Genomic DNA, 72,089 nt, shown 5'->3' with positions numbered 1-72,089 from the left:
GCCAAAAATCTAGGGAAGCCAAATCTATCATTAAAATGCTGGAATTTCAGTTTGATTAGACTTCTATTTGACCCCTGAAAAAGTTGTCGTTACCTAATTAATGTCTAATTCTCTTTAAATACACATCACATCTCCAGCCCTCTTCAAAATTCTAAAACCGTCAAAAATTCATCTTCAATACTAATTTCCCTCCTCTCCAAAATTTTCAAATTCTCTCAAGAAATCAACAACCATGTCTAACCCACAAGATCATCCTGGAACCCTTCCTCCACCTTCTCCCTCAAATTCATCTTCAACTACTCCACCCAGTGAATCTCCAAAACCTAGGTTTCGAAGGCAGAAAATGCTTGCCCAAAAAACTATAGCATCTGGGGCTCTGAGGAAGGTTTTAAACAAAAGGTTGAAAGCTAGCCAAGTGAAAGAAAGCCCAGCTCAAAATTCTAATTCTAGCTCTGAGACTGAATCTTTTCAATCCGCGACTAAGGGAGATGGACATGGGTCTTCTGACTTTGAGAAGACTCAAGAATTCCCTACTGAGGTAAGTTCATTTGTTATTGAAAAATTAGAAACTAGGTTTGTTCTGGTTGGACCTATTAGGGATGTTAAGTTGGCTGAGACGAGTAGGAGTGAAGGTAAAAAGAAGTCTGAAAAAGAAAAAGAGAGAGAGGGTCCATGTGGTGAAGAGAGGGGAAATGGGAAAAGAGCAGTTCTTGCTATATGTGGGGTTGCACAAGAGATGTTAGAAGAGAGGGGCATGAAATCAAGGGGAAGTGGGTCTGGGGAGGCTGCTGAGGGGTTGGTTCATCTGAGCAAAAGGAGAGATGAACCCGTTTCATCTACTGAAGAGACCCTAGCTGATCTACTGAGAAAGATTGGGCAAGTTATGACCCAAAGGAACGCAAAGCTACCACACCAAAAGCCCCAAATATTCCCAAGCCATCCAAGAAAAGAAAAACTTCATCCCCAAAACCTACTGCCTCTTCAATGCCTAAGGGAAGAGCCACAAGAAGCAAGGTAAAACAAAGTGAAGTTGACTTACAAAAGGCTCTAGAAGAAATCAAGAAAAAGAAAATGGAGAAGGGAAAGGGAAAGGTTGTAGAATCCTCTGAGGTTGTATAAGAAGAGGAGATAAAACTGGTCCATCAAGAAAGGGGTACAATAGTGGAGGTTCCTACACCAAAACCTAAAAAGTCCAAGACTTCTTCCAAGAAGTCTTCTTCTGTACCTGTGTCTGTTGAACCCTCACTAGCCAAGAGGACAAGATCTGCAGTGAAAGCTAAACAAGCAAAAGTTTCATATGATGAAGTGTGGAGTGGAGAAGAAGAAGAGGAATCTGAGAAGGAACAGGACAAGTTTGTCATCTTTGGCAGGAGAAAATTTTTGAAAGGTAGATTGTTGAAGGACCTGGTGGAACCAGGGATGATGAGGTTGGTTGACTCTTTAGCTACTCAAGGTTGGAATGACATGCTCCTTCAGATGGATGGGAGACTAGCCAGAAATGAACTAATTGAGTTCATGGCTAATGTTGTTGTTAAGGATGGGGTTGTCAGTAGCTTGGTGAAGGGAGTCCCAGTGCAATTTGATGCTGAGAAACTGGGAGAAATTCTGGATATACCCTCTGAAGGGTTTGATGACTACACTAGGCAAAGGTGGCCATGCCTGGACTCCCTACCTACTGCTATTGAGATCACCAAGAGGTTCTGTGATTCAGAGGATGTGAATGAAGCTAGGGCTGTGCAAAAAAGTGAGATGAGGGCTGAGCACAAGGTTGTGTTTGAGTTTGTCAACAAGTGCCTACTGCCCAGACAAGAGAAAAGACATACTGCAAATTACATGGACCTAGTTCTTCTGGAGTGCCTTGAGAGAGGAAAGCAGATCAACTGGCCTGCTCTCATTGTAAAATTGCTAGACAGGGTCATCAATGGCTCCAAGGCTCATGCTACTCTATATGGATTTATATTGACCACTGTTCTGGACAGGCTGAACGTGTCTTTGAAGAAATGGGAAATGGTATCAAGCAAGGAACATTTTGGCATAAAGACTCTTCTGGCTTGTGGCTATCCAGTCAATGCCATCCCAGTTGAACCTGGTTCATCTCCAAAGATACCCATCAACAGCAAGGTTAGGACTTTAGTTCAGGAATGTGGAACTAAGGATGCTGAAATTGCTAGGCTCAAGGCTCGTGTGGCTGAATTGAAAACTGAGAGGGATGGCCTTAGAACTGAGCTAGCAAAAGAAAAGGAGAAGAGTGATGGAATCCTTCAGAATATGTTGAACCTTCTTCAGACTCAACCCTCTAGTTCCTCCAAGCCTTAGGTCTCCTAGCACTTGTCTTCTGAACCTATTTATTACCCCCAATGAACCCCAGTGACCCGAATTAGGGATTTTTTTGTTTTTGCTCATGTTTTGAAAGTTTTTCTTTCTTTTTGTGGACTATTAATGGCAACATATCATGATCAATGACAACAACTATTTTCTCTTGTTCTATAATGATTCTGACCTAAATAGTTTAAATATGTTTGTTGATTATTAATAATTGCACCATGTTTTCACTTGCAGTTGCTCCATGGGCCATGAGTACTTATTAAAATCTGGAATTCACACTGTGTATACAACTTTTCGATGATGCCAAAAGGGGGAAGAGAAATTGTGCTTTATACATTATTCTGAAATAAGTGATATTTATAACCTAATTAACCTGGTCCTTGATGATAAAAAATTTTCTAAGTTTAGTGTTGATGGTTAAGCTGAGTTCTTACAGGTTCTATGATCAGTAAAAAGCACAGAGTTTGTCATCATCAAAAAGGGGGAATTTGTTGGCCCAGGAATAGGTAAAGTTTTGAAGAATGACAAATGAACTCAATCATGGACCAGGTCTATCTAGTGAAGCACAGTCTTGATCTAAACATGTGAGATGCATATGAAGGAGATGAGCGTGAAGAAGATAAGTCATCAACAGTATCTCGTGATCTGATCGAAAAGGTTGCATATTAGATAAGGGGAGAAAGTCTCCTTATATGAAAAGAACACAATCCGGATAAAAGATAGTGTTGGAGTTTGAGATCTTCAAGGACTCAACTACGATAGAAGATCAGCAATTGAGTCCCAATCAAACTCTGTTTACTAACCTATTAAATGACAGTGATTGATCTCTTTTACAGGTATTGCACAAACGCAGAAGTTAAACTAAATTGAAAGCAAAAGAGCAAGACGATTTTGCAAGCAATTTATGTGAGATTTGAGTGTGCACTCCTGAAGCTACTTGAACGAGATAGAAGAACCAGTTCCATTGTGTTTTTTCTTATTCTAGTTCAATTGTAGTAGGTGGTTTAAAGTTGTACCTTTTAGCTTTCACAGAAGCAATTGTATTAGGTACTTTGAGTGAGCTAGCTTGAAGTTGTCGCAACAGTTGAGGCTGTGTGCTACAACGGGATTGGTGTTAATCCTTAGGTTTACAAAGAATTTTTGTAAATGTTGTTTTGGCTCAGTGATTTTAGTGGAAGTTTGGGAAAATCCTACTGAGTAGTAGGTCGTGGTTTTTTCACCTTTGAGCCAGGTATTTTTCACGTAAAAATCTATGTGTTCTTTATTTTATGTACCTTTTATTCCGAAAATTGGGTAACACACAAACCCCCCCCCCCCCCCCCCGCCCCTCTTGTGTGGTACTAACGTTTAGAACATCAGTCTAACTCTAGAATATCTAACATGGAAAAGAAATACAGAAGGGCAAATGTTTAAAAACTAGAATAGAAAGGGACTCCTCAGATTGCGGACACGGCAGATGTACCCTGAAGTCTCTAGAGCAGTCGCCTCACGGGTGGTAGGACTGAGTCGACGTACCTAGATCTGCATATGAAAAATATGCATAGAAAGGGCATGAGTACACCACAACGGTACTCAGTAAATGCCAAGCCTAACCTCAGTCGGGTAGTGACGAGGAAGGTCAGGGCCCTACTGAGGTTAAATAAAATATAAAGTTCAACAGTATAGAACAGAACAGTATAAATAAGTGCAGTAGTAAAAGTAACACAATATATAAAGGGCAACAATAACTATTATAGAGACAAGGTAAACACAGAAGAAAATACGGTCCAGCACCACAATAACAATCGGGGATCTCCCAGGATACCGTCCTGTAGTCCCAAAAGTATACATATCCAATGGATCTCTCGGGATCCTGTCCCGTAGTCCAACTCATAGTGTGCGGGGATCTACCGGAATCCCATTCCATAGTCCCAAATGTAAATACCCAGTACTGGGGGAAATTTACCGGGTGCATTCCCGTAGTTCCATATAACTGTGCAGGGGGATCTACCGGAATCCCACATCCGTAGTCCCAAAATAAACAGACAAGGGAGAACTACTGGAATCCCACATCCATAGTCCCAATGTAAATACACAACAGCAATAGGAAAATATACAGAAATGACAAATTTCATATTAAGGCAAACAAATGATTCTAGCCTAGCATGCTGTATAGAATTCAGGTAAGGCAGTTTGAGCAAATAAAGCAATTAAGTCACATAGACATGTTTTCCTAAGCTAACAACAGGTTTAATAGTGCAAGTAATAAAAACAGGAAAGGAAACATACTAGTAATTACTTAATGAAAATCGAATTTCCAACAATTAGCACAAGTACGCACTCGTCACCTCACGTATAAGGCATTTCAATTACCAAATATACCAAATCCTAAGGGGAAGGTCCCCCACACAAGGTTAGACAAGCCATCTACCTCGAACCAGCTCAAAATCAACTCCAAACCACGTTCTTGCCACGAGTACTCGACTCCAAATGGCCCAAATCCAATTATCTCCTCTTCAATTTCCTCTCAAAATCGCCCTCTCCCGAGCTCCAAGTCGAATTTCCAACTTTTGAAACTAAACCCTCAAAATTTTATATTTCTACCTAACTGTTTCTGTATCTACGGTCCCGCATTTGCGGAACAATGGTCGCATTTGCGACATTTCACTTAAGGCCCAGATTTTCGCATCTGCAGCTATCCGTTCGTATATTCGGGGTCGCTTTTACGGTGAAGACCTCGCTTCTGCGGTCCCTGCTTCCTTTCCTCCTTTTCCGCTTCTGCAGTAGATCCGCTGCTTCTGCGGCTCCGCACCTACGGTCCCACACTCGTAGGTGCGGTTATGACAGAAGAACAGCTGAAGCTGCAACTCTAAAGTCCCAAAATCTTTCCGTCAACTATCCGAAATCATCCCGAGGCCCCTTGGACCTCAACCAAACCTACCAACATATCCCATAACTCCTTTCAAACTCGTTCCAACTTTCGGAACACTCAAAACAACATCAAAACACCTATTTTTCATCGGATTCAAGTCTAAGAATTCCAAAAACTCTAAAACTACGCTTTCGATCAAAAAGTCTATCAAACATCGTCCGAATGACCTGAAATTTTGCACACACATCACATTCAACACTACGGAGCTACTCCAACTTCCAGAATTCCATTCCGACCCTCGAATCAAAATCTCACTATCGAACCGGAAACTTTAAAATTCGACATTTTGGCATTTCAAGCCTAAATTAGCTACGGACCTCCAAAACATAATCTGAACACGCCCCTAAGCCCGAAATCACCTAACGGAGCTAACGGAACCATTGGATTTCCATTCCGAGGCCGTCTTCACACTGTTCCGACTACGGTCAACTCTCTAAAACTTAAGCTCTTATTTAGGGACTGTGTGTCCCAAAGATCTCCGAAACTCAAAACCGAACGTCCCGGTAAACTAAAATAGCAGGATTAAACACGGGGAAAGCAGTTAATAGGGGATCGAGACGTTAATTCTTAAAATGACTGGCCGAGTCGTTACATCCTCCCACACTTAAACATTCGTTCGTCCTCGAACGAGCATAAAGACATACCTAAAGTAGTGAAAAGATGAGGGTAATAGCTGCGCATATCCTGCTCGGTCTCCCAGGTCTCTTTCTCGACCGGCTGACCCTGCCACTGAACCTTAACTGATGCAATGTTCTTTGACCTCAGCTTTCGAACCTTCCTATCCAATATCGCCACTGGCTCCTCAACATAAGATAGATCCTTATCTAACTGGACTGAACTGAAATCCAACACATGCAACGGATCACTATGATACTTTCGACGCATCGAAACATGAAATACGGGGTGAACTCCTACCAAGCTGGGAGGTAAGGCAGCTCATAAGCAACCTCCCTAACACGCCTCAATATCTCAAAAGGCCCAATAAACCTCGGACTCAGCTTCCCTTTCTTCCCAAACCTCATAACGCCCTTCATAGGTGAAACCCGAAGCAGAACCCGCTCTTTAATCATGTAGGAAACATCACAAACCTTCCAGTCCGCGTAACTCTTCTTTCTGGACTGGGGTGTACGGAGTTTATCCTGAATCACCTTGACCTTCTCCAAAGCATCCTGAACCAAGTTTGTGCCCAATAATCTAGCTTCACCCGGCTCAAACCAACCCATTGGAGATCTACATTGCCTACTATATAAAGCCTCATACGGTGCCATCTGAATGCTGGACTGATAGCTGTTGTGATAAGCAAACTCCGCTAGTGGCAGGAACTGATACCAAGACCCTCCAAACTCAATCACACATGCACGGAGCATATCCTCAAGAATCTAAATAGTGCGCTCGGACTATCCGTCCATCTAAGAGTGAAATGTTGTGCTTAACTCCACCTGAGTACCCAACTCATGCTGAACGGCCCTCCAGAACTATGATGTGAACTGAGTACCTCTATCTAAAATGATGGAAACTGGAATACCATATAGACGAACAATCTCTCGGATATAAATCTCTACTAACTGCTCCGAAGAATAAGTAGTACACATAGGAATGAAGTGTCCGGACTTGGTCAGCCAATCCACAATCACCCAAATGTCATCGAACTTCTTCACAGTCCAAGGGAGTCCAACTACAAAGTCTATGGTGATCCTCTCCCACTTTCACTCCGGAATATCTATTTGTTGAAGCTACCCACCTGGTCTCTGGTGCTCATACTTCACCTGCTGACAGTTGAGGCTCCGAGCTACAATCCCACTATGTCTTTCTTCATTTGCCTCCACCAATAGTGCTGCCTAAAATCCTGATACATCTTTGCGGCACCCGGATGAATGGAATACCGCAAACTATGGACCTCCTCTAAAATCAACTCCCGAAGACCATCAACATTGGGTACACAGACCCAACCCTACATCCTTAATACCCCATCATCACCAATAGTCACATCTCTGGCATCACCATGCTAAACCTTGTCCTTGAGGACAAGCAAATGAGGGTCATCATACTGACGCTCCCTAATACGATCAAATAAGGAAGACCGAGAAACCACACAAGCCAGAACCCGACTGGGCTTCGAAAGATCCAATCTACAAACTGGCTGGCTAATGCCTGAACATCCATCGCCATGGGCCTCTCCGCTGCTGGTAAATAAGCCAAATTCCCCAAACTTGTTGCCCGACGACTCAAGGCATCGGCCACACATTGTCCTTGCCCGGGTGATACAAAATAGTGATATCATAGTCCTTCAGCAACTCTAGTCATCTCTTCTAGCGCACATTTAGATCTTTTGCTTGAACAAGTGTTGGAAGCTCCGATGATTCGTATAAATCTCACAGGGCACACCGTACAAATAATGACGCCAGATCTTCAAGACGTGAACAATAGCAGCTAACTCAAGATCATGGATAGGATAATTCTTTTCATGTACTTTCAATTGTTTGGACGCGTAGGCAATAACCCTACCGTCCTGCATCAAAATCGCTCCAAGGCTAATCTTCGAGGCATCACAATAGACAGTATAAGAACCCGAACCTGTAGGCAATATCAAAACTGGGGTTGTAGTCAAAGCTAACTTGAGCTTCTGAAAGCTCGCCTCATACTCTTCCGTCCACTAGAACGAAGCACCCTTCTGGGTCAACCTAGTCATAGGTGTTGCAATAGATGAAAACCCCTCAACAAATCGACGGTAATAACCCGCCAAGCCAAGAAAACTGCGGATATCTATAGCTAAGGATGGTCTAGGCCAACTCTGTACTGCCTCTACTTTTTTTGGATCCATCCGTATACCCTCACTTGACACCACATGACCTAAGAAAGCCACAGAATCCAACCAAAACTCACATTACGAGAACTTTGCATATAACTTTTTTTCCCTCAAAGTCTGAAGCACTGTCCTCATGTATTGCTCATGATCTTCCCGACTTCGGAAATACACCAGAATATCATCAATAAAGACAATGACGAACGAGTCAAGATACAGCTGAAACATACTGTGCATCAAATGCATAAAGGTAGTTGGGGCATTGGTCAGCCCAAATGACATGACAAGGAACTCGTAATGACCATACCAAGTCCTGAAGGCAGTCTTCGGGATACCTAGATCCCGAATCTTCAACTGATGGTAACCTGAGTGCAAGTCAATCTTAGAAAACACTCGTGTGCCCTGAAGCTGGTCAAACAGATCATCAATACAAGGCAAAGGATAACGGTTCTTTACTGTAACCTTGTTCAACTAGCGATAATCAATACATATACGCATAGAACCATCCTTTTTCTTCACAAACAAGACAGGAGCACCCCAAGGTGATACACTAGGCCGAATAAAACCCTTATCAAGCAATTCTTATAACTGATCCTTCAACTCCTTCAACTTAGGAGGAGCCATACGATACGGAGGAATAGAAATGGGCTGAGTACCCAGCAACAAATCAATGCCAAAATCAATATCTCTATCAGGCGGCATGCCCGAAAGATCAGTTGGAAACACATCAAGAAAATCTCATACTACTAGGACTGAATCAACTGAAGGGGTATCAATATTGACATCTCTCACATAAGCTAAATAAGCGTCACACCCCTTCTCAACCATACGCTGATCTTTAAGAAAAGAAATAACTCTACTGGGAGTGTGATCTAAAGTACCCCTCCACTCAACACGCGGTACACCTAGCATAGCCAGCGTCACGGTTTTGGTGTGACAATCAAGAATGGCATAATGGGGTGACAACCAGTCCGTGCCCAAGATAATATCAAAATCTACCATGTTGAGCAACAATAAATTGGCTCTGGTCTAAAAACCACTAAGAACGATCAAACACGACCGATAGATGCGGTTCACAATAAGAGAATCTCGCACAGGAGTAGAAACTTACACAGGGGAACTCAAAGAATTCCGAAGTACACCCAAATGTGGAGCAAAGTAAGAAGACACATAAGAGTAAGTGGAGCCTGGATCGAATAGAACCGATGCATCTCTGTGACAAACCAATATAATACATGTGATGACAGAATCGGAGGCAACAACCTCGGTACGGGCAGGAAGGGCATAGTATCTGGCTTGACCTCCCCCTCTAGGGTAACCTCTACCTCCCTAACCTCTACCTCTAGCTGGAGGAGCAGATGGGGTAGCAACTGGAGCTGTAACCATAGCTTGAGAACTCTGCGGGGCACGTTATGTCTGAGAAGTCTGTGGGGGTGCACCCCTTCCAAGTCTGGGGCAATCTCTCACCATATGGCATGTGTCACCACACTCAAAATAAGCCCTGGGAGGACGTGGTGGCTGTGACTGGCTCAGGCCAGGTCTGCTGGACTAACCTCTGAAAGCACCCCGCGCAGGAGGCGCGCTAGAAACCGGAGGTGCATAATAAGACTCCTGAGGCCTAGGAGGAGCTAAAATACCACTAGCTGCTGGAAGAGCTGAATGAACAGGGCGACTCATATAACCCCTACCATGATGACCTGCAGCTGGGGTACGAGCACCAGAATAATGGCCCAACTCTCGAGACCTCTTGGCCTCCCTCTCTTTTCTCTCCCTAGCATGCATACCCTTAATCCTCCAAGCAATGCTCATCACCTGCTAATAAGAAATATCCATCTCCAACTCACGAGTCATGCTAGACCTGATGTTGGGAATAAACCCCTCAATAAACTGGCGAACCCTCTCGCGAACAGTAGAAACCAAGGCTGGTGCACGCCTAGCCAAACTAGTGTAATGGACAGTATACTCTGAAACAGTCATAGCACCCTGGCGCAAATGCTCAAACTCTACGCGCCATGCGTCCCTGAGGCTCTGAGGAACATACTCTCTCAGGAACAGATCTGAAAACTGAGTCCAAGTCAATGAAGCAGCCTCATCCGGACTATCTAACTCATAGGTGCGCCACCACTCATAGGCGGCTCCTCGAAGCTGGAAAGTAGTGAAGGAAAACCCGCTCGATCCTGATATACCCATGGTACAGAGAATGCGGTAACATTCATCTAGAAATCCCAGAGCATCCTCCGATGCTAGACCACTGAATATAGGAGGCTTGTACTTCTTGAACCTTTTAAGCCTCAGTTGTTCCTCCTCGGAAGTCGCTGCCCTGCCCTCGGGCGAACTAGCACTGCAGGCGGTACAGGAATAATCTTAGGGACCTGCTCAACATGCACTCACTGCTCAGGAGTGCGGGCAGCGGAAGTCTGTGCTCCTCCCCCGGCCTGAGACGTAGCTGCAACAATGAGAAGCAACCCTGCCTGAGCAAGAGTGGTGTACATGCTCATGAACTGTGCCAGAGTCTCCTAAAGAGCTAGAGTAGTAGTAGAAATAGGCATATCAGGTGCCTGGGCTCCGGCTGGATCTGCTGGTGGTACCTCGGTGGCACCTCGCGCAGGTGCTCTAGTTGCACCACGTGCACATCCTCGACCTCTACCCTGGCCCCGGCCTCTGACGGCGACAGTAGGGGGCGCAGGTGCCTGATCATCTCGGGTAGCACGTGTCCTCACCATCTATGAGAGAATAGAAGACAGAAGTTTAGAATTGTGATATCCAAATATCGCACGACAAGGAAATCAAATGAAGTGGAAATTTTTCCTAACAGTTACATAGCCTCTCGTGGATAAGTACAGACGTCTCCATACCGATCAACGAGACTCTAATAAATCGGCTTGTGATCTATGACTCCTATGAACTTAGAGCTCTGATACCAACTTTTCACGACCCCAGTTCGCCCTCCGTGAACTGTCATGATGGCACCTAGTCTCTACGACTAGGTAAGCCTAACAAATGCGGAAAATAAATGAAACTTGCTGAAGAAATAATCAAAAGCCAAAATAACTGAAAAAAACAATATTTAAAATACTGTTCGGTATATACAACACAACTTCTTAGAATCTAATACACTATCTCAAAACCCGGAAACTCACAGAGCCATAAGCCTTTGAATCTCTAACAGTGTCTAACTCTAGAATATCTAACAAGAAAAAGAAATACAGAAGGGTAAATGTTTAAAAGCTAGAGTAGAAAGGGACTACTCGGTCTGCGGAAGCGGCAGATGTACCTCGAAGTCTCTAGAGCAGTCGTCTCGCCTCACGGGTGGTAGGACTAAGTCGGTGTACCTGGATCTGCACATGAAAAACATGTGCAGAAAGGGCATAAGTATACCACAACGGTACTCAGTAAGCGCCAAGCCTAACCTCGGTCGAGTAGTGATGAAGAAGGTCAGGGCCCTACTGAGATTAAATGAAATATAAAGTTCAACACTATAGAACAGAACAATATAAATAAGTGCAGCAGTAAAAGTAATACAAGATATAAAGGGCAGCAACAACTATTACAGAGACAAGGTAAACACAGAAGAAAATATGGTCCAACACCACAATAACAATCGGGGATCTCCCAGGATACCGTCCTGTAGTCCCAAAAGTATACATATCCAATGGATCTCCCGGGATACCGTCCCGTAGTCCAACTCATAGTGCGCGGGGATCTACTGGAATCCCGTTCTGTAGTCCCAAATGTAAATACCCAATACTGGGGGAATCTACTAGGTGCATTCCCGTAGTTTCGTATAACTGTGCAGGGGGATCTACCAGAATCCCACATCTTTAGTCTCAAAATAAACAGACAAGGGGGAGCTACCAGAATCCCACATCCGTAGTCCCAATATAAATACACATCAACAACAAGAAAATATACAGAAATGGCAAATTTTATATTAAGGCAAACAAGTGATTCTAGCCTAGCATGCTGCACAAAATTCAGGTAAGGAAGTTTGAGCAAATAAAATAATTAAGTCACTTAGACATGTTTTCCTAAGCTAACAATAGGCTTAATAGTGCAAGTAATAAAAACAGGAAAGGAAACATACTAGTAATTCCTTAATGAAAACCGAATTTCCAACAATTAGCACAAGTACGCACTCGTCACCTCACGTACAAAACATTTCAATTACCAAATATACCAAATCCTAAGGGGAAGGTCCCCCACACAAGGTTAGACAAGCCACTTACCTCGAACCGGCTCAAAATCAACTCGAAACCACTTTCTTGCCACGAGTACTTGACTCCAAATAGCCCAAATCCAATGATCTCCTCTTCAATTTCCTCTCAAAATCGCCCTCTCCCGAGCTCCAAATCGAATTTCTAACTTTTGAAACTAAACCCTCAAAATTTCATATTTCTGCCCAGCTGTTTCCACATTTGCTATCCCGCATTTGCGATATTTCACTTAAGGCCCATATTTCCGCATCTGCGGCTATCCTTTCGCAGATGCGGGGCCACTTCTACGGACCCTGCTTCTGTGCTCCCTGTTGCCTTTCCTCCTTTTCCGCTTCTGCGGTAGATCCACCGCTTCTGCGGCTCCGCACCTGTGGTCCCACACTCGCAGGTGCAGTTATGACAGAAGAACAGCTGAAGCTGCAACTCTAAAGTCCCAACATCTTTCTGTCAATCATCTGAAATCATCCTCAGGCCCCCAGGACCTCAACAAAACCCACCAACATATCCCATAACTCCATTCAAACTTGTTCCAACCTTCGGAACGCTCAAAACAAAATCAAAACACCTATTTTTCATCAGATTCAAGCCTAAGAATTTCAAAAACTCTAAAAATACACTTTCGATCAAAAAGTATATCAAACCTCATCCGAATGACCTGAAATTTTGCACACACGTCACATTCAACACTACGGAGCTACTCCAACTTCCGGAATTCCATTCTGACCCTCGGATCAAAATCTCACTATCAAATCGGAAACTTCAAAATTCGACCTTTCGGCATTTCAAGCCTAAATTAGCTACGGACCTCTAAAATACAATCTGAACACGCCCCTAAGCCTGAAATCACCTAACGGAGCTAACGGAATGATCAGATTTCCATTTCGAGGCCGTCTTCACACTGTTTTGACTATGGTTAACTCTCCAACACTTAAGCTCTCATTTAGGGACTAAGTGTCCCAAAGCTCTCCGAAACTCAAAACCGAACATCCCGGCAAACAAAAATAGTAGAAATAAATACGGGGGAAGCAGTTAATAGGGGATCAGAGCGTTAATTCTGAAAATGACCTGCCGAGTCGTTACAGACAACCTCTTTCCAAAATGCTGAATTAGAAGACGACATAGCTGCTTTAAAAGTTTGAGGCTCATTTTCAAGCAAAAATATCACAAAATCTGGTCCAAAGGAAGTAGATTTTCTTTGACGTTTATTGTGTCTTGGATCTTCTATACTTGGAGTATTTTCCTTTGGTTCTTCCCGAAGTCGTTTAGGTCTTTCACTTAACGACTCGCATTAAATTTTATACAGATATATGCTTTCAAAGAATTCAGCATTATCCGATTCCATTACCGTATTAACATGAATCTCGGGATTATCGAATTTATAAACCAAAAATCAGCATGCTTTACTGTTTGTAGCATATTCAATGAAAACGCAATCTACTATTTTCGGTCCGATTTAACCCTTTTAGGTAAATGAACTTGTACCTTTGCTAGACACCCCAACACTTTGAAATATTTTAAGTTGGGTTTTTTTTCCTTTCCATTTTTCATATGGAATAGATTGCGTTTTATTGTGGGGTACTCTATTGAGTATTCGGTTAGCTATAAGGATAGCTTCCCCTCCAAAAACTCTGTGGTAATCCGGAACTTATTAATAAAGAATTCATCATTTCTTTTGATGTACGATTTTTCCTTTCCGCAATTCCATTGGATTGAGGTATGTAAGGTGCAGTGGTTGATGGATAATTCCATATTCTGAACATATTTCTGCAAACGGAGATTCATATTCTCCACCTCTATCGCTTCTAATCATTTTGATCTTTTTATTCAATTGATTTTCTACTTCATTTTTGTATTGCTTAAATGCTTCAATTGCTTCATCCTTACTATTAAGCAAATAAACATAACAATATCGAGTGCAATCGTCAATAAAAGTAATAAAATACTTTTTCCCACCTCGAGATGGTATCGACTTCATATCGCAAATATCAGTATGAATTAAGTCTAAAGGATTTGAATTCCTTACAACAGACTTATAAGGATGTTTTACAAACTTAGATTCAACACATATTTTATATTTCGATGTATTACACTCGAATTTAGGCAATACTTCTAAATTAATTAACTCCCACAAATTTTTATAATTGACATGTCCTAAACGAATATGCCATAAATAATTTGACTCCAATAAATAAGAAGAAGCAGAAATTTTATTCATACTGTCAACAACCATTACATTGAGTTTGAAAAGGCCCTCCATGAGGTAGCCTTTTCCAACATACATTTCATTTTTGCTTACAACAACTTTATCAAAAACAAATACACATTTGAATCCATTCTTTACAAGTAAAGAAGTAGAAACTAAATTCTTCCTAATAGTAGGAATATGAAGAACGTTGTTGAGCGTTAACACCTTGCCGGAAGTCATCTTCAGGAATATTTTCCCATAACCTTCAATCTTGGCTATTGTATTATTTCCCATGGAAATCTCTTCTTCGGGACTAGCAGTAGAGTAAGTTGCAAATGCTTCTTTGACAGCACAAACATGTCGAGTGGATCCAGAGTCAATCACCACTCCTTAGGATTTCCAACTAGGTTACATTCCAAAAGCATTGCACAAAGATCATCAATGTCATCATTCTTCTCCACTATGTTGGGTTGTCCCTTCTTCTTATCCTTTTTCGGGAGATGACAATTAGGGCTTTTGTGACCAACTTTTCCACAATTGTAGCAGTTTCCCTTGAATTTCTTTTTGTTCTGCTCCTTAGTCTGTCCATAAGACCTCTTCCTCTTCTTACTTTTTGGAGCAGTCTCCTCAATGATATTAGCTCCCATGATCGTTGAATTTCCACGAGACTTCTTCTCGACTGTTTTGTTGTCTTCCTCAACTTTAGACGTATCATAAGATCTTCCAACTTCATTTCTTTGCGCTTGTGCTTAAGATAGTTCTTGAAATCTCTCCACGAAGGAGGCAATTTTTCAATCATTGCAGCCACTTGAAATGCTTCATTCACGACCATACCTTTAGCAATAAGGTCGTGAAAAATAAGTTGAAGCTCCTGAACTTGGGTTCCCACAGTTTTACTGTCTATCATTTTATAGTCTAGAAACTTGGCAACCACGAACTTCTTCAAGCATGCATCTTCCGTCTTGTACTTCTTCTCAAGTGCGTCCCATAATTCTTTCGAAGTATTCATCGCATTGTACACATTGTACAAGTCATCCTCTATAGCACTTAAGATATAGCCTTTGCAAAGAAAATCTGCTTGCTTCCACGCCTCAACAATCATGAACTTCTCATTGTCCGGCATGTCCACAACAGGCACTAGAGGCTCTTCACTAGTGAATTTCTGCATACCAAGTGTGGTAAGATAGAAGAACACCCTTTGCTGCCATCCTTTGAAGTTGGCTCCAGAAAATTTCCCCAGTTTCTCGGCCGGAGGAACAACAGCGCGGCTTGACGAGACTATCATCGTTGCAGTAACAGCCGCAAAAGAATTGTCACGACCCGGAATTCCCACCCTCGGGAGTCGTGATGGTGCCTACTAATGTGAGCTAGGCAAGCCAATCCTCAATAGCTTACTTCATTAACAAATCACTTCTTGTAACGATTATCAGTGATAGCATGAAAACGGCGAAATTTAATGAATATACGGAAGACTTAAATTAAAGAAACTAAACAAAAATACGGAAATCAACATATGCCTCTACCCAAGAACTGGTGTCACATTACTCACGAACTTCTAAGAGTACTAAATACAACCGTTTGAAAGAAAAATATAAATTGTTTGTCTCGAATACATGAGATAACAGACTGAAATAAAGATAGAGGAGACGCCGGGCCTACAGACCCTTGCAAGGCTACCTCAGTGTCTCACTGGACTGAAAGTTGGGTCCCGCGCTACTGCTTCTGTCCAAGACCTGGATCTGTGCAAAAGAGCATAGAGTGTAGTATCAGCACAACCGACCCCATGTGCTGGTAAGTGTCTGGCCTAACCCCGGCGAGGTAGTGACGAGGCTAGGACCAGACTCCAGATAAACCTGTGCAGTTATATACTACATGGCAGAAAAGTAAACAGGTAATAAGCAATCAAAGCTGGGAAAGGTGAAACATGCTCCGGGTTAGCAGATAAAACAGAATATCAAAGAATAGTAAGGAAACTACAATTTAACTTCTAACACGGATAAAGTGAAATAAGGCAACTTTCACTTTCAGTTTCATCTTGTTGCAGGCGTGCAACCCGATCCCATTTCTCAAATCTTGTGGTAGGCGTACCAGCCGCTTCCATTTCAGTATATCTTGTGGTAGGCATACCACCCGCTCCCATTTCATTATATCTCGTGGTAAGCGTACCATCCGCTCCCATTTCATTATATCTTGTGGTAAGCGTACCACCCGCTCCCATTTCATTATATCTTGTGGTAGGCGTACACTCGCTCCCATTTCATTATATCTTGTGGTAAGCATACCACCGGCTCCCATTTCATTATATCTTGTGGTAGGCGTACCACCCGCTCTCATTTCATTATATCTTATGGTAGGCGTACCACCCGCTCCCTTTTACATTTCATCACACAATCACAAGAAATCTCGACAAGGGAACATAAATAGTATAATAACTTCCCGGCAAGGGAACACAACAATGTTATAATTTTCCCGGTAAGGGAACAATAATATTGAATTAGTCATCCCGGTAAGGGAGAATCAGCTATAACCAACCTCAACTCAACTTGTACTCAGTTCAATTATTGAAAATGCTCAATCATAGAAGATCATTAAGTAAAGCACCCAAGTGTCATTTAAGAACACAACAACTTTCAATTTAAGACTCACGGTCATGCTTGACACCAACGTATAGATACTTGTCACCATGCCTATACGTCATACTCAACAAGAAGCAAGTAGCAAGTATGACTCAACTCCTAATCCCTCAAGCTAGGGTTAGACCAAACACTTACCTCGATGCCTTGATTACCACTCAAGTCTCAACTATAGCTTTACCCCTTGATTCCACCACCAATCCGCTCGAATCTAGTCACAAGTTACTTAATTCCACCACTAAATGAATCAACCCCAATACATGAAAATAAGTTTTCTAAAGTTTTACCCAAAAGTCAGAATTCACCTCCCGGGTCCACATGGTCGAAACCCGAGGTTTGGACCAAAACCCGATTACCCATTCCCCCACGAATCCAAATATATAATTTTTTTTGAAATCGGACCTCAAATTGAGGTCCAAATCCCCAATTTTAGAAAACCTAGGTTCTATCCAAAATACCTAATTTCCCCTATGAAAATCTTTGATTTGAAGTTGAAATCATGTTAAAAGATGTTAAGGAGTGAAGAAAATGAGTTAGAAATCACTTACCAATGTTTTGGAGAAAAAAAGTTGTTTGAAAAATCGCCTCTTATGTTTTGGGGTTTTGAAAAGTGAAAAATAACTGAAATTCCCGTTTATTTATACCCCTCTCAGACCCCCAGTACGGACCGCATCAAATGGACCGCGGCCGCACAGCCTCCACCGCGGACCGCACAAAGGCGACCGCGGCCGTGCTGGCCCCTCCCTGAAGACCTGCAGTTCAGCACCCTATGCGGACCGCACAAAGGCGACTGCGGCCGCACAGCTTCAGCCACGGACCGCACAAAGGCGACCGCGACCGCGCTGGCCCCTCCACGGTCGCACGCGATTTCTCGTGACTGCACTAGAGGGTTCAGAGACTGTGGCTTCCTGAACATGCAACACCTGACTTTCTAAGCCTAAGGCATCCCGGAACCTACTCGAAACTCACCCGAGCCCTCGAAAACATCCTACGGACATATTCGTATAATCAAATTACCAAAATAATATCACGAGCATCGAATTAAACCTCGAAATCAATGAAATTTCTCAAAACTCTTTTAAACATCAAATTTCTCAATTAAGGTCCGGATCACGTCAAACGACGTCCGTTTTTAACCAAATTTCACAGGAGTGACTCAAGTCATATGTAAGACCTGTAATGGGCGCCGGAACCAAAATACGGGCCTGATACCATTGCTTTCTAATCAGTTTTCAATTCAAATTTCCTTGATCAATTTCTGAAAACAATTCCACTTAAAAATTCATTTCTCGGGCTTGGGACCTCGGAATTCGAATCCGGGCATACGCCCAAGTCCCATATTTTCCTACGGACCCTCCGAGACCGTCGAATCACGGATCCGTGTCCGTTTACCCAAAATATTAACCGAAGTCAAATTTATTCATTTTAACATCAAAACTTAGCATTTTTCACAGAATTTCATATTTAAGCTTTTCGGCCACGCGTCTGGACTGCGCATGCAAATCGAAGCGACTCTAAATACGGTTTTCAAGGCCTCAGAAGCACATAATGGGTAAAAAAACAGGTGATCACCCTTTGGGTCGTCACATTCCCCACCTCTAAAACAACCATTCCTCCTTGAACGGATAGAAGAAGGAAGTACCTGAGTCGGGGAATAAATGAGGATAACGGCTCCGCATATCGAACTCGGACTCCAAGGTCGATGCCTCAGGAGGCTGACCTCTCCACTGAACACGAACCAAAGGAAAACTCTTCGATCTCAATTGACGGACCTGTCGGTCTAGAATAGCCACCGGCTCCTCCTCATAAGACAAGTCCTTGTCAACCTGGAGAGTACTGAAAACTAACACATGGGATGGATCGCCGTGATACTTCTGAAGCATGGATACATGAAATACTAGATGCACGGCTGATAAGCTAGGCGGCAATGCAAATTTATAAGACACCTCTCCCACTCGATCAAGAATCTCAAATGGACCAATGAACCTAGGGCTAAGCTTGCCCTTCTTCCCGAATCTCATCACGCCCTTCATAGGCGACACTCGGAGAAATACCCTCTCACTAACCATAAAAGCCACATCTCGAACTTTGCGGTCTGCATAACTCTTTTGCCTAGACTGAGCCGTACGAAACCTCTCCTGAATGATCCTGACCTTGTCCAAGGCCTCCTGAACCAGATCCGTACCCAACAACCGAGCCTCCCCCGACTCAAACCATCTAACCGGAGATCGACATTGCCTACCATACAAAGCCTCATAAGGAGCCATTTGGATACTCGATTGGTGGCTGTTGTTGTAGGAAAACTCCGCTAAAGACAAAAACTTATCCCACGAACCTCCAAAATCAATAACATAAGCTCGGAGCATATCCTCCAGAATCTGAATAGTTCGCTCGGACTGGCCATCCGTCTGGGGATGAAAGGTTGTACTCAACTCCACCTGAGTGCCCAACTCTCGCTGAATTGCTCTCCATAAACGCGAGGTAAACTGCGTACCTCGGTCCGAAATGATAGACACAGGCACATCATGAAGGCGAACAATCTCCCGGATATAGATCTCAACTAACCTCTCGGATGAATAGGAGACTGCCACAGGAATGAAATGCGCTGACTTGGTCAGCCTATCAACAATGACCCAAACTACGTCGAACTTCTTCCGAGTCAACGAAAGTCCAGTAATGAAGTCCATAGTGATCCGCACCCACTTCCACTTGGGAAGCTCAATCCTCTAAAACAATCCACCAGACCTTTGATGCTCGTACTTAACCTGCTGAGAATTCAAACATCGAGCCACATATGCAACAATATCTTTCTTCATTCTATGCTACCAATAATGCTGCCGCAAATCCTGATACATCTTCGCAACATCTGGATGAATAGAGTACCGGGAACTATGGGCCTCCTCTAAAATCAACTCTCAAAGCCCATACACATTATGCATACAAACTCGCCCCTGCAATCTCAAAACTCCATCATCACCTAAGGTAACCTGCTTGGCACCTCCACGCTGCACCGTGTCTCTAAGGACACACAAATGGGGATCATCAAACTGTCGATCACGGATACACTCCAATAATAAAGATCGAGCGACCGTGCAAGCTAATACTCGGCTAGGCTCAGAGATATCCAATCTCACAAATCGATTGGCCAAAGCCTGAACATCCAACGTAAGCGGCCTCTCACCGACCAGAATATAAACAAAACTGCCCATGCTGGCTGACTTTCTACTTAGAGCATCGACCACCACGTTGGCCTTTCCCGGGTGATATAAGATGGTGATATCATAATCCTTCAACAACTCCAACCATCTCCTCTGCCTCAAATTCAACTCCTTTTGCTTGAACAAATACTGAAGACTCTTGTGATCAGTGTACACCTCACATGCCACGCCATACAGATAATGCCTCCAAATCTTCAATGCGTGCAATGGCTGCCAACTCTAAATCATGAACCGGATAGTTCTTCTCATGAATTTTCAGCTGCCTCGAAGCATAGGCAATGACCTTGATATCTTGCATCAACACTGCACCAAGCCCAATACGGGAAGCATCGTAATAAACTATGTAAGGCCCTGAACCTGTGGGCAAAACCAACACTGGTGCGGTAGTCATAGTTGTCTTGAGCTTCTGAAAGCTCGCCTCACACTCGTCCGACCATCTGAACTGGGCACCCTTCTGGGTCAACCTGGTCATCGGGGCTGCAATAGATGAGAACCCCTCCACAAACCGACGATAGTAGCCTACCAATCCCAAGAAACTCTGAATCTCTGTAGCTGATGTTGGTCTAGGCCAGTTCTTGACTGCCTCAAACTTCTTCGTATCAACCTGAATACCCTCTGCTGATACAATATGACCCAGAAATGCAACTGAACTCAGCCATAACTCACACTTCGAGAACTTAGCATATAACTGACTATCCTTCAGAGTTTGAAGAACCACTCTGAGATGTTGCTCGTGCTTCTCCTGGCTGCGGGAATATATCAAAATATCATCAATGAAGACTATCACGAATGAGTCCAAATAAGGCCTGAACACTCGGTTCATAAAATCCATAAAAGCCGTTGGGGCATTTGTCAACCCAAATGACATGACCAAGAACTCATAATCCCCGTACCGAGTGGGAAAAGTTGTCTTAGGAAAATCGGATGCCCTAATCCTCAACTGATGGTAGCCAGATCTCAAATCAATCTTTGAAAATACCTTGGCACCCTGAAGCTGATCGAACAAATCATCGATCCTCGGCAGTGGATACTTATTCTTGATGGTGACCTTGTTCAACTGCCGGTAATCATTGAACATTCTCATCGAACCATCCTTTTTTGTTAACAAACAATACCGGTGCACCCCAAGGAGAAACACTAGGTCTAATGAAACCCTTCTCAAGCAAGTCCTCCAATTGCTCCTTCAACTCTTTCAACCCAGGAGGGGCCATGCAATACGGCGGAATAGAAATGGCTGAGTGCACAGAACCAAATCGATGCAGAAATCAATATCCCTGTCGGGTGGCATACCCAGAATGTCTGAAGGGAAAACATCAGGAAACTCGCGAACCACGGGCACCTAATCAATAGAGGGAACCTCAGCACTGGAATCGCGAACATAAGCCAAATAGGCCAAACACCACTTCTCGACCATACGCCGAGCCTTCACATACGAGATAACACTACGGATAGAATGACAAGGAGTCCCTCTCCACTCTAAACGGGGCAAATCTAGTAAGGCTAAGGTCACAGTCTTGGCGCGACAGTCGAAGATGGCGTGGTACAGGGATAACCAGTCCATCCCCAATATAACATCGAAGTCGATCATGTCTAACAGCAACAAATCAACACGGGTTTCAAGACCCCCAATCACCACAATACAAGAACGATGAACTCGATCGATCATAATAGAATCACCCATTGGTGTAGACACATAAACAGGAATACTCAATGAATCACTAGGCATGACCAGATACGGTGCAAAATAAGATGACACATACGAGTATGTAAACCCTGGATCAAATAACACTAGAGCATCTCTATCACAAACCAGAACCGTACCTGTAATAACTGCATCTGAAGCCTCAACCTCGGGCCTGGCTGGGAGGGCATAACATCGGGGCTGGGCCTCACCACCCTGAACTACCTCTTTGGGACGGCCTGCAGCTAGCTGGCCTCCACCTCTGGCGGCTAGAGCTCTACCTCTAGGACCTCTACCTCCACCTCTAGCACCTCTACCCCCACCTCTAGCTGGCTGGGCAAGCTATAAAACATCTGGTGCCTGAACCATAGCACGGGAACCCTGATGTGGAGAACTACTCGAAGCTCGAGGGCAATTCCTAGCAATGTGCCTCGTGTCGCCACAAGTAAAACAAGCCCTCGGCTGCTAGGGCTGACAACTCTGAAAACTCTGAAGCGACGTGCATTGATAGGTGTTGGTGGTGCACTGAAGGACTGTTGGTCAGAGTAATGCATTGGAGGAGCACGGCTACAGGAAGCACTGTGAGAAACCTAAAGAGCTGACTGAAAGGGCCTAGGAGGATGGCCTCTACTATATGAATCTCTACCTCCAAACGAGGTACCACTAAATCTTCCTAAATGGCGGGGCCTCTTATCCGACCCCTGACCACCTCCCTATGACAGAAACATCTCAACTCTGCAGGCCACATTGGCCGCCTCTTGAAAAGTGATCTCACTCCCGGCCTCCTTGGCCATCGAAAGACGAATCAGCTGAATAAGACCGTCGATAAACCTCCTCACCCTCTCTCTCTCGGTAGGAAGTATGACAAGAGCATGACGAGCTAAGTCGATGAACCTGGTCTCATACTGGGTGACCATCATGGAACCCTGCTAGAGGCGCTCAAACTACCTTCGATAGGCCTCTATCTGGATAACGGGGAGAAACTTCTCTAGAAACAACACTGTAAACTGCTCCCAAGTCAAAGATGGCGACCCGGCTGGCCTAGCTAAGTAATAATTCCTCTACCAAGTCTTGGCGGATCCGGACAAGCGGAATGTAGCAAAATTGACCCCATTGGTCTCAACAATACCCATGTTCCTGAGAACCTCGTGACAGCTATATAGAAAATCCTGGGGATCCTCAAAAGAAGCACCGCTGAAAGTAGTAGTAAAGAGCTTGGTGAACCTATCCAGCCTTCACAAAGCATCGACAGACATAGTCGCTCCATCACCGGTCTGAGCTACTACACCCGGCTGAACTACTCCAACTGGCTGAACCGCTGGAGTCTGAATCTGAGGAGCTACCTGCTTCGGAGTGCGTGTAGCAGGAGTCTGAGCCCCTCCTCTAGCCTGAGAAGTGGTTGGGGCTACAGGAAGCAAACCTGCTCGGGTGACACTCTCCATGAGGCCCACCAATCGGACTAGAGCGTCCTGAAGAACTGGGGTGGCAATGAACCCCTTTAGGACCTGAGCTGGGCCCATCGGAATTGCTGGGGCTGGAACCTCCTCTCAAAATCAACCTAAGGCTCCGCCGCTGGTACTGCTGCTCGGGGCTGAGCTCTGCCCCTACCTCGGCCTCTAACACGACCTCGGCCTCTGCCCCTAGTGGGAGCTGCTTCTAGGGGCTCGGGCTACTGAGCGGTAGATGAGGAAGTGCGTGTTCTCGCCATCTGTGAGAGAACAGAGTAGAAATCAAATTAGCATTTGAGGAACAAATCCGCACGACAAGAAAGAACAAATGTGAGATTTTCCTAACTCTATAGCCTTTGGGGATAAATACAGACGTCTTCGTACCGATCCCTTAGATTCTACTGAGCTTATCCATGAGTTGTGAGACCTTTGTAACCTAGAGCTCTGATACCAACTTGTCACGACCCGGAATTCCCACCCTCGGGAGTCGTGATGGCGCCTACTAATATGAGCTAGGCAAGACAATCCTTAACAGCTTACTTCATTAACGAATTACTTCTTTTAATGATTATCAGTGATAGCATGAAAACAGCGAAATTTAATGAATATACGGAAGACTTAAATTAAATAAACTGAACAATAATACGGAAATCAACATATGCCTCTACCCAAGAACTGGTGTCACATTACTCACGAACTTCTAAGAGTACTAAATACAACCATTTGAAAGAAAAATATAAATTGTTTGTCTCGAATACATGAGATAAAAGACTGAAATAAAGATAGAGGAGACGTTGGGCCTACAGACGCTTGCAAGGCTACCTTGGTGTCTCACAGGACTGAAAGCTGGCTCTCGCGCTACTACTGCTATCCAAGACCTGGATCCGTGCAAAAGAGTAGAGAGTGTAGTATCAGCACAACCGACCCCATGTGCTGGTAAGTGTCTGACCTAACCCCGGCGAGGTAGTGACGAGGCTAGGATCAGACTCCAGATAAACCTGTGCAGTTATATACTATATGGCAGAAAAGTAAACATGTAATAAGCAATCAAAGTTGGGAAAGGGGAAACATGCTCCGGGGTAGCAGATAAAACAGAATATCAAAGAATAGTAAGGAAACTATAATTTAACTTCTAACACGGATAAAAAGAAATAAGGCAACTTTCATTTTCAGTTTCATCTTGTTGTAGACGTGCAACCCAATCCCATTTCTCATATCTTGTAGTAGGCATATCAGCCGCTCCCATTTCAGTATATCTTGTGGTAGGCGTACCACCCGCTTCCATTTCATTATATCTCGTGGTAGGCGTACCACCCACTCCCATTTCATTATATCTTATGGTAGGCGTACCACCCGCTCCCATTTTATTATATCTTGTGGTAGGCGTACCACCTGCTCCCATTTAATTATATCTTGTGGTAGGTGTACCACCCGCTCCCATTTCATTATATCTTGTGGTAGGCGTACCACCCGCTCCCTTTTACATTTCATCACACAATCACAAGAAATCCCGGCAAGGGAACATAAATAGTATAATAACTTCCCGGCAAGGGAACACAACAATGTTATAATTTTCCCGGCAAGGGAACAACAATATTGAATTAGTCATCCCGGCAAGGGAGAATCAACTATAACCAATCTCAACTCTACTTGCACTCAGTTCAATTATTGAAAATGCTCAATCATAGAAGATCATTAAGTAAAGCACCCAAGTGTCATTTAAGAACACAACAACTTTCAATTTAAGACTCACAGTCATGCTTAACACCAACATATAGATACTCGTCACCATGCCTATATGTCATACTCAATAAGAAGTACGTAGCAAGTATGACTCAACTCCTAATCCCTCAAGCTAGGGTTAGACCAAACACTTACCTCGATGCCTTAATCATCACTCAAGTCTCAACTATAGCTTTACCCCTTGATTCCACCACCAATCCGCTCGAATCTAGTCACAAGTTACTTAATTACATCAATAAGTGCTAAATGAATACACCTCAATGCATGAAAATGCGTTTTTTAAAGTTTTACCCAAAAGTCAGAAATCACCCCCCGAGCCCAAATGGTCGAAACCCGAGGTTCGGACTAAAACCCGATTACCCATTCTCCCACGAATCCAAATATATAATTTGTTTTGAAATCGAACCTCAAATTGAGGTCCAAATCCGCAATTTTAGAAAATCTAGGTTTTACCCAAAATACCCAATTTCCCCCATGAAAATCTTTGATTTAAAGTTGAAATCATGTTAAAAGATGTTAAGGAGTAAAGAAAGTGAGTTAGAAATCACTTATCAACGTTTTGGAGAAGAAAGGTTGTTTGAAAAATCGCCTCTTATGTTTTGGTGTTTTAAAGTGAAAAATAACTAAAATTCCCGTTTATCTATACCCCTCTCAGACCCCCAGTGCGGACCGCATCAAATGGACCGCGGCCGCACAGCCTCCACCACGGACAGCACAAAGGCGACCGCGGCTGCGCTGGCCCTTCCTTAAAGACCTGCAGTTCAGCACCCTGTGCGGACCGCACAAAGGCAACTACGGCCGCACAGCTTCCACCACGGACTGCACAAAGGCGACCGCGGCCGCACTGGCCCCTCCGTGGTCGCACACGATTTCTCTCGGACCACACTAGAGAGTTCAGAGACCGTGGCTTCCTGAACCTGCAACACCTGACTTTCTAAGCCTAAGGCATCCCGGAACCTACTCGAAACTCACCCGAGCCCTCAAAACGCCAACCTAAGTATATACACAACCTCAAAAACATCCTACGGACATATTCGTGTAATCAAATTACCAAAATAACATCACGAGCATCGAATTAAACCTCGAGATCAATGAAATTTCTCAAAACTCTTTTAAACTTCAAATTTCTCAATTAAGGTCCGGATCACGTCAAACGACGTCCGTTTTTAACCAAATTTCACAGGAGTGACTCAAGTCATATATAAGACCTGTACCGGGTGCCAGAACCAAAATACATACCCGATACCATTGCTTTCTAATCCGTTTTCAATTCAAATTTCCTTAATCAATTTCTGAAAACAATTTCACTTAAAAATTCATTTTTCGGGCTTGGGACCTCGGAATTCGATTCCGGGCATATGCCCAAGTCCCATATTTTCCTACGGACCCTCCCGGACCGTCGAATCACGGATCCGGGTCCGCTTACCTAAAATATTGACCGAAGTCAAATTTATTCATTTTAACATCAAAACTTAGCATTTTCACAGAATTTCATATTTAAGTTTTCCGACTACGTGTCTGGACTGTGCACGCAAATTGAAGCGACTCTAAATGAGGTTTTCAAGGCCTCGGAAGCACATAATGGGTAAGAAAACAGGTGATGACCCTTTGGGTCGTCACAAGAATTTCCGTTATCAATTGTCATTTCTCACTGTCAACAACAGAAGAGTTCAATTAATAGCAAAAATCAGAAAAATAAACAATATTATAATCAGTAAACTGTATGTAAAAACTAAAGTTTTTATATACTGTTACACAAAAAACGATGAAGCCTTTATGTTCTTCAAATCATTTTCTGAATTTTAATATTCTGATGAAGTTTTTATATCTTCAAATCAGAATAATAAAATTCAGACGGAGTAGAAAACCACAAAGGTTTTAATCTCCACAAACAAAATACAGAATATAATAAAAATAATTTCCTTAAGATTGTTAGTGAAATATGTATTGCTGTAAAATTAATAAAACAATAAATTTTCTGAAAAAACAGAAACAGAAAGTTAGTAGAAATAAATTCTGAAAACAGTATAGTAACTTCAAAATAAATTCTGAAAACAGTATAGTAACTTCAAAATAAATTCTGAAAAATAGTATATGAACAAATCGAGCACACTGAATACACAGTGTGTCCTTAAGAAAATTATTCCCCTCAAGTACCCGAGGTTCTGGAATATATCCTCCCAGGATAGAACGATTTAACTCACCAGCGTATTGGTACCAAAAACGCAGATGAACAACGAACCACTCGAAAGGTGTAAAACATACTGGAATTTTTGTGCAGAAGAAGAAGAAGTAAGTCGGAAAATTTCATAAGTAAATATTCTGGGATTTGAAGGAATATTTATAGCTAATTTGGTATTGTTTCTGAAAAGGTTTGCAACCTTTCAGAACAGCCATAGATGTTGGAACAGGTTTGACACTGTTTCAGAACAGCCATAGCTATTGAAAATATTGCGGGAAAATAACACGGATTTAAAATAATCTGGGAAAGAAAATGGGCCGGACCGGACCGGGTCACGGATCATGGATTATTCCGGATTGAATTTCCGTTAATTAATTTAATTAATTAATTAAATATTTGAAAAGAATTTTATCTAAAAAGATTAATCAATCAATCTTTGACCAAATCCAAAGCCAAGCGACGACAGCACGAGGCTTGCCTTCTTCTTAGCTCTTTAAGAGCTAAAAGATGAGCTTCTCTATATATACAAAAAAAAAAAAAAAAAAAAAAAAAAATTCCTTCTACCATTGAGGGAAAATGTGCATTAGTAAAGTGAACTAATTCAAAATTTCACTTCCCTCCATTTCTTTTCCCACCATTTTTCATTCACACCTCTTTTGTTATTAATAACAAATAAAACCCAACAATATACATATGAAATTGTTCATGATATGACGCATGAGGTAAAAATAAGAATAAGAAAGAAATTTCTATATATCCACATGCAACGCATGAGCAATCTAGTCACGTTAAATTTCACGAAGATGATTTTACCCATGCATTACCATTTGGACGTTTCTACATGCATCTATTTGTAGCCAAAAACAACCTCCACTTCAAGACAAATCTAGACCATTGCTCTCTTGCACTTGTATTTATAGCTTGATCAATTTGTATTTCACCCTTGGGATAACGCAAACCTATGTAGATAGATAGATCACTTTCACTATTATATCAATCCATCCCTTTTTCTACCTCCAACCACAAACAACTCATCCACGTTATTCTCTTATATTTTTTGCTTCTTCCACTCATAAGGAGCAGCTTATACTTACTTCTCAAGCGAGTTCCACGATCTAGACCAGCAATTCCTCGAGAAAAGCAATAAGTGAAGGATTCGAGTTGCGAATTCGAGTTGTTTGAAATTTTATTCAAATTTTGTTAAGGGTTTTGAGGTTTAGAGCTAAGGCATATTCTCATGAAGAGTCCTACAAAGAAGTTAAGTAACATTATAGCCAAATGGAGAAAAAGAAGAAAAGGTCAATTTGTTGTGTATACAAAGGAAGGCAAGAGATTTGTTGTGCCATTGTACTATTTAAATCATCCAATTTTCAAAGTTTTACTTGAGATGGCTGAAGAGGAGTATGGTTCTACAGTCAATGGCCCTTTGAGAGTTCCTTGTGAGAATGAATTAATGGAATATATTCTCTGTTTGTTGAGAACAAAACCTGATGCTGAAATAGAAGAAGCAATTTCCTCTATTTCTACATGTAGAGGAACACATGTTTCTTGTAATTTCTCACCTCTTCAATGCGATAATCTGGTTGAAATTATATCATAACATCCTTAGGTTTTAGTAGAAAATAGAGTAGAAGATGAAGATTGATGCAATTAATATTCTTGTATTGTGATACTTTAAGATACTTTACTAGTTGTAATCAGCAGTGGCGGAGCCGCCTTATAGGAATTCCTGGGGAAAATACACTATGTAGACAGGTAAAAAAATAAATTATATGTATATATACTATATTGACTCCCCTTAATTTTCTCGTATATTTATTTTTATATATTTTGACACCTCATGACGAAAATTCTGACTCCGCCGCTAGTAATCAGCATGAGTTTCTTCTGTTTCCCTTATATTCTCCAAAACATTTGAGTAACATACTTACTAATGGAGTAGTTGTTGAAGACTCAATAGGAGTATATTACTCTAGAAGCCATTTATGAATATTAATGGGATCTTTCCACAATTAACCGGCGAGATTCACTGTTTACTTTTCGTAGTTAGTATACATAAATTATATACGATTATATACCTATTATATATAAATTATATATTTACAACTATTTTTAATTTAAACGATTGGGTAGGCAGCTATTTAAGTTAATTCTTCTGTTAATAAGCTAACTTCAACTTATGCTACTACAACTCGGTCACCGTACCATTGATTCAAACTTTGAAATTTTTATTTTACAACTTTTTCCGGGAAGAATTCTTCAGGCTAAAGTAATAAGAGGAGGAAATCGACAAGGTTATTATATTGAATTGTAAATGTTTAAACTATTAGAAATTTGACATTTTTATTTATTTGTATTATTTATGTAACACACCCTCTTCACTTTTGAGCTTAATGTATTTCTCTTGCGCTAAGCATGTGAAAATATCGTATTGATGTAAGACATGATATACTATATTGTAGCCCACTAGGATAGATAAGATTAGAAATGAAGATACTCGGGAGAAGGTGGGCGTGGCCCCTGTAGATGACAAGATGCGGGAAATGAAGCTCAGATGGTTCGGGCACGTGCGGAGGAGAAGCTTGGATGCTCCAGTGAGGAGGTGTGAGCGGTTGGCTTTGGTGGGTACGAGAAGAGGTAGAGGTCGGCCTAAGAAGTATTGGGGAGAGGTGATCAGGCAGGACATGGCACGATTGCAGATTTCCGAGGACATGGCCCTTGATAGGAAGGTCTGAAGGTCGAGCATTAGGGTTGTAGGCTAGGATGGTAGTCGAGCTTCTCCTTCTCTATTCCGGGGGTGAAGCGAGTTTGAGTAGGTTGGTCGTAGACGGTTTGTGGTTAATGTAGCACTACCCTTACTGTTTTCCATAGCTCCGGACTTTAGTTGTTGGTTATTGTTATTGCATGTCATCTATTTTATGGTTTTTAGGATGATATCACTATTTTTATGGTTATGTTGACGATACTGATGAATTATCTTTTCTTATTTTATTTCCATCTTCCTGAGTCGAGGGTCTATCGGAAACAGCCTCTCTGCCCTATCGGGGTAGGGGTAAGGTTTGTGTACAGACTACCCTCCCCAAACCCCACTTTATGAGACTTTACTGGGTCGTCGTTCTTGTTGTTATATTGATGTAAGACATGATATACTAATAATTCAAATACTTTTATGCTTTAAAATACTATGTTCCTCCCATTAAATAGTTCAAACTAGGCAATATGTCTGTGCTTTGAAAAGAGTGGTTTAGCGATTAATATATGTAAATATTGTGCTCCAATATTTGAAATTTAAATATGATTTGAGAAGTTTTTAAAGTGAAATAGTATCCAAGGGTGTGGTCTAGTTGTCAATGAGCTTGGTTGCGAACCATCCGATCTAAGATTCAAATTTAATCGAAGGCAAAAACACGAGGTGATCAAAACGCAAGCTAGTCCGAACACCATAATTATATGAAAAAGTTTTTCAAATAAAAAATTTCAACTCACAAATCGCTAATTTTGACATACTTTTTCAAGTGAAGTTATGTCCAAACTGTAAATTAATTAGTATTTCTATTCAAATATTTATTTTTTAACATCGACCAAATAAGAGGGGTATTAAAAGTAATATAATCAAAAGCGATGGATTAAATTGACTTCTTAAAATATTTCAGGGACTTGTAGTTAATTTCACTCTTTTGGAAGAAAAAACAGGCCCATAACCCGAATAGTTCTTCTTCTAACAGTTTATTCTAGAAGTCACCGATTCAGCCACTGAGAGAACTGAAGCATTTCGAGAAAGGAAGAGAGAGATGGGAGGTGGACACGGACATGGCGTGACCTACAAAGGAATTACAATTCATCAACCTAAGCGTTGGCACAGTGTCACCGGAAAGGGATTGTGTGCCGTCATGTGGTAATTTCCCCTAACCCTAGCCCCATTTCTCTTTTCATTTCATTTCCTCTTCTCGACTGAATTTACGAAGTATGAATTTGATATTGTAGTGTTGTTGGATCATAGATCTACGAATTAGATTAGACTGCTTGGAATTTGAAATTGGAGAACCTTATGGAAGGGGGAAAAAACGAGTTGTAGGTTTTTACCTTAGATACATATGATTTCTCGTTGTTGAAATGAAATGGATATAAAGGATTTATTTAGCTGGCGCCAACTAGTTTGAGATTGAGGTGTAGTTAGGTTGGTGGATTGATGTTTGATTTGTTGTTAATCAATCTGATTTCTGTTTGGTCAAAGGCTCCTAAAAATTGAATCTTTCTTTTATGGGGTTTATTGTTCTTCTCTGCATTGAACTATATATGTGGAAGTGTATAGCAACATGTGTTGATAGTTTTTGTTTTTGGTTGACATTTTGGGGTTTGATTGGCTAAGATATGATGCTGATTGTTTTGCATTTGAGTGAAGAATCCTCTTGCTCTTTAATCATCTCTTGCCAGTGTTAAAAATAGCGTGAAGCGAGGAAAAGCGGCAACCCCCATTTCACGAAAAGCGAGAAGCGAAGTGCCCACTTTTTTTAAGTGAAGCGGAATTTAAAAAAAAATTAAAATAAATAATTGGGCAGAAATTGGGCATAATTTTTCTGAAAAAAATTCGCCAGCATTTTGGCGTTTTTTGGACGTTTAGAAAGAAAAAGAAAAAGAAAAAGAAAAAGAAGAAGAATGAAAATAAATCTGGAAAACATACCTGGTGAAACTAAGTTGTTGTTGTACTGTTGAAATCTTGAAGAAGAAGAAGAAGAAGAAGAAGAACCCTAGTTTACTTGTACAAATCGCTGCTTGAAGTGAGGAAGAAATCGCTGGTTTGAAGAACCCTAGTTTGCTGCTAAAGAAGTCGAAGAAGTGCTAAAATAGAAACAGCAATTTGGGTCTTTTAATTGAAAAATCGTCCGCTTCGATCGCTTCTGCGCTTCACCGCTTCTCGCTTTTTAGAGAGAAGCGGTTGCTTATGCATACCTGAGCCGCTTTTAACACGGGTAGCGATACCCCTCCCGCTCGGCTTCGCTTCTCGCTTGCCCCTTTTTTTAACACTGTCTCTTGCTTCCTTGATGTGGGTGAAATTGTAATTTAGCTCCCAAGGTTTGAGATAACGGCATATTGGGTTGCTTTTCAAAGTAAAGAAATTGTCGGTTTTATCAGGTCAAGGGGCATAACAATCTACTGTTGGATGAGTGAGATAGAAGAAAAACTAGATTATAGCTTAAAGTTATTGGCTTTGAAGTATTACAAGTTGCTATCACAAGGACAAGCGAGGCGTGATTTGGTTATCTCAGAGTGTAGTTTACATGTTCTACTTATCAAAAAAGAGTATAGTTTACTGTGTTAATTATAGGTTTCATTCCCCCTTATCTTCTCCCTGGTCTGATTTATGCCCAATATTAATTTGCCGAATTGTTTATGTTCTAAAATTGAATCCTGGATATTACATAACTCTATAAACAAAAATGTGTTCAATTATAGTGATGGTATTGCGAGAGAAGTCGCTCTACATATCCAAACTTGGCTAGTTGTGAAGAAAAATTATATTCTATCTAATTTTTTTTCTTGATCATGCATGATTAAGAAATGCAGTGTACGATGAAGTGATTACCTCGTTTTCTTATATAAAATACTTGTCTAAAAGGAAAGTTTATATTTTGAAATGTGTTTTTTCCAGCGTTGAGGATGACATTTACTCTGAACGAAGTTCAACTGATTTATCTATTGTGCTTAGCTCGAACTGTTTAAGACCTGTTAAATGTATTAAACTTAAAGACAATTACAAGGCTCGTAAGTGAGTGCATATGTTTAGCATTATATTGTCTGTAATGTGGCACGCATAAATGTACGCAAGTAGCATTGAGCATAAGTCTTCCTCATGAAAAAGTGTCTGGGAAAAAAGGATCAATTACAATACAACAATAACAATAACATCCCATGCTAGTTATGGTCAGCTATATGAATACTCTATCCGTTTTGCTTCATTTGGACAACCTGTATTCTGAGTGTCTATTGAATTGACACTAGTTCATGAGTTGGATATGGAAGTGATATTGTCTCTACATGGCCATGTGATGAACTTGGAATTATATTGAAGTGATACTGTTCGCTGTTCCAGCTTGTGTTCAGTGGGCTTTAAAGATGGAAAGGAATTGAAGATTCCTCGTGGGGATAACTCTGCCTACAGTGATACTGTTCATGAGTTTTATATGCTTACAGAAGTTAGCTTTGCTGTAAATAAAAATATATATGAGAGAGATGATATGGTTGGATTTGTAAGTACTCTATATGCTTAGCGTGTTTCCTGTGCATTTGTATATCAGTACTTCCTGTGTGCTGTTTTGTAGTAATGAAATATTTATCTTACCTATCAAAAGAAAAAGATTCATCAGGAATGGACTATTTTCACGCTGGCCATCAACCTACTACAACCCTCCTTCGTCTGGGGTTGAGATTGGCAATATGGCCAAGTTCACCCCATGCAGAGTTATACCAATTGCAATAAATAAATAAAATAAATAACAAACCCAGTGTAATCCCACATGTGGTGTCTGGGGAGGGGTAGTGTATACGCAGACCTTACCCCTACCTTGTGAAGGTAGAGAGATTGTTTATGATAGATCCTTGGCTTAAGAAACAGTGAATAGGAAGCAACAACCAATAATGACAACAACAAGAAATAAACAAAAACACTACGTGTAATAACAAAGATCTAGAAATAAGAAATACAAGAATAGCACTAATACAGGAATACTACTGGTAAGAATAACACTACGTGGAATAACAAAGATCTGGTACTTATACCAATTGCAATATGATTTCAAAATTAATGTTCTTGCTGCAATATGATGAGAGGCTTATACCAATTTGATTGGGGATTAACTTGTGAAATATGGCTTTACCTGACATTATCTGAACTGCTAATTTTGAAACTTTTGAAGCACTTTACTTAAAGTTTTGCATTTCTGGTTTACGTTCATATGGTAAGCAATAGCCAGAAGGTATGCAGCAGGACAGATATCTTCAATGCTATATCCCTTAAGTATGAACTAATGTGCTAATATGCTCTGTAAATATTGGTAGGAAAACTCATTACTAATATATAGAGAACGGTGCATGAACTGTAGTCTGCATTTTTGTGGTATAATAATGGGAGAGCTTATATATTGGTATACTTGTTTACAAGGTTTGTATTTTATTACTTGGTATATACCTATACCATAATCTTTGTGTTGTTTCAGGTTTTGGGTTCTCTACCGGGCCAAGCAAGATGGTCCTGTAGTGTTGGTGAGCCTCAATATTGTTTCATCATTTCCGACCTTTTCGTTTGGTTATATACCATTTAGGTAATTGTTAATATGATTTTTGCTGCTTAGGGCTGGAGGCATCCCTGGGACGGCCATGGCCATGGTCATGACCATTAGGTAATGTTTTTGCTACTTTAGTTGTGACTATGGAATGTGGTTGGGTTTTCTCACATTATGCTGGCTGGTTAGATCCGTCTTATTTTTTTTGTGCTAAATGATGCTTCTCATCCAAAACCTTTTGTTTAGTCAATAACTTAACATTTATCTTCATCTAAATGACATTAGGAAGAAGTTTGCAAAACAGCAACTAGTTGGGAAATGGTAATTATATAAGCAAAGAGATTATTCCTTATTTTGTCAAAAAAATAATCATAGGGAGATTCATGTCAATATTGTTTTCTTCGAAGAATGACTGGTTCATCTGATGAGCTTGATTGCTGCCAGATCATATCACCACCACCAGCATATTCCCACCTTTTGCACAATCTCTACTTATTTGCTATGATCAAATGTTCACTGCTAGTATTGAGATGTTGTTATCTTCAAGTAGGATGCTATTAAGCATCAAAGTCTTGAGCTATCATCCACTTAGTTTAACTAAGCCGTTCTGCTGAATCATGCTAATTGATTTTGCAGATGTGCTGGGGAAGCTGTGGCAGGATTATAAACCAATATGCTCAATATCGATGTATTTTCTTGGAAAACTCTAATGAATATCTTTCAAAACAGTTGTGTTTTGTGTTCAATAAATCCTATAAACTGGAGAACTTTTTATGGATGTCACTTGATTCATAAGATGCTTGGTTTAATCAACTCTTGAATCATATTTTGCATTATGATTGAACTGCTTTGCTTCTTTTGCACTGTTCAGTTCTCTTTGTTGATTTAACATCAGAATGGTGCATCGTTGGGCGCCTTAACAGGGTGATGGTGTATGCCTTTTGAGGGATATAGAGAATGTGCATCGAAAATTCTAAGCGTAATTTCATGGATTAGTTTAAATAGAACTAGTTGGCGCTTTCTAGTATTTTATATTTGTAGCGTCAATTGACTCAATTCTAAAGAAGTCTTCTATCAAACATTAACAGTAGAAGATGATGTTAATATGAAGATTTAATTTTTATACATTACTAGTGCTCTGTACTAGTAGGTTAAAAATTAAATTTAAGCGCGTGTGAGTATATAACTAGAATTTATATCAAAATGGATAAGAACTATGTAATTAAAAAAAAAAAAAAAAAGGTAGCACGGTGCAAAAAGCATTTCGCATTTGGGGTCCGGGGAATGGTTGCACGTTTTTGCATTCCGCATTTAGGGTCCGGGGAATGATTGTATCACAAGGGTATGATATAGATATTCTATCTTAATGCATGTTAGTGGCTAGTTTCACATGACTTGTAGGTCACACAGAAATAATTTTACCATTATTCCAAGCCTCCTCTTCGTAACCTAAATTTGAATTGTCCGCTAAAAATTTAAAGCCATTTTGGGACAACATCAAAGGCTCCTAAAGTAGTGATGCTTAATAAGAAATGAACAAAAGAGAGTTAAAGTTATAGTATCTTCAAGTTTAGAATTAAGAAGGCACAGGAAAGCGTTTAATATATGTAAAAGGGATTAGCTATATTTTATTGAGAAATAAATAAAAGAATTGAGTGATACAATTAGCTAAGTGTAATCAGTTACAATTAGTTTAATCTAAACTCTGAATATCAATCCAGTATTAGATTCACCATCTGCAGTCATTGCTTCAATTGAGCTCTGCAGTGATCTTATACTGGCATTTCTAATATGTGAGTATATTGAGAAGCGACACTTTTGTCCGAATAAGCCGTCGAATAATACACTCTAATTCTCCTTCAAGATCTTCGATGGCAATTTCCACTGCTAATTCCAATCTTTTATTCGCATATTGCAGCGTCGTTTCATCACATGTAGCCCATGAACTAAAGCTGTTAACTCTCATTAACTTTGATCCAAAATATACTTTATTTGATTTCTTATTATTCGGACTTGGCATTGACATAAGTGGCATCGAGCATTTTTAACGATGTCTCAGAAACTTGGAGGACCCATTTTTCTTGTCTGTAGTCCGCGATTTCTCGTTTGATCAGTGGTGAATGAAGCAATAAGTCGTTGGCTGAGTCGTGCAAGTCTCTTAGAGCATCAAAATTTGCTAGTGCCATTGTATTTCCTTTCGTGCAATTTCTTGAAATAGACTAGAAAATGGCTAGGTTTGAACTTCAAGCTTTTGAATTGGGATGAGACTGGTTAGATTAATACTTTGCACTTGTACCCTTTTTATAGTTTATTATGTAGAAATGGATTAGAACGTGATTTCTAAAGGAAAAGGATAGGAAGGATCCTTCTTTGTACGGATACTACTTGTCTTCTAATTGGCAACAGCTAAGACAAAAACGAAGGAAGAAATATATAAATTCGCTGATTGATTAGTCCATAGTATATTTTGTTGTTCAAAAAGTAAGTTAGAACAGTTACTTTGGGCTCCGATTAACTCAGATTCACTCCGCGTATTATCGGACTCGAGATAAGCGCTCCTTGTCATTTTTCAATTTCAGGACTCGAATCCGACACTACTCGTTAAGGATGGAGGGATCTTATCTATCCCAACCCTTAATAGTGCTTGACTAAATTGTTGCATGCAGACAAATAAACATGTTTGCAAAAATATTGAAGACTAAATAGGGGGCATTATGAAATATTAATAATTAAGCAACATGATTAGCGAACTTCAACATGGTTTGAGAGTACATACAACTGTTAATGTTTTTGTTTTCTCTGTTAATTAAGACATGAAATCTTCCATTAAGATTATATTCTAACCATGCATGCGTGCGGACAGCTTCCAAGAAAACTCTTCCAACATCATTGACTATATTTTCTCTTGTTTTTTTTAGTGAAACGGATATTATAAGTTCTTGCTTTTCTTTTTATTTTCCTTTTCTCGAATATGATGCGTTGACTGACTTGGAATTCCTTGCTTATGAGGCAGGAGAGCAAAAAGAGTGATAAAAATTAAAGTGATGCAAAACAATCCAAACAACATTGCTATTATAGATATGTAGGGAGCGCTACCCCAAATGGAGCCTTACCCGGCGCGAATCTGGATATAGTCGGGCTCCAATGCGGGTACCGAACATCGGATGAGAAACCAAAAAAAAAGGAAAGCACCCTAAGTACAACTTCAATAAAAGACTTAAATACAACCTAAAGTTGCTATGTCGATAGTTGGAAGCTGGGACGGATTCAAGATTTGATTACTACGGGGGTCACTATTTTTACTGCAAACCTACTATTACCGAACGGGATTGAATTAGAGTGTATATTTTTGTCGGCTGAACTCATATTGATTTAGTTCGGTTCATTGTGATTTATTTTGAAATAATTCAATTTAATTTACCAGAGTTTTGGTGCATATAAATACGTGATCACCAAACAGAATAAGTTTTGTCCAACTCTATCTAATTTATTCAATTCAAATTCTATTGAATATGAATAAAAATATAAAATAAAAATAAAATTTAAGTTAGCAAATACACCTATTCAATCTACATAAAGCTAGATTAATATTATGTTTATCGATGTCGTCACTTTAAATATAGTAATGAAAATATAACATTAGATGAATACAACAACAATAATAACAAATTCGTATAACCTTACAAGTGGGGTCTGAGAAGGATTAGCGTGTACGCAACCTTACCCCTACCTTGTGAGATTGTTTCCAATTGACCTTCGGTTCGTTGTTGTTGTTGGTATTGTTGTTGTTTAGTTTCAACTTAAAATTTGGCCACTTAATACTAACAATTTTATGTTAAAAATCTTGAGTGGTAAAGTCATTCTTTCAAATCCGAACAACAGAAATATTGAGAGAGAACCAGAGAAACAAAGGTGCGAGAACAATTTTATGCATATTTGGCATTTCCTTGAATTCTCTATGATTACATTGTATAAACAAATATTGAGATACATGATTAGTGGTTGAGAAGGTTGAGGAGGGAAACTCTGGTTTTTACTGTAAGACTAGTTGAATGCCAAAATGTCCCACATCGGCTGAAGGAAGAAAGTTGTTGGGAATTTCACCCTATAAAAGGAGACCTAATGTTAGGATTTAAACATACCTCTCATTTGCATTCTTATCTTCTTAAGGTATTTGTATCTTTTCTCTTTAGTATTATTTCACTTGTATTTTGGAGTGGAATAAAATATTGATTGTGTCCGAGGAAGTAGGCAAAATTGGCCGAACCTCGTAAATTCTGGTATTCCTTTTATTGTTGTTTTATTATCTTATTTATTATTTGGTGGCTGCCATAATTTTTTGGTATAGTAGTTGTGACTCATTCACACTATATACATTTGGCTTCCGCAACAATTGGTATCAAAGCCAAGGTACTGTCTAAGTATGCTCTGTGGTTGCAACATAGTCTGATCTTTCACATCAGAAAAGATTTATCTTGATAACTGAGTTAAGGTTCTGTCTGAGTATGCTCTGTGGTTGCAGCTTAGTCTGATCTTCCAAACCAGAAAGGAAATAATCTTGATTTGTATCGTTAGCTATTAAATAATATTTGTGTCAAAGATGGGAGACAATAAACAAGAAGAATCTACATCAAGTGTCAACAATACCTCATCATTGGCATCTTCGCTTATGACAAGAATTGTGTCAAATGCGAAATTTGCGGTAACAATTTTTGACGGGTCATGACATTTTGGGATGTGGCAAGGTGAGGTTTTAGATGTCCTTTTTCAACAAGGGTTAGATCTTGCTATTGAAGAAAAAAGACCAGATGTTATTGGAGAAGAAGATTGGAGAATTGTCAACCATGTTGCTTGCGGTACCATTCAATCCTACCTTGCTAAAGAGCAGAAATATCCATACACAAAGAAAACTTCTGCAAGTAAATTATGGAAAGCGCTGGAGGATAAATTTTTGAAGAAAAACAGTCAAAATAAATTGTACATAAAAAAGAGATTGTTTCGCTTATGTTCCTGGTACCACGATGAATGAACATATCACCAATTTCAATAAGTTGGTCACAGAAATATGGATGCAACTTTTGATGATGGTGACTTGGCCTTGATGTTGTTGGGGTCACTTCTAATGAGTACGAGCACCTTGAAACTACTCTATTCCATGGAAATGACGAAATTTCTCTCAAAGAAGTTTGTTCAGCTTTGTACAGCTATGAACAAAGAAAGGGAGAAAAACAGAAGGGCGGAGAAGGAGAAGCACTGGTTGTGAGGGGTCGTCCTCAAAATCAATTGAGGACAAAGAAGGAAAGATCCAAGTCAAGATTTAGACTCAGCAAAGATGAATGTGCCTTTTGTCGAGAAAAGGAGCACTGGAAGAAAGACTGTCCGAAGTTGAAGAATAAGGCCAAACATAACAATGGAAATGCCATTATGGATTCAAATGTAGCTGATTGTGATGATTCAGACTTCTCATTAGTTACAACAGAGTCATCAACATCATCAGACATATGGTTGATGGACTCGGCTTGTAGCTATCATATGTGTCTCAACAGTGACTGGTTCGTAGATTTCGAGAAGGAGAATACGGAGTCATCCACACAGCGGATAACAATCCTCTTACCTTATATGGCATTGGTTCAATACGATTAAGGAACCATGATGGAATGATCAAAACATTAATAGATGTTCGATATGTACCGAATTTGAAGAAGAATCTCATTTATGTGGGAGCCCTAGAATCAAAAGGGTTCAAAATCATTGCAGAAAATGGAGTAATGAGAGTATGCTCCAGTGCACTAGTGGTAATGAAGGCCAATCGGAAGAACAATAACATGTACAGTTATCGCAGTAGTACAGTTGTTGGGACAGCGATAGTGATATCCAGTGACGAAAAAGAGGCAGAAGCAACCAGGCTATGGCATATGCGTTTGGGACATGCTAGAGGAAAGTCCTTGAAAACTCTATCAGATCAAGGATTGTTAAAGGGAGTAAAGGCTTGCAACTTGGAGTTTTGCGAGCATTGTGTCAAAGGGAAACAGACAAGGGTTAAATTTAGTACAGCGATCCATAATACTAAAGGAATTTTGAATTATGTACACTCTGATATTTGGGGTCATTCCAAAACACCTTCATTGGGTGGGAAACACTATTTTGTAACCTTTGTTGATGATATTTCCCGAAGAGTGTGGGTGTATACAATGAAGAGCAAAGATGAAGTGTTGAGATTTTTTCTCAAATGGAAGACGGTGGTGGAGAACCAAATAGGCAGGAGGATCAAGTGTATTCGCACAAACAATGGAGGTGAATACAAAAATGATCATTTCAATAAGGTCTGTGAAAATGATGGTATCATTCGATACTTCACTGTCAGACATACACCATAACAGAATGGAGTGGCAGAACGTATGAACTGGACCTTGCTGGAGAAGGTACGGTGTATATTGTCTAATGCTGGCTTGGGCAAAGAATTTTGGGCTGAGGCAGTTACATATGCATGCCATCTCATTAATCGTCTACCATCTATTGCTATTGATAGCAAGACACCATTTGAAAAATGGTATGGAAAGCCTGCTGTAGATTATGACTCTTTGTACGTATTTGGCTCAATTGCATATTATCATGTAACAGGGTCAAAATTGGATCTAAGGGCAAAGAAGACTATTTTTATGGGGATTACTTCTGGAGTTAAAGGATATCGATTATAGTGTCCGATGACAAAGAAAGTAATATTCAACAGGAATGTTACCTTTGATTAATCTGCTATGGTAAATAAGGTAACAGAAGATACCAAACAAAATGAGGGTGCTTCTAAGCAGATGGAGTTTGAGGGAAAATTTATTTTTCCTACACAAGAAGCAGAGAAGGAAACAAATGAAGATTATCCTCTGGAAGAAGAGCCAGTAGAGATGGAGATTCCAACTCAAGAACCTCAACAACAACTTGAATCAATAGCAACTAGCAGGCCAAAAAGGACAATAACAAAACTTGTTCGTCTCATAGAGACAGTTGTTGTGCAACCTCAATTGTAGCTGATGATGTTCCTACCACTTATAAAGACGCAGTCCAAAGTTCAGAAGAAGATAAGTGGAGGATTGCCATGAATGATGAAATACAGTCCCTTCATCAGAATCATACATGGAGATTGGCCTATCTTCCGAAGGGAAAGAAAACAATTGGGTGCAAATGGGTATTTGCAAAGAAAGAAAGATTTCCTAACCAAGAAGATGTTCGCTACAAAGCAAGATTAGTGGCCAAAGGATATGCTCAAAAGGAGGGAATTGATTACAATGAAGTGTTTTCTCCAGTTGTAAAACATTCCCTCCATTAGAATTATGTTGGCTTTGGTAGTACAGTTGAATTTGGAACTAGCTCAGATGGATGTAAAAACTGCGTTTTTACATGAAAACTTGGAGGAGGAAATCTACATGACTCAGCCAGAAGGATTCAAAGTTGCTAGAAAGGAAAATATGGTGTGCAAACTTGAAAAATCATTGTACGGATTGAAACAATCTTCTAGACAATTGTACAAACGATTTGACAAGTTTATGTTGCGGCAAGGGTACAAGAGAAGCAAGTACGATCATTGTGTGTATTTGCGCAAGCTTAAAGATGGTTCCTTTATATATCTTCTCCTATATGTTGATGATATGTTCTTAGCTTCCAAGAATTCGAAAGAAATTGATAAGTTGAAGATTCAACTGAAGAAGGAGTTTGAGATGAAGGATCTAGGTGAGGCAAAGAAAATTCTTGGCACGGAGATAATAAGATATAGACGTTCAAAGAAACTATGTTTATCTCAGAAAGAATATTTGAAAAGAGTACTACAATGTTTTGGCATAGATGAGAAGACTAAGTCAGTTAGTACTCCACTTGCTCCCCATTTTAAGCTAAGTACTACTATGTCGCCAAAAGATGAAGCTGAACGAGAGTATATGTCAAAGGTACCATACGCAAATGATGTTGATAGCTTGATGTATGCAATAGTCTGTACGAGACCTGACATTTCACAAGTTGTTGGAGTTATTAGCAGATATATGCATAATCCAGGAAAGGAGCATTGGGAAGCTGTGCAGTGGATTCTACGGTATATTCATAATACTGTAGATGTTGGGTTAGTTTTTGAGCAGAAATGCAATCAGTCTGTAGTTGGATGTTGTGACTCAGATTTTGCGGGTGACCTGGACAAATGAAGATCAACTACTGGTTATGTGTTTACTTTTGCAAAGGCACCAGTTCATTGGAAGTCTACTTTACAGTCAACAGTTGCTTTGTCTACAACAAAAGCAGAGTACTTGGCTATTATAGAGGCTGTGAAGGAGGCAATTTGGCTTCAAGGATTGCTAAAAGAGCTTGGTGTTGAACAAAAAAGTATCACAATTTTTTGTGATAGTCAAAGTGTTATTCAATTAGCGAAGAACCAAGTTTATCATGCAAGGACGAAGCACATTGATGTTCGGTATCATTTCGTACGAGAAATCATAGAAGAAGGTGGAGTCACGGTGAAAAAAATTCATACTATAGAGAATCCTGCTGATATGCTGACAAAGGTGGTGATTGCGGTCACGTTTCAACATTGTTTGGATTTGATCAATATTGTTGAACACTGAAGATTTGAAGACGAAGACACAACCAAAATTTGTTATTGAGAGAAAATTGAAGATGTGGAATTTTGCCAAGGTGGAGATTTGTCGAATGCCAAAATGTCCTACATCGGCTGAAGGAAGAAAGTTGTTGGGAATTTCACCCTATAAAAGGAGGCCTAATGTTTAGGATTTAAACACACCTCTCATTTGCCTTCTTATCTTCTTAAGGCATTTGTATCTTCTCTCTTTAGTATTATTTCACTTGTATTTTGGAGTGGAATAAAATATTGGTTGTGTCCGAGGAAGTAGGCAAAATTGGCCGAACCTCGTAAATTCTGATGTTCCTTTTATTGTTGTTTTATTATCTTATTTATTATTTGGTGGCTGCCATAATTTTTTGATATAGTAGTTGTGACTCATTCACACTATATACATTGACTTCCGCAACAAGACTAACTTCTTCAACTCCTTTGTTTAAGCTAATCGATGATGCTAAATCAGAGTCTTCTATCACTATTGTGTAATTCTTCTCTGTGTGGTTCAAAAGATCTCTGGAAATATTTACTGATTACTTTGTTTAGTTTCTTATTGGATGCCAAGTATGCATCAACTTCATTAGATAAGCTGGATTCTCCACCTCTTTTTCTACGGAGAGATGATTCGAGTAGTTGAACACGTCCCTTTATCTGTGAGAAAGCGTCTTTAACGACGCTACAAGTATCCAAAACATTGAGGGACACATCAGAGATTTGTTCAAGTAATTTGACATGTTTTTCAAGGGAGAGAACATGTTGGTTGATTGGCAAATGGAGGACATCATCAACGCATTCGTATAATTTTCTAAGACCGTCCAATCTTTGGAATATTTTAGAGCGAGAAGATGTGGAAGTTAATTCAGATGACTTCAACCTTTGCAACTGCTCCACTGCACTTGCAATAAGAGGATGAGTTGCAGTAGGCAAACTCGTGGAACGAACATGGTTTGTCGCCATTTGATTTTCCATTTGAAGCTCTTGTCTTAACTTTGCTAGTGCAGATTGATGAGTTTGAAGAATGTGGATGATGAAAGGTTGGGTCTTGGAATGGTTTGGATCAAGATGTTAACAATTTATATATAGCTAGTTGAAGACAGAGATAATAATTTTACATGTTTAGCCAAGTTGTCATGTCTCTGATCCTCTGAATGCTCCTTCTTTTATGTCAATATTGTTTTCTCATTCATGTACATTGTTTTGATAATAAAATACTTGAATATTCTTTAACCACCAGGGTTACCACTCAGTTTCCGAGCAAAACATTGCAGCATTATTATATGTCCAATATGTATGTGAGCCGAAGGGGAGCCTTGGAGCAACGGTCAAGTTGTCTCCGTGTGATCTATAGGTCAAGGGTTCGAGCCATGGAATCAGCCACTGATCAGTGTAGGCTGCCTACGTCACACCCCTCGGGCTATGGCCCTACCATGAACCGTGTATGAACACGGATGCTTTTGCATCGGGCTGCCTTTTTATGTATGTGAGCTGATTTTAGAGATTTGAGGGAGCAATAAGAATCTTGAAAGTCTGTCATATTTAATTTATATCAATATCACACGTTTGAGATATATGTAATCTGCTCAAATGCCAAGGGGCTAGATTTGTGTACGGTTCTGTGTACCAGTCCTTGAATCTATTCATTATATGCAACAGTAAGCTTGTGCGACTACAAACAACAACAACAAACTCGGTGTAATTCCACGAGTGGGGTCTGGAAGTTTGTGCGACTGTTTCTTGGAAATGGCATTATAACATGCTTAGGTCGAATGTGAAGTCTGATAAAATTGGAATTTTTTTTCTTTAGGATTGTCACACTTGCAGTGGAAGGTCCGTTTGGACTACCTTTTGAAGTTTTCCAGAAAAGCTTTGCAAGACAGGCCATAACACAGAAATGAGAAGAAATGACTGTGCCGTTGGTCTACTTGTGAGGAAACAAGTGGAATCCTTTCAGTTCAGTAACAAATGACAAACATTAATTAATTGATCTTTATGTTTTAGCAATAAGTATTAGCATACAACTAGTCAAACGTAACAGCCTCGTTTGTTCTGATATTTTTTGACTGCTATGGTGAAGTGTTGTCAGAGGCGGACCTATGCTATATAATTAGGGGTCACCATCACTCGTAAAGTACCGCAAAAACTACATATATATATGTATGTCTTTAGAAAATAGTAATATATAAGTAGTGGCACCCTATATTCAAGCAGATTTTTGCTGAATCCAAAAGTGCACCCACGAGCTTCAAATCCCGGATCCGAAAAACTCGACCTTTATAGTGAATGGCTATTATAAAAGGATGTTGTTATAAAGAGGTCTGACCGTAATTCTACAATAGTTTGTTTCCAAGGAGAAGGTTTGAAGATATCAAAAATATAAAATAGACTATTGATCAATATTATCTGCATAATTTTGAAGGATAGTTGCTGGCAAAATTTGTTACACTTGTTGTATTCCATATGACAAAATTATATATCCAAGACACAAATTTTTTACATTTCTAACACTCTCTAGGATAAAATAGTATACACAAGATTGGAATCCCATATACTAATCACAGCACAAATTAGTGACTGAGAATGTTGAGAAGGGAAACTCTATTTTTCAATAGAAGCCTAAAAATAGCTCCCAACCCATCCTCCAGTTCTTGAATGCTTGACTCAAATACCTGCAGTTTTTTAGCTGCATTTAGTATCTGTGAATGATCTATCTTCTCGTTTCGTAGAAGAAGCAACAACTCCATGTTTATCTTCTCTATTTCAATATCAATTCCTTCACATGAAACTCTCTTTGGCTTCAATAACTTTGAGACCAAAGACCAACTATTCTGTTTTGATATCATCTTTGTATGGGAAATGAATGATGAAGTTGACTCCAATACCATAAGAGTAACATCTTCAACTCCTTTAATTAAACTAACCAATGATGTAAGTTCAGAGTTTTCTACTACTATTGTCTGATCATTTTCTTTCTTATGCAAATTTCTGAATCCTTTGCAAATCACTTTGTTCAGTTTCTTATTAGATGCTATGTACACGCCGACTTCATTGGATAAGCTGAATTCTCCACCTCTTCTTCTACGTAGAGATGATTCGAGTAGTCGAACACGTTCTTTCATCTGTGAGAAAGCGTCTTTAGTGATGCTACAAGTATCCAAAACCTTGAGGGAACTGTTAGAAACTTGTTCCATTAATTTAACATGTTTTTCATAGGAGAGAACTTGTTGGCTAAGTGGCAAATGGAGGACATCGTCAACACATTCGTATAATTTTCTGAGACCATCCAATTTTTGGCATATTGTTGAATGAGAAGAAGAGGAAGTTCCTTCGGATGACTTCAACCTTTGCAACTGCTCCTCTGCACTGGCAATGAGAGGATGAGTTATCGTAGGCAAGCTCGTGGAACGAACGAGATTTGTCGCCATTTGATTTTCCATTTGAAGCTGCTGTCTTAACTTTTCTAGTGCAGATTGATGAGTTTGAAGAATGTGGATGAGGAAAGGTTGTTTCTTGGTGAATGGTTTAGACCAAAATGTTGGAAGTTTATTTATATACAAACTGCAAAGACAATAAAACAAAGAGTAATATTCTAAACTGTTTAGCCAAGTTGTCATGTCTCTGATCCTCTGAATGCTCCTCCTATTCCGCCTTTGTCTCATACCATGTATTTAGTTTTTAATAATGTCGTACTTTAATATTCCACAGCAACCAGGTTTTTTGAGATTTCATGGAGCAATAAGGGGTGCCTTGGCGTAACTTGTAAAATTGTTGTCATGTCATCATGAGGGCATGGGTTCGAGTTGTGGAAATAGCCTCTTACAAAAATATATAATAAGTCTGCGTACAATAGACCTTTGTGGTCCGACCCTTCTCCGAACCCGCGCATAACCGATGCTTAGTGCACCGCACTGCCTTTTTATTTTAGGGAGCAATAAGGATCTTGAAAGCCTGTCATATCTAAATTATATCAATTGCACACGTTTGAGATAAATGTGATCAGCTCACATGTCAAGGGGCTAGATGTTTGTACGGTTCAGTGTACCAATCCTTTAATCTAATTCATTCATTACTCCAATATACAACAGTTAGCTTGTGAGACTGTTTCTTGGAAATGGCATTAAAACAGGTGTGATTTAATTGGATTTTTTTTTTCCCTTCATATCTTCACACTTGCAGTTGAACATTGTCCCTATGCACTTATTCTAAAAACCTTGTAGGCTATATTAATGGACGAAGTGCACAAATAGCTGTTTTTAGGAAACCCCCCCCCCCCCCACCACCACCACCACCACCACCACCACCACCACCACCACCAATTTAAAGAATAGCCTAAGTTTACAAATTTTTTATAATTTAGCTACCTTAGAATCAACTTCAGAAATACAGATATGAAAACTAGACTGATAGAAAGAAAGGACGGGGCAACAGGTACTTCTCGACCCTATCTCCAAGAGACAGTTGAACCAGCTACTCATGAATGCTGCCGGGTTGGACAAGCCAATAACTCGAAGGCGTTCGGTCTGTTTTTTGAGCAAGAATACCAATAATTCGAAGGCGTTCGGTCTGTTTTTTGAGCAAGAATACCAATAATTCAAAGGCGTTCGGTCTATTTTTTGAACAAGAATCATTGCCTTACCTTTTTTTCACCATGATACGGACTTCAAGTTATCATGGCAGAGTACAAGGAAGTTTTCAAACTCAGACCTTCAGGTCTAGAGTTGGGCTCTTCTCTGACTTTTCAGACTTCACACCTTCGGATATGAAGTTAGGATTTGGCTAGCCCAACTTCAAAAGGTTCATCTGAAGTTTGCCAAAATTAGGTAATGTTACATAGTTTTTAAAAACTGAATATGTTTTACGAAAAAGGTCCTAATATGCACTTGTGCTATATAAAATTGAGCACATTTTCCCTTCGTTAATATATTAGTACATATATGTCCTTATCGTCACATAATTGGTCCATATATGGCCTTGTACTATACGAAATGGAGCACATTTGCCCTTCGTTAATACTTTAGCCCATATATGTCCTTGTTATCACATAGTTGGTCCATATATGCCATTTTCTAAACGGAATCCACCCAAACTAATTAACTCTTTCGTTAACTATATTAAAGTGCATTACAAACACCATTTTCTTTTTATTAGTACTTTTTAATTTTTTTCTTTACCTTTCTTTTTTCTTTTCTTCTATTTTTTTTCCTTTTTCTTTCTTCTTTTTTCTTTTCCCATTGTTGATGTCTTCTCTATTTTTGTCACCAATTTCACTTGACAAAACTCATAAATTCCTGCTAATTTTACTATCACAAACCCCATAGATTCTTTTGACCGGAAGGAGATGAAAATTGTTGGAGAAATTTCTACCTTCACCAAATTAACCAAATTAACACCACTGATTTTTTTTTCTGGTGGTGCTAATTTTATTAATTTGGTGAAGGTAGAAATTTCTCTGACAATTTTTATTCCTTCCGGTCAGAAGAACCTGTGGGGTTTGTGATAAAAAAATTAACAGGAATTTATGAGTTTTGTCATGTGAAATTGGTGACCAAAATAGAGAAGGCATCAGCAATGGGAAAAATTGGATATGGGAGAAGAAAAAGGAAAAAAAATAGAACAAAAGAAAAAAAAAGTAAGAAAAGGGATAGGTAAAGAAAAAACTAATAAAAAGGAAATAGTATTTGTAATGCACTTTAGTATAGTTAAAGAAAGAGCTAATTAGTTTGGGTGGATTCTGTTTCGAAAAGGGCATATATGGACGAACTATGTGACAACAAGGATATATATGGGCTAAAGTATTAACGAAGGACAAATATGCTCCATTTCGTGTAGTACAAAGGCATATATAGACCAGCTATGTGACGGTAAGAGCATATATGTGCCAAAGTATTAACGAAGGGCAAATTTGCTCAATTTCGTATAGTACAAAGGCATATTAGGACTTTTTCCGTATGTTTTAAATAAGGATGCTACAAGCAGTGGCGGTGTCACATGTGTTTAAGGGGTGTCAACCGACACCTCTTTACGGAAAATTACATTGTTTAGTTAAATAATTTATTTAAATATATATATGATATATATTGACACCCATTGGCTTCTTATGAGTTTATTTCTTTATATTTTGGCCCCTCTCCCCCTAGTGAAAATTTTGGTCCCACCACTGACTACAAGTGGCTACTTGGTGTCATTTCTACTACATTAAGACGAGAAATATTAACTAGGACATAGTAACACAGATCCCTTCCCTTGGACTTGGGCCACTTTCTTATGAATGTTCCAATGCACCTTTGTAGGGAAAGTGCATAGATAGTCATTCTCAAGGATGCTATTTAGAGATTAGCTAGAACTTTGTTTACCCTCAAAATCGGATAAAAATTGAATTTGCAAGTGGTTTTAAGGATACGTAGATTAAATTGATACAAAGCAATAAATTAAATTGTGATTGAAATGAAGTATGATAAAGTAAATTCAAACCCCATGAATTGAACAGTTACAGCCTTGGGAGGTGAGCCATCCTTGAGTAAAATGTACTTCGATTAGTGTCAAGACACAATTGAACAAGAACTTTAAAAAGAAAATAACAGTATATAGCTTTTGAATGTGTATAACAATGTTCTTTATAAATAATCAGACCCCTTTTATATAGTAGGGGAGTCTTACTTTGGTTACAATTCTAAAAAAGATAAAAATCTGCTGATTTGCTGATTTGTCGATTCCTTATTGATACGTGGCGATATTCCCGCCGTAAAAATCGACCAGTCACGAATATTTCGGCCTTCTGTTATTTCTATATTCCGTTGGTTACACTGACAATGTTTTCTCGAGCTCGTTTGGGATCGGGGTCGATTCTGGGATCATGGATATAATGTTCTCGAGGACGGACATTCTAACCTTGTGTTCCATCTCGATAGGTCTTGGGGTCGATCTCCAACTCCTCATGTTCCGAGCCCGATCTCTCGTATAGTAGACGAGTTTTATTTCGACCATATATAGATAGTTCACTCATTTTTCAGAGAGTAAACGACGAGAAACAATATGAGCTGTCGATTCTTACCTCAGTACTCTGCGTCAGAAATGATAAAATGAGTGAAACATCTCGTTAGTCATGTCTTAATGGCATTAAATGCTTGTCATTTGTTGGTCGGCCACTCCTGTATTTGAACCGTCATTTGAAAGCTATAAATAACCCCTTCTTCATTCATTCAAACTTTACATTCAAACCTTCTCTACTCTTGTTCCTTAGAAATTTCCACATTTTCTATCACTTGTATCATGATTTCTTGAGATCTTTGTAAGAACTTTTGCTTGTCTTCGTTACAAACCATCAAGTGTATCCTTTTAACTTCCTCTTTTCATATTTTACCCTCCATTTAAAAGAAAATGTGAAGACTTTAAAAATAGTCCCCCAAAAAGAAATTGCTTCTACATCACGGCCGACAGGCGAAGAACCAGTGGCGGAACCTCCTCTTAGCACGTTCATTCCTGGCGGGTGCTCGATGACTGCAGATTTTAAGGTTGAAAAACCTTCAGCCGTACCGGGCCGGGGTGAGAAGGTCTCGAGGTAAATCTATTCGATCACTAAACAAATTCTCCCCACAATTAAAAGGGATTGTCAATAGGTCGGCAAAGACGTGGTGGTTCTCGGTCCCCACTACCCACATCGAGGGATACTTAATTGTTTACACTTATCCCTTTTTGCTGGGCTCGTTGGACCCGGTAATCATCCATTTCTGCGAAAGGTATAAGGTGGGCCTTGGTCAGATCCACCCTTCGTTTTGGAGAATCATCATCCTTCTCCGGTTCTTTTTGAGAAAGATCGACGGATGCTTGTTCACCGTTGACCACCTATTATGCCTATACAGTCCCCGATTCTTTCGGGGGAGGGGGAGGGGACTGATCGCTCAAGAAGGAGTGATCTAAACTCAAGGACAAAAAAAGACACAAAAGCTTAAAGTGTGGACCGCAAATTATGAAGAAAATCATATCAGAGATCTGTGCAAAGTGCGGTCCGCACATGAAATGTGCGGCTGCAGAATCTGGGCAAGAGAAAAAGTTCAGAGAACCTGCATCTCAAGTTCAATAGAAGTGCGGACCGCACAATTATTGGGCGGCCGCAAAAGATCAGCTATGCGGCCGCAGTCACATTTGTGCGGTCCGCAGAAGAGCCATGTGCGGCCGCACTCAAAAATGTACGGACCGCAGAAAGAGAGAAGTACCGTTGTACTTCAGAATTATGCGGCTGCAAGTTTCCAATCCTGTCAGGCCTAAGTAAAGTGCGGATCGCACGTAGAATTGTACGACCGCAGAACCTCCGAAAGGGCATTTTTGTCCGAAAATTCCAGCTGTGTATAAATAGAAAAATTTCACTTTTTTAGGTAAAATTTTGACATCAACAGATACAGTAGTCGTTTCTCTTTACTCCTTTTAGTAGTTTTTCATCTTTTGAGTTATTTTAACATAGATTTTCTCATTTTAAATTTACAATATGAGTTTAATTAACAATTTTTCTTCTATTTCTTCTATCTTAAGCATGAGTATCTAGATTTTCACTAGGGTTGTGACCCAACCCTAGAGTGTAATCTTAATAGGTGTTTGATTTATTGTTTGTTCATGGTTGGGCTTTTACTATTTAGCCTTGTTCTTGCTTTTTCTTGTAGAATTAATGGTTGCAAACATTAGTTCATGCCGATTTGACCTGGTCTCTACTTGAGAAAGAGAGACTTAGTCTAGGAAAACTTGGCTAACAAGAAATTGGGTAAATCAAGAGATTGGTAGTACGAATTAAAGGGTTGAACCTAGAGATAGTAAAACCCGACTTGAGCTTTGTATAAATCGCTTTGTTCAATACCCATTTGGACTTGAGAACGTCAAATTGGGCAAAATCACTTCCTGACCGAGAGGTATTAAGTGGGTACTCAAGTGTTGATAACTATAATACACCCTAACCAGTAAAATAAGCTTTAGAGTTTACAACCCGTTAGGTAAACACCTATGTGAAGGTCATAACCCTAGGCCATTTATATCGCTTGAAAAAAAAACAAAAACAATTTCCTAGTTTCATTTCTTAATCTTGCAATCTTAGATTAGAATAGACATAGAACAAATACCAATTTGTGGAAGTACAAATAGAGATAGTTCATACTCATCATGGGCGAAGCCACCTTTAGCAAAGGGTGGTCAACTGACCACCTTTCGCTGAAAAATTACAAAAAATTACACTGTGTATATAAGTAAAATATTAATTTTAGATATATAAAACCTATATTGAACACCCTTTGTCGGAATTTTTTTCTACTTCTTTCAAGTTTGAACACCCTTGGAAACATTTCTGTCTTCGCCACTGATACTCATACATTGCAATCTATACTCTAAATCCTACGTATAGCTCCCTGTGGAATTCGACCCCGACTCCTTGTTGGGTATTACTATTACAATCGACCATTTTATAACCTAAAATAGAGGTGTGAACTTGGACAAGATCAATTTTTGGCATCGTAGCTAGGGAGCTAAATATGGATTTGGCTATATATTTGGTTTTATGTGTGAATTGTCTTCTTTTCCTTCCGTGTTACTGATTTTTGTGAATTAATTGTAGGTGCAACAATGGCCCTCAATAATGATCAACTCGAAAACATGCCTTTGAGGGATGTGGACGTTGATGATGACCAAGTTGAAGAGGTTCCTCTTGATCCTCAAGCAAATAGAAGAGGCTGAGCGCCTCAAGACAACATCCTAATTCCATCTCCACCTCCACCAAGAGCTTCTCCACACTGGGTGTTGTTGAATGAAGGGTATGCATGTGCCATAGTCCCACCCCGTATTAGGGCGGACAACTTTCAAATCATGAATGCAATTCTCACATTGCTAGAGCAATAGGGATTCTTCATCGGGGCTCCGAGTCAAAATTCATACAAATACTTGAAGGGGTTTGTGGACACTTATTGGAGGAGTAAACAGAAAAACGTCTCCAAGGATGCTTTAAGGTTGAGGCTATTTCCTTTCTCTCTACGAGGGAAAACCTTGGATTGGTTAGAGAGACTGCCAAACCATTCCATCCATACATGGGATGAATTGGCGGAGAAATTTATTTCTAAGTTCTTTTCTCCCGGGCATATGGCTACTCTTAGAGACGAGATTCTACCATTCAAACAAGCGCCTAATAAGTTGTTGCGTGAAATATGGGCGAGGTACCGAACAATGGTCAAAGAGTAACCCAATAATGATATGAAGGAGGCTATGATTCAACAAATTTCTATCGGGTGATCAATACAACTAATCAATGCGTGGTTAATCAACTTTCTGGTAGAAATTTCATGACAACACCATATGCGAAAGCTTGTGAGATCTTAGATGAAATGGCAGATACTTCATCGGCATGGCAAAGCAGAGTAAATGTTCCTCAAGGTGATCCGAACTTGATTCACCTACATAAATAATTGCATGATCATGGGCAAGCCATTGCCGAGTTGACCACCACAATGATCAATTAGCCAAGGCTCAACTTTAACAAGTGCAAAGTCCTAAGCAAGTCAATGCCATGGAGGGAGTTAGTATGATGGCAAACAAAAGAAGGCCTAAGGGTCCACAAGTGCAAAACCGTGTGAAGAATTATGTGCAAGAAGATAGTAGGTTTGACCAAGATGAATTTTACAATGAATAAGATGAGGAAGTGCAATACGTGAACAACTTTCACGGGCCAAGAAACAACTCTCAAGGCCTGAATCAATAACAATGGCGACCTCAAGGTAATCAAGGTAATTGAAGTGGTGGCAACAACCAAGGGAATTGGAATAAAAATAACAACCAAAGAAATTGGAGTGGTGGAAATAACTAAGGCAATAGGAGTGGTGGAAATAACTAAGGCAATTGGAGTGGCAACAACCAAGGATATTGGGGAGGCAACAACAAGGGGGGATAGAACAATAATCAAGGCAATCGGGGGTCGGGTTTTCAAAGGCCCCCGATGTATCAACAATTGAGCAACCCACTTCATTATCCTTCCCATGGTCCAAGTTCTTCCAACAATGAGATGGGATGAATTGAGAGTATATTCAAACAAATGATAGAAAAGAATGTCGACTCCGATGCCCAACTAGCCTCACACAACACATCAACTCACAACTTGAAAATTCAAATGGGGCAAATCTCTCAAGATCTAAACACTCGTCCTAAGGGAGCACCAACAAGTGACACAGTGGTGAATCCAAAGGGTGGGAACAACACGGGACATGCCATGGACGTTACTACAAGGAGTGGAAAAGGTAGGGATGTACCCATCTCAAGTCAAAGGAAACTTGTGGATGATGAGCAAGTGGTACAAGAAGATGAGACCCCGAACAATATGGTGCAAGCAAATGATGAACTGCGGATTGATATTGATGACAATGTATAAGAGACTCAAGAGGAAATGAACCCATCTAGGGATCACATTATGCACATACTGGAACCGGTAGTGCAAAAGGCTAAGGCGCCAATGCCTAGGCCTCCTCCTCCATATCCTCAAAGGTTTTCCAAGAAAAATGGCGAAAATCAATTCAAAAGGTTCATTGACATGATGAAGAGTATGTCAATCAATGTGCCATTGTTTGAAACCTTTAAGAAAATGCCCGGTTATGCAAAGTTTATGAAGGATTTGGTGACAAAGAAGCGGTCGATTAATTGTGAAACTATAAAAATGACTAATCAAGTGAGTGCAATTGTGTATTCAATGGCTCCCAAACTTGAAGATCCCGGTGCTTTTACAATACCTTGTATAATTGGAAGTGGCGAGTTTGCTAAAGCTCTTTGTGATGTTGAGGCAAGTATCAATTTGATGCCCTATTCGGTTTTCAAGACTTTGGGAATTGGGCAACCAAGACCCACATCTATGATATTACAAATGGTCGATCGTACCATGAAGAGACCATTGGGAGTGATTGAGGATGTATTGGTTCATGTTGATAAATCCATTCTTCCGGCAGATTTTGTCATTCTTGATTGTGAGGTTGACTATGAGGTACCAATTATTCTTGGGAGACCTTTCCTTTCTACGGGGAAGGCTCTAGTTGATGTTGAAGCTGGAGAACTTACTTCTGGGTTAGTGATGAAAAAGTGGTTTTCCATATGTGTAAGTCTATGAGGCAACCCAATATCAATGAGGTGTGCTCTTTCGTGGACTTGGTGACCGATGTGATTGTGGATGAATCAAGTGCTGTGATGAATATTGATGATACATTGGAGTCCGTCTTGCTCAACTTTGATGATGAAGAGATTAGGGCTTCGTGGAATGTGTGAACTCTTTGCAAGTAATGGGGTCATACACTAATGAGCCCCATAAATTATCCTTGGATCTTGAAAATAGAACAACTCCTCCAACAAAGCCTTCAATTAAGGAGCCTCCCATCTTGGAGTAGAAACCATTGCCTCCGCATCTTCGGTATGAATTTCTTAGTCCTTCTTCTACTTTACCGGTTAATCTTTCCTCTTGTTTGACTAACGTGCAGGTAGACTCTACATTGGCAGTGCTACAAAAGAGGAAGAAGGCTATTGGATAGACATTGGTGGATATTCAGGGGATAAGCCCCGCCTTTTTCATGCACAAGATTAAATTGGAGGAAGGTGCCAAACCATCTATTGAACATCAAAAGAGACTCAATGAAGCCATGCAAGAGGTTGTCAAAAAGGGGATCATCAAGTGGTTGGATGTCGGGGTTGTCTATCCCATTTCCGCTAGTTCGTGGACTTCTTGGTTCAATGTGTCCCAAAGAAAGGGGGCATGACGGTGGTCGCCGATGATAAGAATGAGTTGATTCCTACAAGAATGGTGATCGGGTGGAGAGTGTTTATGGACTATCGTAAGCTCAACAAAATCACAAAGAAGGACCATTTTTCGCTTCCCTTCCTAGAGTAAATGCTTGATAGATTGGCCGGTCGTGCTTTCTATTGTTTCTTTGATGGATATTCCGGCTACAACCAAATTCTTATTGCTCTAGAGGATCAAGATAAAACTACTTTTATATGTCCTTATGGTACATTCTCCTTCTCGCGGATGCCATTTGGGTTGTGCAATGCACCGACGACTTTTCAAAGGTGTATGATGGTGATCTTCACGAACATAGTGGAGGATTACCTTGAAGTCTTCATGGATGAATTCTCGGTGGTCGGGAATTCTTTTGATGATTGTCTCACAAACTTAGATAAAGTGTTAGCAAGATGTGAAGAAACAAACTTGGTGCGCAATTGGGATTAATGTCATTTCATGGTCGAGGAAGGCATTGTCCTTGGCCATAAGATCTCAGAGAATGCATTGAAGTTGACAAGGCAAAGATTGAGGTAATTTCTAAACTTCCACCTCCAACTTCGGTGAAAGGCGTGCGGAGTTTCTTAGGTCACGCAGGATTTTACCAGCGTTTCATCAAGTATTTCTCTAAAGTGGTCAACCCATTGTGCAAGTTTTTGGATAAAGATGCTAAGTTCCATTTCAATGATGATTGCATGAGAGTTTTTAAATTGCTAAAGTTCAAGTTGACTACTAATCCCATTATCACCACTCCAAATTGGAGTGTTCCTTTTGAGCTCATGTGTTATGCAAGTGATGTAGTGGTAGGGGCTATTTTGGGGCAACACATCAATAAGATTTTCCATCCGGTCTATTATGCAAGTAAGACCATGAATAGTGACCAAGTCAACTACACTGTTACATAGAAAGAGCTTTTTGCCATTGTGTTTGCTATTGATAAGTTCCGCCCGTACTTGATGGGTGCAAAAGTGATTGTCCATACGGATCATACGGGACTTTGTTATCTTATGAGCAAGAAAGATTCCAAATCCTGTTTGATGAGATGGGTGCTTTTGTTGCAAGAGTTTGATATAGACATCCAAGATAAAAAGGGAAGTGAAAACCAAGTGGTGGACCATTTGTCTCGTTTGGAGAAGGAGGGGAGGCCGCATGATGACCTTGAAATCAATGAATCCTTCCCCGATGAGCAACTTTTGCCTATTTCAATGAAAGAGGTGTCATGGTTCGCGGATCTAGCAAATTTTCTTATAAGTGGCATCATCCCGGATGAGGTCTCTTCAAACTAAAGGAAGAAGCTCAAACGGGATTGTCAATACTATTATTGGGATGAACCGTACCTTTTTCGGACTTGTACAGATGGAGTGATTAGAAGATGCGTACCGGAGGAGTAACGATGTAAAATTCTTGGGGTTTGTCATTCTTCGTCGTATGGTGGTTACCATGGTGGAGCAAGAACAGCGGCCAAAGTTCTAAGTTGCGGCTTCTATTGACCCACTCTATACAAGGATGCAAGCATTGTGATGAATGTCAAAGGGCTGGTAGAATCTCAAAGAAAAATAAAATGCCCCTCACCACTATTTTGGAGATTGATAGTTTCGATGTGTGGGCTATTGACTTCATGGGTCCTTTTGTGAGTTCTTATGTAAACACCTACATCTTGGTCGCGGTTAATTATGTGTCCAATTGGGTTGAAGCCATTGCTTTACCTAACAATGAAGCGAGGAGTGTGGTGGCGTTTCTGAAGAAGAATATTTTCACAAAATTTGGTACTCCAAGGGCTATCATAAGTGATGGGGGTCGCATTTTTGCAACAAAACTTTCAATACCTTACTCACCAAGTATGGTGTCACTTATAAAGCCACGACTCCCTATCATCCACAAGCAAGCGGTCAAGTGGAAGTCTCCAACTGGGAGATAAAGAGTATTTCGTCCAAAACAGTGATTGCTAACCGGACGGATTGGTTCAAGAAACTTGATGATGCTTCATGGGCTTATAGGATGGCTTACAAAGAACCTATTGGAATGTCTCCATACCAGTTGGTATTCAGAAAAGCTTGTCATCTTCCGGTGGAACTTGAGCACAAAACCATGTGGGATTAAAGAAGTTGAATCTTGAGTGGGATGTCTCCGCCAACTTAAGGGTGGCACATTTAAGTGAGTTGGATGAGTTCCGATACCATGCATGCACAAGCTCGTCCTTATACAAATAGAAGATAAAATACCTTCATGACAAGTACATTTGGAACAAAGAGTTTAAAGAAGGTGATCTTGTATTGTTGTTCAATTTTCAGTTACGAATGTTTCCCGAAAAATTAAAGTCTAAATGTAGTGGCCCATTTGAGGTTGTGGTATGACACCCTTTGGTGCATTGGATTTGAAGAATAAAAATGATGAGGTGTTTAGAGTCAATGGTTACCGGGTGAAGCATTATCTGGGAAAAGTTGGTGATAGCCACGTCGTGGTAGTAATTCATTACAAGTGATGGTAACATACGTCGTTCCGGGACGTTAAATCAAGTGCTTCTTAGGAGTCAACCCATGTTTCTTTTTCTTTTTTTTTTCTTTTCTTCTTCTTTAGAGAGGTCTTATTTTGTGCTAACTGGATTTGAAGTGTGTTGCAGGAATAAGTGTGATTTACAGGAACTGTGCTAAGAATAATTGGCTAAGTATGGAAAAAATGTGGACCGCACAATTTTGAATACTATATTATAAGGCAACTATGACCGCACAATTCTTGTGTGGACCGCACAACTTGAGATGGAAAAATGCAAACTCTCTGAAGTTTGTTTGTCAAGGACAAAAACAAACATAGAAGCTTAAAGTGCGGACCGCTGATTATCATCTGCTGCCACAGATTGTGAAGAAAATCATATCAGAGATCTACGCAAAGTGTGGTCCGCACATGAAATATGCAGCCGCAGAAACTGGGCAAGAGCAAAAGCTCAGAGAACCTGCATCTCAGATCAGCTATGCGACCGCAGTCATATTTGCGGTCCGCAGCAGAGCCATGTGTGGCCGCACTCAAAAATGTGCAGACCACAAAAAGAGAGAAGTGCGATGACAGTTCAGAATTATGTGGTCGCAAGTTTCCAATCCTGTCAGGTTGAAGTAAAGTGCGGATCACACATGGAATTGTATGGCCGTAGAACCTCCGAAAGGACATTTTTGTCCGAAAATTCCAGCTCTGTATAAATAGAAGAGTTTCACTTTTTTAGGTCAAGTTTTGACATCAACAGCTACAGTAGTCGTTTCTTTTTACTCCTTTTAGTAGTTTTTCATCTTTTGAGTTATTTTAACATAGATTTTCTCATTTTAAATTTGCAATATGAGTTTAATTATCAATTCTTCTTCTAGTTCTTCTATCTTAAGCATGAGTAGCTAAATTTTCACTAGGGTTGTGACCCAACCCTAGAGTGTAATCTTAATAGGTATTTTATTTTCTGTTTATGGTTGGGTGTTTACTATTTAGCCTTGTTCTTGCTTTTTCTTGTAGAATTAATGGTTGCAAATATTAGTTCATGCCTATTTGATACTTGAGAAAGATAGACTTATTCTAGAAAACTTGGCTAACAAGAAATTGGGTAAATCAAGAGATTGATAGTCCCAATTAAAGGGATGAACCTAGAGATAGTAAAACCCGACCTGAGCTTTGTATCAACCGCTTTGTTCAATACCCATTTGGACTTGAGAATGCCAAATTGGGTAAAATCACTCTCTGACAGAGAGGTATTGAGTGGGTACTCAAGTGTTGATAGCTATAATACATCCTGACCACTAAAACAAGCTTTAAAGTTTACAACCCGGTAGGCAAACACTTAGGTGAAGGTCATAGCCCTAGGCCTTTTATATTACTGGAAAAACAAAACAATTTCTTAGTTTCATTTCTTAATTTTGCAATCTTAGATTAGAATAGACATAGAACAAACACCAATTTGTGGAAGTGCAAATAGAGATAGTTCATACTCATACACTACAATCTATACTCTGAAATCCTACGTATAGCTCCCTGTGGAATTCGACTCCAACTCCTTGTTGGGTATTACTATTGCAATCGACCATTTCATAACCTCAAATAGAGGTGCGAACTTGTATGAGATCACGGCTCAAGTTCGAGCAAAGGATATCATCGAGTATGCAAAGCGGTAATCTCGAAGGGAGGCCCTCGAGGAAATCCATGCTCGGGATTTCGACTTATCAGCTGAGATTGAGAGTGCCAAGGAGCTCAAAGTCGAGGCCAAAAAAGTGGCCTATCCCGAAGATGATGAAGATTCTGAGGATTTGGGCGAGTTTGAGGGTGGAGGAGACCCCGAGGATGACGAGGCTTCCCCAGCGAAGATGTGGCCACGTAGGCTCTTTGCAAATGCTTTTGTTTTTTGTTTTTCGTATTAACTTTTGGTTGAGGCCGCTTGGACTCTTTAAAATTTTGTATCGAGGTCGTTTTGGCCCATGTAAAAATCTTTTGATATGTATATAAAGCATTTTCCCCTTCAGCAATTTCGGAGTTTTTTCCTTTTCTTTGTCATTTTATATTTGCAAATATTAAATGCCTTAGCATGAAATAGTTAGGTTATTCTCGGAGGTTCGAACAAGCCTGCCTTCAACATTATTTTATTTTTAAGGCATCGTGGGGTTTCGATGTGACCAAAAAAAATTCCCCAAGTACTGATACTTTTTTAGATTATAGCTTGTCGAGGGTAGCTTTTAGAACTGGTTAGAAAATTTTAAGTCCTTGTTGTTTTTGTTACGAGTGTCAGACATCTCTGAGCCATTAAAATTTGGCCATAGCCTCTTTAGTTCGGGTGCTTCACCCTGAGTTTTCCGGACTTGTCTAGGATAATAGTCCCCCGTCTTGTGCCCTCAAGCCTTGATAGCCCGGACCGTCCGAGTTTGTTCTCTGGCGGCAGTCCCTGGGTAACAGTGATTGTTCAAACTCGAGTTAAGGTGGCCCTTGGGATCGACACCTTTAGGGGATCAGATGTAGGAAATTTCTTGAGAAATGCAAAAAATAAAAAAATAAAGGACAAAATATTTATCGCAAGGAAGAGACTTGTTTTTATTCTTGTGCATAATAGTTATACATGTGTACATGCTTTGTTCTAGGGCTCGAGCAGTCTACGCGGGCACGGTTCATTTGACCATTTGGACCTTTCAATAAATCCTATCTATAAAGACCATTCAATCACGAAGTTTCTTTCCTTGCTAAAGTCAATATCCGAGGATAATTTCCCCTAGCATTTGAGGTTGATCATAGAAAGAAGGCATGGATACTATTGATGCAATCTTTAACATTGGTTCAAGAACGACCTTCTATTCTAATTTAGCATGATCCATTGTTGTTATTTTATTATGCATTTTTATGGTACTAATATATCGGCTCCTGTTACTTTTTTTTTTAGCCGAGGGTCTCCTGGAAACAGCCTCTCTACACTTCGGGGTAGGGGTAAGGTCTGCGTACATATTACCCTCCCCAGACCCCACTTGTGGGATTATACTGGGTTATTGTTGTTGTTGTTGTTGTTGTTGCATTGTTGCCTCGTTAAAAACCTTGGTGGAATACCTATTTGGGACAAAATCGGTTCAAGGGAAAAATAGTGCAACACGTGCTTTCAGACCTAAAAATCTATTTTGCTTCTTGTTGGTTACCTGCACATGTTAGTTCAAAAATAAATAAAAAGGAAATGAATGGGGACGTACATTAGCAGTAGTATCGATTCAAGTGAGTTATGTTCCAGTTATTCAGTAGTTGTTCATTGCCCTAAGTTTGTACGATCCTTTTTCGGTGATTTCGAGAATTTGGTACAGTACTTCCCAGTTCGGCCCCAACTTCTCTTTGTTCGAGTTTCGGGTGTTCAGTGTGGCCTTCCTTAGTACTAAGTCCCCGGTATTGAAGTGTCGAAGGTTGGCCCTTCGATTTTATTATCTCTTGACCTGCTGTTTTTGGGCGGCCAATCGGACAAGGGCGGCTTCTTGCCTTTCATCTAATAGTTCCAGACTCGTACTCATGGCCTTGTCATTCGATTCTTTGGTCGCATATCAAAACCTGAGACTTGGTTCTCTGACTTTGATCGATATCAGAGTTTCGGCGCCATAAACTAGTGAGAACGGGGTAGCCCCGGTACTGTGACTTCGAGGTCGTATGGTATGACCATAGGACTTCAGGCAGGATTTCCTTCCATTTTCCTTTGGCATCGGTTAACCTCTTTCTGAGGTTTTGGAGTATAGTTTTGTTTGTCGATTCTTCTTATCGGTTCCCACATAGGGTGTTGATAGGATCCTTTTGATATTATGATCTTCTAAAAACTTGCTCATTTTGCTACCGATAAATTATTTTCTGTTGTCATGCACGATCTCGGATGGCATTCCAAACTGGCATATGATGTGGTACCAAATGAAATCAATGACTTCCTTCTCCCTGACCTTCTCGTATGCATGGACTATTCATTCACAAACAATATAAATTGAGCCTTACCGGGCTCCCATGAAAGAGGGCCAACAATGTCCATTCCCCACTTCATGAATGGCTATGGTGACAAAACTGAATGCAGCAGCTCCTCGGGTTAATGAATCATCGGAGCATGTCTTTGGCATTCATCACATTTTCATACAAACTCCTTCGCGTCTTTTTCCATGTCGATCCAGTAATAGCCGGCTCTGATTACCTTTCGAACCAATGATTTGTCGCTTGAATGATTTCCGTAGGTGCCCTCGTGAACTTCCCTCAAAATGTACTCGGTATCTCCTGGTCCTAGACATATTGCTAGTGGGCCATCGAACGTTCTTCTGAACAAGGTTCCGTCTTCGAACAAGCTAAATCATGTTGCCTTTAGGGTCCTCAATTTTTTGGGGTTCGAGGGCAGTTTCCCAGTCTTCAAATATTCTACATATTTGTTTCTCCAATTCCAAGTCAAGCTTGTAGAGTTTATTTCGGCGTGACCTTCTTCCACTACCGATCTCATGAGTTGTACGACTGGCCCCGAGTTGAGCTCGTCGTCCTCGACCGACGATCCTAAGTTAGCAAGGGCATCGACCTTGCTATTTTGATCCCGAGATACGTGTTACAATGTCCACTCCTTGAACCGATGTAATGTCACTTGCAACTAGTCCAGGTACCTTTGCATTCATTCTTCTCTGACCTCGAATGTCCTATTAACTTGGTTTACCACAAGGAGGGAGCCGCACTTAGCTTCGATCACCTTCGCTCCCAAGTTTTTGGCTAGTTCGAAACCTGCAATCATGGCCTCATATTTGGCCTCGTTGTTAGTTAATTTCACAGTTCTAATGGATTGTCTAACTGCATTACCTATTGGTGGATTCAATACGATGCCAAGTACGGGCCCTTTTACGTTTGAGGCGCCATCCGTAAACGGGGTCCAGATCCTCGAAGGGGTCCCCAAGTTTACCAACAACTCTTTTTCGACCTTGGGTATTAGGGCTGGTGTAAGGTCAGCCACAAAATCTGCCAAAATTTGAGATTTAATGGTTGTTCGGGGTCGATATTCAATATCGTACCCGCTGATTTCCACGGTCCATTTGGCCAAATGACTTGAGAGCTCGAGTTTATGCATTATATTTTGCAATGGGTAAGTAGTCACAACACATATAGGATGACATTGAAAATACGGTTTCAGCTTCCTAAAGGCACTTAGCAAAGCGAGTGCCAATTTTTTTAGGTAAGGGTACCTAGTTTCGGCCTAACTTAGAGTCCTGCTAACATAGTAAATTGGAAATTGCATGCCTTGCTCTTCCCGGACTAGGACTCCACTTACCGCTATCTCCGATATTTCCAGGTATAGGTATAGTTGTTCGTCTATCTTCGTAATGTGAAGCGACGGTAGGCTTAATAGATACTGTTTGAGCTACTCCAAGGCCCATTGGCATTTGGAGGTCTATGATAAGTTATTCTTCTTTTTTCAACTGTGAAAAGAATCGGTGACTCTTATCGAAGGACCTCGAGATGAATCGCCCTAGGGCGGCTATGCACCCGGTTAACCTTTGCTTGGCCTTTACGTTGTCCACCACTGTGATATCTTTGATGGCTTTGATCTTGTCGGGGTTGATCTCAATTCTCCGGTTGGATACCATGAACCCGAGGAATTTACCTAATCCGACTCCGAACGCACACTTCTCTGGGTTCAGCTTCATATTGTATTTCTTCAATATACTGAAGGTATCCTGCAAAATGTTTTAAAAGTCCCTTTGCTCGCAGAGACTTAACCAACATATCGTCAATGTAAACTTCTATTGATTTTCCTATTTATTCCTCGAACATCCGGTTTACTAGGCGTTGATAAGTGGCACCAGAATTTTTTAATCCGAATGGCATTATGTTATAGCAGTATGTGTTGTACTTAGTGATGAAGGAGGTTTTTCCTGATCATCCAGTTTTATCCATATTTGGTTGTACCTGGAATAGTTGTCGAGAAAACTAAGGATCTCGTGGCCGACTGTGGCATCAATCATGCGATCAATGTTGGGCAAAGGGAAAGAATCTTTGGGACACGCCTTATTCAAATCCTTATAGTGTACACACATTCTCAATTTGTTCCCCTTTTTAGGGACTACCACTATGTTTGCTAACCAATCTGGGTATTTCACCTCCCAAATTGATCCTATTTTAAGGAGTTTATATACCTCATCCTTGATGAAAGCGTGTTTGACCTCGGACTGGGGTCTCCTCTTCTACTTGACAGGGTGAAATTTCGGATCTTGGCTTAACTTGTGAGTGGTTATCTCCGGTGGGATCCATGTCATATCAAGATGGGACCAAGCAAAAAATCTATGTTAGCTATAAGAAATTGAATAAGTTTTTTCCTGAGCTTGGGAGTTAACCCCGTGCCTAGGTATACCTTCTGATCGGGTAGATGTTCGATCAACATGACCTGTTCCAGCTCCTCGACCGTTGATTTTGGGGCATCAGAATCATCAGGGACTATAAAAGATCTGTCGAACTTCATCGTCCTCATCAGTCCCTTGTTTATCCGATTGGGTCATAGCCAATGTCGATAATTGCTATTTAGCATGTTGCTTTATATCCGATCTTGGTTCCTTTGATGTTGCGAGTGTTGATATCAGAATCACTTCTTTGACTGTAAATATTTCCTTTGCGACTGGTTGTTCCCCTAGATTGTTTTAATCCCACCTAGCGTTGGGAACTTTAACACTTGGTGAAGAGTCGAGGGCAATGCTCTCATGTTGTGGATCCATGGCCTCTCGAACAGGGCATTTTACCTCATGTCTCCTTCGATCACATAAAACTTGGTTTCCTGGATGGTCCCAACGGCATTCACTAGTAATGTTATCTCTCCCTTAGTGGTTTGACATTCCATGTTGAATTTGTTTAGAACTCGAGCTACAGGCATGATTTGATCTTGTAGGCCAAGTTGTTCTATAACCCTCGATCAGATGATGTTGGCCGAGCTACCTTGATCAATTAACACACACTTAACTCGAGATTTATTTATGAGTTTAGATATTACCAGTGCATCTTAGTGGGGTTGCACGATCCTTTCTGCGTCCTCATCATTGAAAGACAAAGTTCCTTCTGGTATGTAATCTCGAGTCCATTTTTCCCTTGTGATAGATACTTTGGTGTGCTTTAACATTGGCCCTTGAGGAACATCGACCCTACAAATGATCATGTTAATAATGTGTTGAGATTCTTCTTGTTCGGTCTGTTTATTAGAATCCCTATTTCTAAAATGATTTTTGGCTCGATCGGGGTTTGGTGGTTGAGTAGTATAGTTGGAAGAAGTACGTTATCGTGACTGACTTTTCTCTCTCCCCCTTCTAACGTCCCCTGCCAACGTTCCAATCCCTTCCCCCACACCCCACACACCGCAACGGTAACACAGCAGCGTCACTCTGGCATCTTGCTGCTTCGCCGTCGTTGCCGCATGTGCAGGAACATGTAAGTTCCCTCCTCTCTTCCGTCCCCTCTCTCCCTCTCTTTCTCTTTCTCTCTCCTCTTTTTCTCTTTATCTTTTTTTCTAGTTGCTTCTGGTCCTTCTCGTTGTCGGGATCGGGACGTGCATGTGCAAGAGAGTTGCATCAAGTCCGGAAACCCTTGTTTTCCGGCGACTCTTCCCGTTCTGCATTTTTCGGCGACCCCTACTCCATCTTCTTCTTCCTCGCTCTCTCTTTTTTCCTTCTCTCTCCCGCCTTGTGTGGGTGGGTGTGTTCTATTTTTTGGACAGGTACAATATTTTTCCGGCGAGGATTTTCGGCAAGTTACATTACTTCTGGCGACTCCCGTTCAGCTTTCCGGCGGGATGTAGCAGAACTACCGGTTCCGATAAACTTCAGGAAAACTTTCTCTAGGTTCTTTCATTCTATAGATTGTATTCGTGATATTGGTATTTTATTTAATTTAATTTTTTTCATTGTTAATTTCCATTTTTGCTTGCGGGTATCCTTGACATCCATAGTATCTTGTTTAAATTATATTTAGTTAGACTTGTCTGCTTATTCAGTCTCTGTCTTTCCCCTTAGTGTTATAGTCGATACATTGTTGGTCCCTGCTTAGTCGGGTCCCTTACTAGTACCTTGTGTACCTGTAGGTTCTATTTAGTTTATTTTGTAGTTTATTTTTTTATTTTATTTTTTCATTTTTGCTTGTCGGTATCCTTGACATCCATAGTATATTGTTTAATTTTTTTAATTAGACTTGTCTGCTTATATCGGTCTCTGTCTTTCTACTTAGTGTTATAGCCGATATATAGTTGGTCTCTGCTTAGTTGGATCCCTTATTAGCACCTTGTGTACCGGTAGGTTTTCGTTGAGTTTATTCCTTTCTAGTCTACCCTTTTGTAGCTTTGTGTTGGTCTAGTGGCCGCGCCGAGTTATGATAGAGTGAGGGCATGTCCTCGGGGGGAGCGAGCGGAGCGGGGGTAGGGAGTAAGGGTGGAAGGGGGGTAATGCACCTTCTAGGCTGAGAGTGGGGTCATGGAACATAGGGACTCTAACTGGAAAGTCTATAGAGTTAGCAAGGATACTCCATAAGAGGAAGATTAACATAGCTTGTGTCCAAGAGACTAGATAGGTGGGGAATAGGGCTCAGGAGGTGGATGGTTTTAAGTAGTGGTATTTAGGGAGGGTGATAGGGAAGAACGGGGTAGGCATTTTAGTTGATAAGGATCTAAGGGAGCTAGTGGTTGAGGTTAAGAGGGTGAATGATAGGTTGATGGCCATTTAGATAGTCGTGGGAGGGTATACGCTGAACGCAGTTAGTGCTTACGTGCCTCAGGTGGGTTTGGGCGAGGAGGTTAAAAAATGCTTCTAGGAAGAGTTGGATGGGTTGGTGCGGGGTATACCGTCCACCGAGAAGCTTATTATAAGGGTGATTTTAACGGTCACATTGGGAGGTCGTCTAGGGGATATGATGATATGCATGGTGGCTTCGATTTTGGAGATAGGAATGGTGGAGGTACTTTGCTGCTGGAGTACGCCAAAGCTTTTGAGCTGGTGATCGCTAACTCATATTACCCGAAAAAGGCGGAGCACCTGATAACTTTTTAGAGTGCGGTGGCCAAGACCCAGATTGATTACCTACTTCTCCGAAAATGTGATAGAGGTTTATGAACGGATTGCATGGTCATCCCGAGTGAGAATCTTATGACCTAACATATGCTTTTGATTATGGAATTAGAGATCAGGTGGATGAGGAAGAAGAGGGTTATACCTTGTATACCTAGGGTCAGGTAGGGTGCATTGACTAAGGAAAAGGCCTAGGAGTTTGGGGAGAAGTTGCTGGTTATGAGGGCCTGGAGGAGTAGCGGGGATTCCAGTTGTGTGGGGTCTATGACAGCAAATTGCATTATAGGGGCAGCGAGAGAGGTGTTAGGGGTCTCAAAGGGTTTTTTGGTGGCCATAAAGGGGACTGGTGGTGGAACGAAGAGGTTTAGAGGAAAGTGGAAGCCAAGAAAGCAACATATTTGAAGCTAGTAGAGAGTATCGACGAGGGGCAGAAGAGTGCTAACAGGGAGGGGTATAAGAAGGCTAGGAAGGAGGCGAAGTTGGCGGTTACTGCAGCTAAGACCACCGCGTTTAGTCGTCTATACGAATAAATTGGGGATAAAGGCGGGGATAGGAAGTTGTACAGACTAGCGAAGGTGAGGGAGCGAAAGGCCCGGGATCTGGACCAAGTGAGATGCATAAAAGATGATGAGGGAAGAGTTTTATTGGAGGGGGCACAGATTAGGCAGAGATGGCAGTCTTACTTTCATAGGCTCTTGAATGAAGAGGGAGATAGGGGCATTGTGCTGGGAGAGTTGGAGCACTCGGAGCGGCATCAAGATTTTGGGTACTGTAGACGTATACGAGTGGGGGAGGTTGTAGAGGCTATGCACAAGATGAGTAAGGGTATAGCGATGGGGCCAGACGAGATCCCGGTGGAATTTTGGAAGAGCGTGGGTAAGAAGGGCTTGGAATGGCTTGCTGGGTTGTTTAACGTCATTTTTAGGACGAAGAAGATGCCCGAAGAATGGAGGCAGAGTACGATGATCCCGTTGTACAAGAATACGGGGGATGTCAAAAACTGCAACAACTATAGGGGTATCAATTTGTTAAGCCATACGATGAAAGTGTGAGATAGGGTGATTGAAGGAAGGTTAAGGAGGTGTGTGTCCATTTCCGAGAACCAGTTTGGTTTCATGCCGGGATGGTCAACCACTGAGGCCATTCATATTGTGAGGAGATTGGTGGAGCAATTTAGGGCGGTGAAGAAGGATTTGCACATGGTGTTCATTGATCTGGAGAAGGCCTATGACAAAGTCCCCAGAGAGGTTTTATGGAGTTGTTTGGAGGCTAGAGGAGTGCCTGTAGCGTATATTAGAGTGATTCAGGACATGTATGATGGAGCTAAGACACGGGTTAGGACAACAAGTGGAGACTCGGATTACTTTCTGGTTGAGATGGGGTTGCATCAGGGATCAGCACTTAGCCCGTTTTTGTTTTCCTTGGCGTTGGATTCTTTGACACGTCACATTCAGGGTGGGTGCCTTGGTGCTTGATATTTACGGATGACATAGTCCTGATTTATGAGACACTAGGTGGCGTTAACTAGAGGTTGGAGGTCTGGAGACAAACACTGGAGTCTAAGGGTTTCAGGTTGAGCAGGACCAAGACAGAATACTTGGAGTGCAAGTTCAGCGGTGTTACCCAGGAGGCAGACGGGGATGAAACTCGATACGCAGGTCATTTCTAGGAGAGAGAGTTTCAAGTATCTGGGATCTATAATTCAGAAGGATGGATAGATAGATGAGGATGTCACACACCGTATAGGAGCAGGCTGGATGAAGTTGGGGATCGTTTCCGGTGTCTAGTGTGATAAGAATGTGTCGTTGAGACTTAAGGGTAAGTTCTACAAGGTAGTTGTTAGACCGACTATGTTGTATGGGGCAGAGTGTTGGCCAGTCAAACCTCTCATGTCCAACAAATGAGGGTAGCGAAAATGAGGATGTTGAGATAGATGTGTGGGCATACTAGGTTGGATAGAATTAGGAATGAAGTTATTCGAGACAAGGTGGGAATGGCCCCTGTGGAGGCAAAGATGCGTGAAACAAGGTTGAGGTGGTTCAGGCATGTTAAGAGGAGAAGCATAGATGCCCCTGTCAGGAGATGTGAGGGGTTGGCCATAGGAGGTGTGAGGAGGGGTAGAGGTAGGCCAAAGAAGTCTTGAGGAAAGGTGATCAAGAGGAACATGGCGCTATTTAAACTAACCGAGGACATGACTCTAGATAGAAGGGTGTGGAGGTTGAAGATTAGGGTAGAAGGTTAGTAGGTAGTTGTCCATCTCCCTTTATCTTCTCTAGCTCGATAGTATTAGCGCTAGTTCGGTACCCTTTTTTCCCTTAGTTTTCTATATTCGCATGTCTCGTTTCGTTGTTACTTGCCATTGGTAATCTCGTAGTTTGCTAGCAGTACTTTGTTCATATTCTCGTCCGCTGCCTTGGAATTCGTTTTCTGAATATGTTATCTTGCTGCTACTTATTATCAGTACCCCTTTCATATTACCTGTTGCTATCCCCGATTTAGTTTTCTAATTATTGTTTTGTTATTACTTGCTACCAGGGATTCTCTCACCTTCTGTAGCCGAGGGTCTATCGGAAACAGTATTTCTGCCCTTCCAAGGTAGGGGTAAGGCTGTTTACATCCTACCCTTCCCAGACCCCACTTGTGGGACCATACTGGGTTATTGTTGTTGTTGCTCGATCGCTCAGGAATTCTGGAAGATGCCCGTTGTTTAATAACAAGGCTACCTCATCCCTCAACTATCGGCAATCATCTGTTCTGTGGCCGTGCGTACCATGACATTTGCATATCTAGTTCAGATCCCTTTGGGCTGGGTTGGATTGTAGGTGTTGAGGCTATTTGGTGTCTTTGATGCGTCCGATAGCCGATATGATGGTAGCAACATCAACATTAAAGTTATATTCTAATAACCGTGGTGCTTCTTTAGGCCCGATAGGCCTGTTGAAACCGTTCTGGCTCATGAGTCCCCGGCTGCTCTAGCCTCGGTCATTTCTCCTTTCATTTAGCATAGAACTCCGTCCGGTCTCGATACTTCTTTGATCCCCATTATACGACTAGTATCGATCCATGTTCGAACTTGGTTCTCGGTCGATATCTCTCTTGACTTTGTCAATAGATCTAACAGGATAAACGGACCCGGAAGGAGCCCCAGTTGATCATCTTCGACTCTGATTTCCGATTGATATCGGTTATGCACATCAATCTAAGTAACAGCCGGACACTCTATTAGATTCTGCTTCAACTGTTGTGAAGTAATCGAACTTCGAACATTGAGTCATTGAGTGAAGGTGGAACGGACCAATCATCAGCGACTGGTGGCAGGTCCATCTGTTCCATTTAAAATCAGGACATGAACTGTCTAAGCATCACATTATCCTTTTGTCTTACTCTGAAGAGGTTTGGCTTCCTGGTCTCGACCTTGATAGCCCCAGTGTGTGCTTTCACGAAAGAGTCTGCAAGCATAGAAAATGAGTTAATAGAAATATGAGGTAAGTTGTAATGCCATATCATAGTTCCTTTTGACAGGGTCTCTCTGAACTTCTTCAGCAAGACGAACTCGATCTCATCATCCTCCAAGTCGTTTCCTTTTATGGCGCATGTGTAGGAAGTGACATGCTCGTTTGGTTCAGTCGTTCTGTTGTACTTAGGAATCTCGGCATGCGGAATTTTTTAGGGATCGGCTTTGGAGCCGCACTCGGAGGGAAAGGTTTTTGTACGAACTTCTTTGAATCCAAGCCTTTCAGTATCAGCGGTTCTTCCAGGATCTGGTAGACCCTAGAATTGTAGGTTTCCACCTTTTTGTTGTTTGCTTTGATTTTCTTCTTCCCTGATTCTATCCGCTTCGTCACCTCCTCGAGATTTTTATGATCTCGAGGTTGGTACCCGACTCGTTTTCATTCGACCTCTCTGCGACCAATTATTCCCTGCAGGTTATTTCCCAGGACGGATCGAGTTCAATTCTGCTCCGTGCGCGGCTTTGGTTCTGTAACTGAGCTATCGCCACATGTTGAGCCTGTAACATTTTGAAGATCATCTGTAGATTGATCTCGTCTCCTACATTGTTTTGAGTATTTTGCTATGTCGATAGGGATCCACCACTGATGATATTCTCGGGGTCAGTAGGCAGGTTTGTATTGATAGCCACATGTGAGTTAGCGTCCAACGGGTCTGCAACTAGAATTTCGACGGGGTCAACGGGCGCCACATCGTTACCAGGCACTATATTATTATTTTCACCGTGGCGACCAGACTCATTGTCAACAAGTAGGGGTGTTAATTGTGAGTTTAACATTTTGAGCTTAAACCTGAAATTAAAAACATTTCAAAGAACAAGTGTAAAATAGTGTGTCTTATGAAAATCTTTATCAAATAATCACTATTATCCTTAGTCTCATGGTGGGCGCCAAACTGTTTACCCTTAAAATCGGATAATAATTGAATTTGCAAGTGATTTTAAGGATATGTGGATTAAATTGATACAAAGTGATAAATTAAATTGCGATTTAAATGAAGTATGATAAAGTAAATTCAAACCACACGAATCGAACAGTTACAG

General features: G+C 40.7%; 2 protein-coding genes across 2 annotated transcripts; both read right to left on the bottom strand.

Moving 5' to 3' along the window:
* Positions 1–43,696: 43,696 nt before the first annotated feature.
* Positions 43,697–44,191, bottom strand: LOC107816206 (uncharacterized). The gene has a single exon (XM_016641898.1). The coding sequence runs from the start codon at positions 44,189–44,191 to the stop codon at positions 43,697–43,699; it is 495 nt and encodes a 164-aa protein (XP_016497384.1).
* A 1,607-nt stretch (positions 44,192–45,798) lies between these two features.
* Positions 45,799–46,661, bottom strand: LOC107821732 (uncharacterized). Its single transcript, XM_016648182.2, has one exon. It carries the CDS (start codon positions 46,654–46,656, stop codon positions 45,799–45,801), a length of 858 nt encoding a protein of 285 aa, XP_016503668.2. The 5' UTR covers positions 46,657–46,661.
* Positions 46,662–72,089: the final 25,428 nt, after the last annotated feature.

Source organism: Nicotiana tabacum, chromosome 12 (genome assembly GCF_000715075.1).
Source record: "Nicotiana tabacum cultivar K326 chromosome 12, ASM71507v2, whole genome shotgun sequence".
In the NCBI taxonomy this organism is placed as follows: domain Eukaryota; kingdom Viridiplantae; phylum Streptophyta; class Magnoliopsida; order Solanales; family Solanaceae; genus Nicotiana; species Nicotiana tabacum.
This window is presented reverse-complemented; position numbering and strand designations above follow the sequence as displayed.

What these genes read in the sequence shown, in the direction of transcription:
- LOC107816206 (XM_016641898.1), bottom strand. Translation starts at nt 44,191, where the DNA reads ATGGCGACAAACCATGTTCGTTCCACGAGTTTGCCTACTGCAACTCAT.
- LOC107821732 (XM_016648182.2), bottom strand. Translation starts at nt 46,656, where the DNA reads ATGGCGACAAATCTCGTTCGTTCCACGAGCTTGCCTACGATAACTCAT.